Below are 68,187 nucleotides of genomic sequence, written 5' to 3'. Positions count from 1 at the left end.
GAAATGGCTCTCAGAAAGAGAGGCCGACGGGTTCTGAGCGGGGAGGACCGGGAGGCCCATCCATCACCCTCTTGCTCCCCTAGAGGCCGTGCAGCGTTTTGCTGAACTGGCTGAACAGAGCCAAATCCGTTAGTCCCTGCGGAAACCATCAGGGAGCCAAACGCGGCCTCAAATGGGAGGCAGTGCAGAGGGGACGAAGGTGGAGACTGGCCCAGGACGCGTGGGGCGCGTACCGGCTCCTCCAGGGGCGGAGCGCCCGCCGTGGAAAGGAGGCTCAGACGAGGCCTCCTCCCGTGGGGGCGGTGCCCCTAGGCGCCGGCCCGCGTGTGAGTTTCATGGTCTCGTTCACCCAACGGCATGGGCCCCATTTGCTAGATGAGGAGACTGAGGCTCAGGGAGGTGGAGTGACCCACCCCAGTCCCACCTCCACCGCAGGCCGCCGAGGAAAGCAGCGGGGACTGATAACTCCACCTCCCCAAGGAGCTGGCACCCAGATCCCCGTCTGGGTCTCTGCCGACTCATCTCTCAGTGCTGGTGAGACTCGTTAGCATTTCCCTTTAGGTGGGCGAAAATATCTGTTTACCCTGGGAGAGAGCAGTCTCCCCAGGCAAATCTCTAACTAGCTAAGTGGCTGTCCTGCCTCCGTGGCAGGGAAGACGCCCACTGTGACAAAGGAGCCACTCTGCAGGGAAACGTTTAAGTAGCACGTGTACCCAGAGCGCACCAACACAGATCGCCATCCACGGGGGCTGGGGACGCAGGGGTCATGTCAGGGGGTCCGCCCCACAGCCAGGACCAGCCGCTCTCAGCGACGTAGGCGGGGCTTTGGGGGCACTGGACTCTAGGCCACCGAGGGGGGTGTGGAGAAGGCCTTGGTCGCCCCCAGTCCCAGGTGGGTCAACAGGGGACTCTCACGGGACCCTCTCCGCATGCAGGGGATCCTTGAGGGGCAAACGCTAGAATGGACCATGGTATTAGGCAGGGGGGGGGGGGGGGAGGGGGGCGCCGGCCCTGCCCATTCATCCTGGGCACACGGGGGTCTTCACAGAGTGGGGGTGCACAGAGCTGGTGTGATCCCACAGCCGTAGCATGGAGTGGGGAGTGAGAGATAGTCCCCCACTCAACCTTTGCCCCCACCGATGTTGACCACAGTGTGGCTGGAGGGGCTCTGATCCTGGCTGGCTGGGCAGTGAGAGGTGGGCTCTTCTAGCTTGGAGATGATCTCAGGCAGAGGCTGCCGATTCCATTCGCCCTGCAAGGAAAGGACCAGGAGGTAAACTGAGGCTGGAGGGGTGAGATGGGGCACCGCCTTCCCAGCCACTCTTCCCCGTGACCTCTTGGGCTCTTGCCCTCAAATTCACCTTATCCCAACCCAACTCACCTTCCTTCCCTCCGGTTGGAGTCACCCCCATCCCCACCCCCGCCCCGACCGCCTGTCCCTCGCTTCCACTGTCACCCGGATGAAGCAAAATCAGAGGCCCTGGGTGTAGGCTGAGTTTTTAGCCCCTCCTCTCCAACAAGGCTGCACCAGATGCCACGTTTTCAACCACATGAGATGTCCACGCCGCGTCTCTCTCCCGAGCCAGCATCAACCCCGCCCTCGGTGCCGGGAATGTTTGATTCGGCAGTTAATCTGGCTCCGAAGGGCAGGAGATCTGCCTCCCAGACTTGCAGGCTCGCAGACCTTTCCACACCCCACCCTGCACCGGCCCGGCCTCCACCAGCTCGCTCTCTGCTCTCGGGAATAAGTGAGATGCCCTTGGACCCCAGCGGGCCCCACACAAGGAGGCCCCACCAGCTTCAGACTGTTTGGCTTCTCGCCTGCCCCTCCCCTCTGCCCCTTATTTCTGGGCTCTGGGGGCGTTGCTGGTGCCCCACTCACACCACCAAGACAAGCCCCGGGGTGTGATGTCGCCTGGGAGAGGGCCATCAGGCCGATCAGCCTCCCCGCGGCAGGCCGTCTGTCTGTCTGGGCCCGTCTGCACCACCGGGTTTCTCCAGCTGTTCGGAGGGAGCGCTTTTTGCCAGCTCCTTGGGGCGCAGCCCATCGCTCCCTCCCGGGGTCCTCGGCGGGGCCTGGGGCGCACAGGGGCAGTACCGGGGGACCTGCCGCCGGGCGGGGGTCGGAAGGTGTGAGGGTGTCGCCTCGGGCGGGTGGCCTGCTCCCTGCGGCTCCCCCGCCCCCCACGCACGCACCTGGAAGCGGACGGCCGAGGACTTGTTGCAGTGCATGGAGATGGGGGCGAAGCCGTACAGGGCCCTGAGCACGTCTCGATTGAAGGAGTTCCAGGGAACCGCGGCAAACTGCTCAGGGACAGAGGCCTGGGGGCAGGTGCACACTTCCTCACCGTTGAACCTGGTGGGGGGAGGGGGGAGAAGTGCGGTGGGGCCGATGGGGTGGCGGAGGGTGACTCCCCCCCGCCCCCGACAGGTGGACTCAGGCCGCCTCCTCCCCGACCCTGCCGCCTCCACGCCCAGCGGGGGCCGGGAACGGCCGCTCCAGGGTTGGGCCCAGAGGGTTCCTCGGGCCAATTCCAGGCTCAGCAGGACAAGAGGACGGGGATCGATCAGTGATGCCTGCCACGGGCACCTCACAGGGCAGCACGTGCTCCCAGAACTCGGCCTGGATTGCTCACCCTTCCCCAGCTGCCTGACGGCGGGGGGGGGGGGGGGGGGGGGGGGAGGGTCCTCTGCCACGCCCGGGGACGGAGACCCCAGGCAGGCACACTCCCGTGGAACTGTCACCTGTTCACCAGGTGGAAATACCCCCGCAGGGAACCCGGGTCCACGGTGCTTTTGCAGAGCTCCAGCTCCGTCTGGGGGTAGTAGTGGACGTAGTTGACGCACATCTCCTCCAGGATACCAAAGCCCCCCTGCGACATGGGGAGGACGCCCGTCAGGACCGGTGCCTCGGGGGGCGTCACCACCGCCGGCTTCCGGGCCCGTTCACCGCCTTCACTCGCTGGGGCACAGCACGGGTGGTGTTCCGAGTGAGCCAAGTCCCTGCCTTCTGGGGATTCCCTGTCTCCCTTGACGGGACAGACAGACAAGCAAGCCCGCCGGTGGCCACGAGTGTCAGGAAGAAAAAGACCACGGGGTGAGGACACAGGGTGTCAGCGCGCCCATTTTATGGATATGGAAACTGAGTCCCGGGGAAGGTAAAGGGCAAGGCCTGAGTGGACACGACCTCCCAACCTCGGCTGAGGAGGGATCCCCTTGCCAGCGGGAGCCTGGGGACAGAGGACAGCGGGGAAGAACTCCCCTCGCACCGTGGAACCCGCACCGTCCACCGGCCGTTTCCAGAACTCGGCTCTGAGGCGGGGGATGGCGGCCTCCCAGGGCCACCCTGCGGCTTTGTCGTGTGGGAGGGGGCAGAGTGGGTTCTTCCGGCCGCCTCGGGCTTCAGGCCCCTGGCCCGGTCCCTGTTCTTGCAGCCCAGACCCCGGAGGAGCAGGAAGCAGGCGGCCGCGGGGAGCGGGACTGGACGAGAGGGGCTCCGTGTGGCGGCGGTTCCACAAGAGAACGGCCAGCCCAGACCCCGGCGGGCCGCCCTGGCCACCTGTGCCGTGTCCTGGGCTCCCGGCCCCTTGTGCATGTTGATGCGGGCCTGGTGGGGGGTGCGGCGTGTGGCGGGCGGGGCGTTTGGGGAAAGAGGGGCACTGCTCCTTGGCAGTAGAAACGAAGTCTGCACAGAGCCCAGCCGAAGGCCCGTCTCAGCCCCGTCCCGGTGTGGACGCCGCTCTCGAGGAGGTCAGCGCGTTCACACAGGAAATTTCCTGTGAGCTGATCTGCCTGGCTCCCGGGCGGCCCCCACCGGACGGTGTTACCTGTGTTGTTCTCTGGTTCCCCAGGGCCCCGGGGGCCCTGAGTTTATCGCCTGGCCTGGCCGCAGACGGGGAGGGTCACCTCTCTCGTCCGGTTCCGGAGCCCCCTCGCACGCCGCGCCCCGGGACGTCCAAAGAGAGTCCTGACCCCTGAAGGCTCTGCTCATGCGAGCCCTCCCTTCACCTTCGCCTCGGGATGGAAATCACATCCCAAAGCCCCTGTCTCTCCGGTGCGGGCCAGACTGTGAGTGCCTGCTGGGAGCCGTCAGCTGCCCTGCTCCTCGGTCCCTCTGGGGTGATGACAGTGACAGTTGAGAGGAAGGAGTGGGGCAGCTGGGGCCTCGGCTCGAAGAACTTGGCGTCTGAGACATCAGGGGTGGCCTGGCCTGAACATCCTGGGACCAGACACCAGTTGACCTCGAGGAGGCGGGTGGGGCAGTGACCATGGCCCTCGCAGAAGTAACACTGGGTGGGGGTGGGGCTGGGGGGGTCCCCTTCACTGGCCCGCCCTGGCCCGCGGCCCCCGGCAGGCCCACCTGCGGAATGGGGAGATACTGCGGTCCTGCCAGGGGCCTGGCTCATCGTACAAGAGCTCAGAGCTCCGTAGGGAGAGGCGGCCCCTGTGAGCTCAGCGGCCAGACCAGCCCTGCTGCCTGTGGGGCCGAGGGCCCTTGGCTGCTCCCCCAGCACTGTCTTCCCTTGGAACCTCCTCACAGGGTCCTGGGGAGGCTTAGAGGGTCCCTAAGCTCGGACAGGGTGAGCCGTGGGACCAGCCTGCCATGTGGAGAAAGCAGTCCCTGTTAGCAACTGTTTCTCTACGTACTGAGCCCCTCCTCGAGACAGAAGCAGCGGCTGTGGGGTTCAGGCCAGGGCTGTGTGCCTGCCAAGGTCTCCTACTCCCCGAGTTTATGACCATGGACCCGGAGAAGCTGTCGCCCCAAATCCAGAGGGAGGGAGGGAGGAATCGTGCCTCAAGCGCATTGCTGGCACACGGCCGGTTATCAGCTGTGTGACCTCCGGCAAGCGTCTTCCCTCTCTGAGCCCCAGCTCTCACCTGTGAGAACACAGAGCCCCCTCCCTTGACGACCGGTGGGAAAAGCAGTGACGTGCTACCCCTGGGTACATCTCGGAAGAACCCTGAGGACGTGACGCTGGGGACAAGACGCCCGTCAGGAAAGAGTGCGGATGACATGACTGCGTTTACCTGAAGGCCCCGGGGTGGGCAAACCCACAGAGGCGGAAGGCAGGACGGCGGCCGCCCGGGGCTGGCGGCTAAGGGGGCAGGGTTCTTTTTGCAAAGAGGACACGTTCTGACCTCGACGGTGTGGATGGTTGCACGCAGCTGTGCCGAGCCCAAAAAGTCACAGGACGGCACGCTTTAAATGGGCAAATCGTCTGGCATGTGAAATACGTCTCGATAAAGCCGAGAGTGGGGTGCCCTGGGGGGGGCTGTAGCCCCAGGTCTGTTCCTCCGGGAGCCTCGAGGTTCTCGGGATGCTAACGGGGGGGGGGGGGGGGGGGGGAGGGACCACGGTGACCAAGAAGACAATTAGCAAAGCCGTGTTGGCCGGCGGTCAGTTTGCCAGGACAGCCCTGGTCGATGCCTGCCGAGCACGCGTGACTATTAACAGCACTGGCTTCCGAACTCTATAGAGTACGCCGGCCGGGTGACGGTGTCCGGGACCTGCGTATGGCCACCCACCACACAGCCAGCCCTGAAGACGGTGTCTCCTCCCGGGCCACCCACAGTGCAGCCCAAATGCATCCATCCACACCCTTGCCCGGCAGAGCCAACCCCACACCTGCACGGACTTGTCTTTGCCAAAAAGCCCCAATGGGAATGGCGTGAAAATTAGTGTTTCTGCGGCCCGTTTATTTTTGCCCTCAACAGTCTGCAGGCTCGTCACCTAAGGTCCGGGGGTGTTCTCAGTCCTCGGGGGCCTTCCCCAGCCTCCCTCTGCCCAGGCACTCGGTCACCGTCCCCCGCCCCCACCTCCCCCCCTTCCCTACTCGACGGGGCCCCCCTGGCCCCGGCCCCTGGGCCCTCCCTGTTCTGGGTTTTAGTGTTTATTCCAACTCTGCCTGTCTCCCTGGGTGATGGAGCTCCGCACAGACAGGGATCAGCCGCACGCCCGTCTCCCCGGCGTCTGCACACAGGTGCTGATGTGTCTCCTGCAGAGGCTCTCAAACTCAGGCAGGCGTCAGAGTAACTTGGGGGTGCTTCTTAAACCGGAGATGGCCACATGTCACCACCCAAATTCCGACTCAAGGTCTGGAGTGGAGCCTGTGAGTTTTTGCTTCTACCAAGTTCCCAGGGGGGCCTGGCCGAGGGACCCCTATCCCGAGAACCGCCAGTTTACCGAATGAATGAGGGGCGGCACCCCCTGCCCTCCGGCAACCTACGCTCTAGATAATGAGTTCAGACTTGTCCTCCCGAAAGGGTAGAAAGCCCCGAAAGGGACCGCCCCCCCCCCACCCGCCCCGCCCCGGCCTCACACGTCCCGTGAGCAGGCAGCAGGGAAAAGTCAGCGTGACTTACCACGGTGGCCAGCTCCCTGTCTTCTGTGTTGTACGTACAGGAAGTGACGAGCACGTCCCCCTGGGGAGCCGAGCCAAGAGACGCTCATCAGCACCTGTGCGCTTGGGGGTAACAGATGCACTGGGCTGCTCCCACGTTTGACCAAGCCACTGCACATGCCATGGTCCGCAGTCATCCATCAATTACTGAGGAACCTCAGGGTGGCCTCTGAGCCCCCCGCACGTGAGGGTCAAAAGCTGGGTGTTCCCAGGGACTGACTGCCCATTGGCATTGGCTTCTGCACCCCTCAGTACCCAGGTCACAGGCAGGCAAGACTGTTGTGCGGACCGGTTGCTCACATCACGGCCCAGGGGTGAACTGGGGCGAGCCCCGGCCTGAGCCCCGGCTCCCCTTCTGCACGATCAGGGGCCCCACCAGCGACCCCCATGCCTTTGTCTTTCCCCTAAAGCTCAGGGCTTGTTTCTGGCCGATCGGGCATGTTGCCTGTGCACCAGGCCCCCCCGGGGCTGCCTGCGCCGGACCCTCTGCGGCCTCGGTCACGTCCCGGTGGATCTCACCGTGGGATGGCCCCAGCCCCCGCCTCGCGTGGATGTGCTTCTAGAAGTCCTCACACGGCCCGTGCCATCCTTCGTGCCTTTCTCTCCTCCTGTGGGGGGCACCCCCAGCCCTCCCCGCCTCCCCGTTCCTGACTGGGCACTCACCGGGCGCACAGACACCATCTTCTTCAACATGCGGATCTCCTGGGTGGGCAGAGGGGAGAGTTCAGAGGGCTGCAGACCAGCTCCCAGCCACCTCTCCTCTGCAGCCCTCTGGGGCCGTGCTCCCAGCCCCTCGGGGGGGGGGGGGGGGAAGCCAGGACCGGTCAAGTGTGGCCTCCAGCCAGGAAGGGTTTAGCCCCAGAAGGTGGTACTCCGGGATGGACTTTACCATCGTAAAGCCACATGCCAGAATCTGCCACCAGAGTCCCTCCCTTGGATTGAACCCCCAAAGGGGAGGGGCTGGCCGCCGTGAGCTCTCAGGCGTCTGGCCTGGCCCAGGATGAGGAACCCGGCATGGGCATGCTCCGGTGGCCGTGGGAGACAGAAGGGGAAACAGGCCCCCAGCCCGGGCACCGAACGGGCCCCGCGGGGCGGGCGGCCCCTACCTGGAAATGAGGGCTGTAGTGGTCGTCCCTGTTCACAATCTCCCTCTCTCGGCCGTCCCGGACCAGCACAGTGACCACCTTCCTCCCCGTCAGGTGTGTGTGGAGCTGGGAGGCGAAGATGTGGATCCCTGAGGGAGGCAGGGCCTGCAGGGCGGGGCGGGGTGGGGCGGGGAGGGCAGGGTCAGAGCTCGGCACGCAGGGGCCCCTGCCGCCTGCCCTCGGATCGCGGGCGGCGGGACAGCGACACCACCGAGCCCGCGTCCCCAGAACATCTGCCCTGCCCAGCCTCGTCTTTCTCCCTGGACGGTTGAGTCCCCATCAGGAAACTCCGTAGGGAGGGAGCTGCCCGCAGAGCGGTGTCACGGTCACGGCCCTGGTCTTCCAAAGCAGCTGCCTGCGGGAGCCTGCAGAGGCTCGTCAGGGGGTGCAGCCGGCTTCCTTCTTCGAGCCCCTGAAGGCCGCTGCGTCCACTTTTCATGCACTCAACAGACTTTAAGGGGAGCGCCCGGCGGGCAGGGGGCCACCCGGGTGAGCACAGTGGGACCCCCCCCCCCCCCCCGGCTCGGCGGGCTCGGGTCCGGTGCTAGGCGGTCCCGTCCAGCGTCCGCCGGGCACCAGCATCAGCAGCTGCCCTGTGGCACGACCCACGGGAGACCTTCCCCTGCTTCACGGTCACGCTGTCTTCCGGCCGTGGCACTGACCGCCGTGGCACTGAGCAGGGAAGCCGTCGGCTGGCACTGAGAAGGGGCCTCCAGCCCTCACATCGAGACGCCTGTCCTCCCCGTTGAGGCGTGAGGGGACTTCCCAGAGGAAGGACGCTCTCCCTGACGTCACGTGGACTTGGCTTCGACAGAACGTTTCCTCAAACGGTTACACGTGTGAAGCGTTTTCCCCACCCGCCGTCTCCCCGAAGGCACCCCACCGTGCTCCGCTCTGCTCCGTCCACACTGTTGGCGGCTCGGGGGGCTCCTGCGGCCGGGCTCTGTCGCCGAGCGACCCCAGGCTCCGGAGATTCCTGCCCGTCAGCTGATTGCACCTTGTGCTTTCCCTCTTGCCCTCCACCTGCTGCTGTCCTGCCCTTGGCATCTTGGAAACTTCCGGCCCCCGCTCAATGACTTGAGGCTGGGAAGGCTTACGGCCACGCCGGTGACAACTGGGAGCCTCCGCTTGCTTGCGGGACCCTGGGTTTCTCTCCCCGCGGCCCCAGAGGCTGGTCGCTCGCCCGGGGGCCTATGGTCTCGCACGCCATACTTTTTCTTGCCTTGTCCATCTGGACGAGGATATGTCGACCACACCGGCCCTTCAGCTGCCGAATTTATGCCCCTCGGTGATATGCTAAAGGAGAGACAGGACCAGACGCTCTCCCTAACGTCACGCAGACTTGGTTCCGACAGAACATTTCCCGAAACGCGGGCTAGAGGCGTTCTCCAGAGGTCAGAGTGCCACGGGGCCACTTGCCCTGGTGCGTCCTCAGTGGGTCACGCCCCAGGCCCACGCCTGGGGCCACAGAGCCTCTCCGGCGGCAGGAGGAATCACCGACGGGAGCTCCGGGGGTGCGGGCAAGAGCGCCAGATGCTGGTCTCAGAAAAGAGGGAACCGATCGAGGCTGATGGCTCGATCTCTCTTCGGCTCGGGGAGCCCACGCGGAGCACAAGTCCACGTGGAGAGCCAGCTCGCTGGGGAGACACGCGCCCCCGATGCCACGTCGCAAAGCAGCCCGCTGCGGTGGCCACGGCTCTGCAGGTCAGAGCCACGCGCGCCTCCGCGCCACGCACCTGCTGGGACTGTGGCCCCCGGCTCCTCGGCTGCAGGGCGTGGCGGTCAGCGCTTACCCAGCGGGGCGCTGTGGGAAGCCAACGGCGTGGCGGCATTCGCCACAGACGGAAAACAAAGAGAACCCCCGGCAACAAATCTAAGACGAGCCAGCACCCCGCTAGGAAAACAAAGTTGTGAGCAGATGTTCACAGGAAAGAACACGGCAGATGAGACGAATGAAAAGACCCTCACCGTCAAGCTCTGCAAAGAGTCGGGGAAATTCACGCTCAACAGTGAAGCGTTCTTCCAAGTGACTGGGGAGATGTTGAAAATATTGATAACGGGGCGGGGGTGGGGGGAACAGATACGCTTTCCGGAGGGCACTTTGTGAGATTGATTCAAATTCAAGCTCACGGCCTCTGTGCGCAGCATCTTCTGGACTCTGCCTGAGAAAACGTCTTCCTGGTGTGCAAGGACGTCCCAGTAGCCTTCTTCTCGTCGCCGGTGAGAAGTCGGCAGGGGTCTGCACACGGGCGGCTAGGGGGCAGGTGGACACAGGCGGGGCCGGACCAGGCAGGGGAGCGCCGAGGGCCCGGAGCCTGGGAAGGCGCCGCCGCTCCTTTGGAAGCGAGGTCCCCGCCGCCTGCTCCGGCTCTCCGTGCCGACCTGCGCCCCACCCGCCCTCGCACGGCCCCGAGATCGGTGCCCCCTGGCCGCGGCCGTCTGGCCCTGGTGAGGTCCACAGTGGAACCATGCTGGGCGAGGGCATGTGGCCGCCAAAAGGCAAGTGAGTGGCAGGACACACGTCTCCTATCCGGTCTGTTTGCTTTTAGACAGCACATATAAGGGCACGTCGCAATTTATAGTCTGGAAGGACGCAAAGGAGCCGAAAACGGGGAGTCTGGGGGAGGGGAGGGGGGCTTTATCTGCAGCTGTGGTGCCCGTGGTTTAGCGGTGAACGCACGACTCTCTTACTCTCGGAATGAAAGCCTCGTTTTCAGTGCGGCACGCGCTGTAGACCGGGTGGGAACCGCCCGTGGGACCCCAGCCAGGGGAACCAGGGCGAGGGAGGGTGAGGTGCCCGGCCCAGCCCCGCTTACCAGCTGGGTGCACTTGTCCGTGCAGTAGCCGGTGAGGACGAAGGCCGTCTCCCGCGGGGGGATGGCCATCACGGGCGAGTACACAAGCCCCAGCTCCATGATGCCCGCGTCGAAGCGACGTAGCGTGGCCGTGTAGTGCAGGCGGATGCCCGAGGAGTCGCGACGGCCTGGCAGAAAGAGGGGCGCAGGGGAGCGGAAGGGCTCGCGGCCGCCCCTGCCGGTCGGCCCCGTGCTCTGGCTCCGGCGGCCGCGCCCTGAACCTGCTCCCACACCTGTTTATGCCAGGCGTTGACGCGCTCTGTGCGACACCCACGCGGAGAGAAAGCCGTTGTTTCTATGAAAAGTAAGTTGACGCTTTGGGAAGACTTGATAAAGGCGGGTAACGAAAACCGAGCGAGCGATGCGTCAGTGGGGGGTGAGGCGCCCGCGAGATATCTAGAAAGCTCGCAACGCCTCAGGCGGCTTTGCAAATGCTCTGATGCTCTCCGCCCCCCCCCCCCCCCCATTCAGAGGCGTCTGCCCTGGAATCTGTGCAAATAGGAGGGTGGGGAACGGCGTCCGCCCCAGCCCGCCCCCCCCCCCCCCCACCCAGGAGCCTCCAGCCCCTGACAAACGTGGGCGGGTGAGGGCGTCCGCGTGTTCTAGTCGACAAGAAGCAGCCTCCCACTTTACTCCTTTGGTTACCGCCCTGCAAGGTCAAGGCAGACCCAGGGCGTGCGCTCAGGGCATCACAAAACAACGAGAGCGAGAGGGTGGGGCCCTGGAGCAGGGCGGGCGTTGGGCTCACGCACGATCCCGGACTCCCCTTGGTCGACAGGGTGCTGTTGTCTCAGACAAGTCGCCGTCCTTCTCTGGGCCTCTCTGGGCTCAAATTCAAGAGCCTCCTCCAAAGGAGAACTCAGGGCTTCTGCCCATCACTGTCCAGCCACACCGGCCCGTTCTTCTTGCGGTTTGCTAATTGCACCATCCGTGCGGCTCCCCGGGCAGGCCTCCCAGCGGTCACATGAAACTGATGGTCAGAGGTCAGGGATGCTGGCAGCCACAGGCACAGCCACACAACCACGTGGCCTCCAGGAGCCCCGGCTCTACCCCTGCCCGGAATCGGTCAGCCGAGGCCCCACGTATGTCAGGGCAGAGCCCTGGGCCAGTCCCACGGTGGGGGGGGGGGGGGGGGGGGGGGGGGAATAAGGGGGCGGACGTGGCTCCACCCCTCAGAACGTACTGCAGAGCTGGGACATGGGCAGAGGAGCCCATGTCACTGAAGAATCATCCACCCCGATTTATAGATGAGGAACCTGAGGCTCGCAGCCTGAGCTGGAGACCCTGCCCAAGATCGCAGGCCGGGAGAGTGTCGGAGCGGGATCTGAGCCCGGAGCATTGCCAGGGGCCGCGGACTCACTGCTCATTCACCCCGAGGCGGGGCCAAGATCGCCCCCTCTTGCCTCCGCCTCCCCCTGCCCTACTCCCGGCCCCCCCCCCCCCCCCCACCCCATGCAATGTCCAAACTCAGCCTCTGTATCTCTGGGCTGGTTACATCAGAGGATAATAATAACAAGGGAGATGCCATTGGTTAAAATTCAGATGGGGATTAAATAATGAAATAATTGTGGCATTTTGATATTTATAGAAAAGCGGCCCATCTCCAGATTTGTGAAGTGACTGAGCGTCCTTATATTTGGCAAAGGATCCATAAATATAACCAGATAATCAGGAAGAGACAGACCTCCCTGACGCTTAAGGAGTTTTCAAAAATCCATTTGCTTTCAGGTTTTAAATGAGCAATAAATCCCATATCATGCTAAAGCCCGAGCTGACTTATGCCCTGCTCTGTGCAACTATAGATAATTCCGGGGGTGGCAGAAAGTGTTAGTTATGCCGCCAGGACGACGATCACTGGCAGCCGCTGGTGGAGCACACCCCGCTGCCCACGTCCAGCGGGGGCCGCAGGCCAGAGCTCTGCCTGCCTCAGGACAGCTGCATGATGGGGGGAGGGGTCCCCGCCAGGGTCACGCAGCTAGAGAGGCACGGGCTGGGGCCCAGCCTGACGCTCCTGCTCTCATCTCTCAGACTATTCTGTTCCTCGTGCACACAAATGAAAACAAGCATCCCTTAAAACAAAACCAAAAAAAAAAAGACAGAGAGCTAGAAGAACAGGGCTATGTGGCCGTATGGGGCAGAAGGTGCCGGGGCAGCAGAGAGATGGAAATATTTCTATTTCTGATGAGGCGGCAACTGGCATCGCCATCCTAAACATCCACCCTGGTCGTCCGCCTGCAGGCACGGGGTGATCCAGCAGCCAGCGCTGCCCAGGGCAGACATCACTGAAAAGCGACAGCACTGCCCTGCTGCGGCCCCGGCCAGCCTCGGGTGCCCTTCCAACAGGAGCCCCGTGCCTCTGCTGAGGGTCAGTTAGAGGAGCCCCCGTCACAGAACCATGTGGATGGAAAGTCCCACAGGCGGGCTCGGGCGGCTGCTGTGTTGGGCTTCAAGGAGCAGGGGGGAAGCTCACAGCCAGAAATGCCGCCCCCTCCCCCAAGCCAGGCACTCTTCCCTTGACCTGAAGATAGTCCTGGGGGCAGCGCCTTCAGTGGGGCGGCCGTCACAGGGTGGGTGCTGGGCAGGGGCCACGCTGGCCCCGGAGTGGCCTGCCGTCCTGCCAGGTGGCCCTGTTCCGGCCCAGCCAGTTGTGGGGAGGGCAGAGGCATCGGGCCTGGATGCTGGAGGCCACCCGTTGTGGGGGGGGGGGGGACAGTTGGGGACAAGAGGCAGCTACTGGTCTGACAGCCTCAGAGAAGTGGGACTTCCAGGGAAACCGGGGACAGTGCTCTGGCCCGGGACCTCTCCTCACTGAGCTTGAACCTATCAGCCCCACTACAGAGCGAGGACGGGGTGTGGGGAGGAGGGCAGGCCGCTGGTCCGAACCAGTACCTAAGTGATTCCTTACAGCTCTGGAGTCTGCCCCACCTTGGCGGTTCAGGTGTGGGTCCAGCCACTGGAGGACACGTGGCTGAGGCTGCCCACGGTCCAGACCCAGACCTCCTGGCCCCTCCTGCCCACTTCGCGGCCCTGGTGGGGGTCCCTTCACCCTTCACCCTTCACCTCTGGGCCTTAATTTCCTCATCCGCAAATGGGCAAGAAACCTCCGCCTGCCTTTCCCAGAGGGTAGTTCTGGCAGTGGGTGCGTTCGAGAAAGATGGGGGTGCCGAGCCCCCACTGCGTGGGGTGCAGCGATGAGCCAGCCAGCCGGGGCCCCGTCCCGGGGAGCGCTCTGCCGTCACGGGAGAGGAGCAGAGGGAAAGGCCTGAGAGGCTGCCATGCCTCAATGGGGCATCCGAGGAGGCTGGACCTCGGAGAGTGGGGTCACCCCAAGCCCCTCCCAGACTGCAGCTGGCTGAGTCCCGGCACAGGGACTCCCCGAGTCCAGGGAGCACAGGGGTAGGAATGCACGCTCAGAGATCCGTACCTTGGATCTTCAGCGGGTTGTGGTAGTGAACTTCCAGACGGAGAAATCTGGAGGACCCGGCGCCCCCAAAGGCAAGGCCTGCTTCCTCCGGATAGTAAAAGGCCTGCAGGGTGAGGGAAGGAGGTGTGCCAGGCGGTTTGGGCGCCTCAGCCCAGACAGGCAGACCGGCGTCTCACGAGGGGCTCCCAGACGCGGGTCGGGGCCAACCCACCCACCCGTTGGGGCCTGAGCTGCGGCGTGGGGTGTCGGTGAGGCAGCAGGATCAGAACGAGGCTCTCCCGCTGACGGGCAGCTCATTACCAGCCCGCCCGGATGTCCCTATTCAACTCGGGGTCAGGAGTAGAGGGAGCCGGCGCCCCACGGCGAGCCTACCCCCACCCCCGGGCCCTGCGCTCGGCCCTGCCACGCCCCCTGCCTCGGCGGCGGGAGCAGCTGGCGGAAGCCCCTCGATGCAGCCCGTGGAGGCCGCCAGCCAGGACCGCCCTGTGCGCAACCCCACATCCAGCGGGGAAATGAGATCGATACCCACAAAGCGCCCACGCTCACGTTGTGCACTTTCGTAGAAGAGCCTTCCGGGCCCGAGAGCAGTGGGGGCACCGCCGGGCCTGGGGCTGACTTGGGCCAGGGGCCTCTCTGGTGGCCTCGCCGGCACCCTCTGGAGCCTCTCAGACAGAGAGGCCGGGGGACACAGGCGCGGAAGGGGCGGGGCCCCAAGGAGCGCAGAGGAGGCCGGGAGAGGGGGGCGGGGGCACGCACCTTGGCACCCAGGGCCCAGGCGGCCAGCACGTGGCGGCAGTAATCGAGGCGTCCGGGCTTCATCTTGGAATCGCAGGGCCCGCTGAACTGGGGGAAGGTCTCAAACTGGGCGGCACACTGGAACACCTCCATGTGATGCACCAGGGCCTCGTTGCCCTTGGTGACGATGGGCTCGTACTGGGGCGGGGGGCGGGGGGAGGACACTGAGCCCGGGCGGCGGCGGATGCCTGCCTGCTCACCCCCTGGTGGGGGCTCGGCTCCCCCCATGGCCCCTGCTTGCCCATCTGTAAAATGGGAGGGCTAAGGGAGGAGCTTCTGGGGCCCAGGGTTTTGAAGGTGGAGCCACCGACCTGAAGCCAGTCAGAATCTTCCAGAAGCCCACAAAGACCTCCAGAGTGAAGGCAGTAAGGACCCTGGCCAACCATTTCCTGATAAGGTGGGGACAGGAAGGCAGCTGTCCTGGGCAAGGACACAGAGACTGCCCTGAGGGCTAAGCCTGAGCCCAGGCGGACCCGGCCGGCCACCCCTGTGGGTCTTTGCGCACTCCCACAACCTCTCTGGGCTGTGCCTTCTCTGCTGGAAACAGTGGTGACAAAATACTACTGGGGAGAAGAGCGAGGCCCCCCCCTCCCCTCCCGCAGGGCCAGGAAAACAGGTGACAATCAGCCACTAACAGCCGCTATCCTCGCGGTATATCTCTGGGTGGGTGTTTAGAGCAACTGAGGTCTGAATTGAGCTGCTTTTTTGTGAGGGGGATGTGACCTGATAGACAGACAGACAGAATCAGTGTCCTTTGGTCCCGCCTAGGAAGTCGGGCCACAGGGGCCCGGGGAGGGTGGGCTGTGAGCCAGGTGACAGGATGACAGGGTGACGGGGGTCAGAGCACGCTCGCGGCCGCAGGAAGTTCAGACCGTGCCCCAGGTTCAGGCGGGAAGAGGACATCGGGTTCAAGCTGAGCCGCGGACGGCTTTCCAGCACAGGGACATCTCTGCACGCCCCTCCGAGGCCCCAGGTGGAAAGCAGAGCTGGGACGAGGCCCTGGGGCCCGGGCCGCCCGCCATGTGCCCCCCGCCCCCCACCCCCGCCCCCAGGTACCATGACGATGTGGTGCCGGGCGAAGCCGTCTGGAAGCTCAGTGATGTGGCACCAGTATGTGGTCAGCTGGTCGGGGATCAGGATGTCCGGGATGCGGACCTCCATGGTTTGCGTGTCCACGGGCAAGGCCGGGATGGGGATACTGGGCTTTAACAGCTGTACCCTCTGCAGCCCCGTCTGCAGCCCCGAGGTGTTGATGGCCTCCAGCGTCCGGAACGGCTCCTCCAGGACCCCGTATACCAGGTGGACGGTGCCATCCTGCAGCCAAGACACCCAGACGCCCCAGAGCTGGGCTCCTTGGCACCCGGGGCCGGCCTGGCCCCTGCCCGCCTCACCTGGCGGGTGACACGCCCGGTTTGTGTCTCTGTGAGGCAGGGGTGTCTCTGAGGCTCCCCAAGGACCCGGCCGAGCCAGGCTAATCACCCCACAGCCCACGGCTTGCACCAGGCGTCACGCTCCTCCTTTCCAAATACGTTCTGGCCTCGTCCTCTAGGCGTTGGTTCAGCTAGCCACTGCTGGGCCGGCCCAGCCGGCCCACCTCAGACATCTGTCCCCTCCACCGCCCCCAGGGTCACCGGGGACAAGCTGTGGGTCATCACCCCCGGTCCCGTGAACAGCTCAGCGTGAGGAGTCAGCACCCCCACGAAGAGAAACAGACCAACTCGAGGCTTTGCCACAGAAACATTGGACTTGGAGAGCCGTGCCGTCCCGCTGGTCCTGGACAGTGCAGACGCGGGAAGCTCCAGGCAGCACCGTGCCAGAGGTCACAGACAGACCCCAGGAGGCAGGGGTCTGGGCTTGACCTCCTCCCACCAGCTGCCACGAACGCAAGCCTGTCGCCACACGTGGCCTTCCGTGGTCTTCTGGACGCCGGTGGGTGTTTTTGTGGTTTGTATTCCTGACGGGGGGCCCGTTTGCTCTCTGAGTTTACGGCCACCGAAACCTGGGGCCCCTGTGAGCTGCTCTCGCCAAAGAGCGTATCAGAGCTCCGGGCGGGAGGCCCCCCAACACCCAGCCCCGAAGCTCTGAGCTGAGTGCACGCGCACATCAGATGACACCCCGCAAAGTGCTTGGACAGGGCCCGCCTGTCCTTGCGTCGTCCGTGGGGAAGGCGGGTCAGGAGCGTGAGGACCCCGTGGCCTGCTGGAAGGACACGGAAGGCCCAGCTCTGTCCCACCATGCCGTGGGGCCCTGGGCAACTCCTTCCCCTGCCTGGCCTCAGTTTCCTTGTCTGGCACACAGACAGCAGGTCACTGCCATACCGTAAAGTTTACACAAGGTGACCGAGGTCAAAGGGCGCTGGGGAAAATTCAAAGAATTTTGTCTTCAAGGCCAAGCGGGGTTGCTTTTCTGCAGTGGGTGTGTTGGAGCCGCATGAGAAGACTATGGTGTTTCTGGATCCACCGTGGCTCTGAGCTCCTGGGCAGAGCTGGTGGGGTCTTAGAGGCCAGCCTGCTCTCTCCCCTCCCCCACACTTCACACACAGGTAAACCGAGGACGTCTGGGGGAGGGAGGGACCGGCCCCAAGCCTCACAGCCCATTGGCAACAGGGCAGGTTGGGAAACCAGGTCTCCTGGGCTCTTTCCAGAATTCCACCTGAAGGTGATGGGCCAGGAGGGGAGAAAGACAGGAGCAAGATTGTTCTGGTCCCACTTTGAGAGGCTTGGGGGCAGGACCCGCATCTACAACCCTGTTGGCTGTGTGTCAGCCAGGAATACTTCCTGAAGGGGTCAGAGGCTGATAACAGAGCTGGTCTCTTGTCCCCTCCCAGCCGCCTCGGAGATCCTTCCCTGGCTTTCTCTCTGCACGCTGCCCCAGGATGCGGGAATGCTCCACGATCTCCTGAGCACGTGGGGCCACCACCTACCTCAATGAGGTAATCCTTGGGGTCACAGGTGTCAAAGGGCCTCTTGAAGATCAGGCTCAGGCCTTCCGGGGTTCTCCACGCCCTCAGCAGCTGGTAATCCTGCTGGGAATCCAGGTAGATCTGTCCCCTCTGGTCACTCCAGGCGTCCTGCAGAGACAAGGACCGACCCTGAACACAAGGGGCTGAGCGGGAGGGCTAGAGCTCAAGGTTGGTTGCCCACACAGGGGTCCTCCTGGGTCTGGCGGGGGGGTGACTCCCACTTTGTGCGTCGGCCTAGAGATAGCAAAGTCATACTCCAATCCCACTCACTTCCTCTGCGCCTTGAAGCAGGGCTCTCAAATCCAGCCGGGACTCGGGGCGGCTGGTTAGGGACAGGGAGGTCCCCCCGCGGACCTCTGAGACCCCAGGGGACGGGGAGAGGGGGGATGAAGACTCGGGCCTCGGACACCCCAGTGCAACGTGATGGTGTGCCCCCAGAAGCCATCCCAAGCCAGAGTCTCAAACCTCTGGGGACACCCAGGAATCTATTGCTAAGAAGGCACCATGATTGGTGATGGGTGTCTGGGACACATACCGCTCCCCCCTACCCGTCTGCAGAGGGAGGGGCACGACAGCACGTGGAGACTGGGTCAGATGGGGGAGGCGAGGTGGCTCTCTCCTCCCGTGCCCTCCCTGACCTCACGCACCCCTGAGAGCGAGCACCCCTTCACTCACTGTGCCCCAGCCTTCTCACTCCCCTCGCCCAGCCCTGACCTTGCCTGGAGAGAGTAAACTGAGGCCCAGGGAGGAAATAGGCCTGCGGCATTTTGCCCGGGCATTAGTGGGTGGCTGATCGGACCGAGCCCTGCCCTCCCCTCCCCGCACCTGCTTCCTGTGCACCTGACTCTCAGGCCTAGTCCTGCGGGCCAGTGCCGGGAAAGCAGTCACCTACAGAGGATGCTTGGAGGGAGGGAAGAGCCCGCCCCACTGGCCAAAGGCCTCTGTTCCCATTCGGGAACACCACGAGCCCTTGGCCTTGGGATTTTGTTTTTAACCAACCGTGTCCCCCAACATGTTTGCTCCATTTCCTTGAGAAGAAAGAGAAACTTGCAGAGAATTTTGCAACCCTTCCCCTAGAGAAAAGCCCCACAGCGAAGTTCCTGCTAAGAGACACTACTAATTTGCAGGCCTAATTTAAAAAGCAGAGGCAGAAAGTTAGTGTATGAGAGTTCAGCTGGAAATCTAGAATGTAGTTGTTGAACATACGGCTAACGGAGGAAAAACAAGTCTGGCATTTGTTTGCACAGGAGTTTGTTGTGCAAATTAATCTTGCAGTGGGGGGGGGGGGGCACCCAGGCTCTCTTGGCAGCTGGCATCGCTGCCCCTCAAGGAGCTCTCGCACTCCTGATCCGGGGGCCCGGCTACTCCCGTTCAGAGCTGGGGTGCCCCAGGTCTTTCTTGGCCGTGACCCCTCCCCGGGGCCACCAAGCATCCTTACGGCGAGCAGACAGTGCAGCCCAGCAAACCAGGCAACTGCACCCCCTTCTGCTTGGGGGGGCCCCTGCAGGTTCCCCCACTTAAACGGATTAAGAAAAACCCTCTGCTCACAGATAAAGACCTTAAAAAAAAAAGTGGCGGGGGACACCTGGGTGGCTCAGTCGCTTGAGCGTCTGACTTCGGCTCCGGTCACGATCTCACGGTCCGTGGGTTCGAGCCCCGCGTCGGGCTCTGGGAGGACGGCTCGGAGCCTGGAGCCTGCTTCCGATTCTGTGTCTCCCTCTCTCTCTCTGACTGCACCCTGCTCACGCTCTGTCTCTATCTCTGCTCCTCCCCTATTCGTGCTCTGTCTCTGTCTGTCTGTCTCTCTCTCTCAAAAACAAATAAGCATTAAAAAAAAAATTAAAACAAAGAAGTTAGACCCTCCTGTGTCTTTTTTTGTGGAGAGAGGTGGGTTTCATCCCCAGAGAGGCCCATCTGGGGCCGAGGGTGGGAGCGGTGGCTCAGGCCAGGGGCTGCCTCCGTGCACCTTCACCTCCCTGGAGCTTGTTGAGGGCCCCACAGCCCCTCCATCTCTGGTCTGAAGGGAAACTTCCTCCTTCCTCTACAGTTTACGGTAAAAAATACGGGAAATTTCGGAGGCGCGGAGCCAAGAGCACCTCCTATTTTGGGTCAGCTCGGTGGGTTTGTACCACACCTGGGCGGGGGGGGGGGCGGGGGTCCACACCTGCTCACTGCGCCCTCATGTGCAAGCTAGGTCTGTGGGTGCTTGCCGGTGTGCTTGGCCACGTGCAGCCACCAGGCCCACAGGGTGTGCTGGGGGGGGGGGGCGGTTGGTGCCGGTGGGGGACGCAGGCTCCGCCCTCATCGGTGGGGGGCAGCGGAGGCCTTCATCTGCTTGGCACGCGAGTGGCCGGTGCACAGGCATGCTGGCGCACCGCGTCCCGTTTGGGGATGTGTGGTCAGAGACCGCAAGGGCATCCCGTTTTGTCCTCGGATCGGAATCCCCGAGATGCCCGAGCTTGGGGCGTGGACTTGGCTAAGGTCAGAGTAAACAGGAAGGCAGAGGAGGGAGAGCTTCCTTTGCTGGGTTAAGAGAGGGGGTGAGTGCAGGGTGAAGGCCGGGCGGGGGCTGGGTGAGGACAAGGTCAGGCGCGCTGGGGTGCGGCACGACTTACCCCAAAGTAGGTGCCGTCTCCGTCGGTCCAGAGCACCACCAGGTCAGCATTTTCCAACTCGCCGCGGTCCGACATCCCAAACAGGACACCGGCCTTGAGCTCCTGTACCAGGAGTTGGAAGTGGACCGTCTTCTGGGCGTAGCTAACATTCCAGGAAAGCTCCAGGGACCCCTCGGGATCCAAGGGTACTCGGTAGGGGAAGGGATTCTCAGGGGGGGCCGAGCTCTGCAGTGTGGCCACCAAGATGACCAGGAAGACGGCCACCACGGTGCCATACATGGACGCTCCCTCTCTCGTGCTGGGGCTGGGGACCTGCATGGCCGGGGCGAGCTCGGCCGCCCCACTGGGACTTTTATGTCCCGGCCCTCCAGGGGGTGGGCCCAAGCTGCCCCGGTAATCGCATTTGTCTGGTGGGGAATTCAATTGTCCCGGTGACCCTCCCACCAGCCTGTGCCCCGGGGCACACCCTTGCGTCCCTGTCCCTCGCTCTCCTAATCGGCCCTAATGACACATGAACATCATCAGCGGGAATTGAAGCCGACTGGCTGATTTCGCTCTGTCTGTATCGTCTCTGCAGAGCTGTCTGGAGGGCGGCCCCTCCCTGCAGCCAGAAGGCCTTCCAGACGCCGCCGTCAGCCCGGCACCGGGCCGGCCACCGGGCGGGCTGTCTGGTCCTGTCCCCGAGCCACATGCAGGATGGGCCCCAGGCCGCCCCATCCATGGATGGGCAGACTGAGGCCCCAAGGGCTGATTTCCAGGGTGACCAGTGAGTAGGTAAGACTGCCGCTGGGGCCCCGGCCCGGTGAGCCATTTCCACGATGCTGGAGGGTGGACCAGCTTCAAACTAAAAATAAAAGACGGTCCCCACATAGTCCCTGTGTTTAGACACTCTCTCCATGGCCTGCTGTTCCCACTTTTGTCTCCTGTCTATTTCCTCACAGGCTCCAGCTGGTGCCACGGCTGCTCCAGCAGGAGTGGGTGTACTGCTGGGGGGGTGGGGCCAGATGGCACGGGGTGCATCGCTGGGGGACAGACTTTGCAGAAAAAGGTGCACATGACGGGCCTGCCTCCCTGCCACCAAAGTTCCCAGAGCTATGACGTCCCTTAGCTTTGAGTGGACCCTGCCTGAACTTGAACCCTCCCACACCTGCTGGCCTATAGCACTGTTTCTCCCACACCTACCACAGGGCCTTTGCACAGATCCATTGGGGCTCACAGCCCTGGTGCTGCCCCCCAAGTCACCCCCATCCTTCTCTGTGCAGACTGCGTTGATTCTAGTCAGGCTGCCACCTCCAGAAAGTTCTCCCTGACTGCCCTGAATTCGGTCCCTCTCCCCCCCAGGCACATGACTCACTCTCACTCTCCCTCCCTCCATTCCTTCGTCCCCCTCCTCCTCTTCCTCCCCTTTCCAGAGACACCGAGAGCCCAACCGCAGGAACACCGGGACGTCACCAGCTGGCACCCAGCTTTTAGTCCTCAGGTGTCTGCAGAGGCTGGCCTTGCACAGGTGGTGCCCGGCTGGGTCTCGTGAACGCTGCTCCTTCGGAAGGAATGACCGTGTCTGCCTGAAGATGAAACTGAGGGAACATTCCAGCCCTCACGGGACCCTGGCGGTGGTGCTTTCTGCCCCGGCCAGCCAAACCAGACAGGGGAAAGACTGCCGGAAGCCAAGCTGTCCGTCCAGCCTGATGGCAGGGCCCGGGCGGTGGACGGATGGGGACTGCATGGCAGCTCACTGAAAGCGAAGCTTCTCGCATTCCCGCTTTTATGTAATTTGGCCTTAGCGTTGGTCGGGGCAGCCCCCCCCCCCCACCAATGAAAGTACCTGGGGACTTGTCGGTGGGGGAATTGCCCACGACGGGCCCCCCCGGGGAAAGAACCATTGGGGAAAGAAAGAAGAGTCCGCAGGGAAATTATGCAGCCCTACACCCAGCCCTCGCCACCCCCTATAAAGACTCCTCTGCCTAAAGGAAGGGCAGCCCCATATATTTCCCAGCCAGGGAGGGGGACAAATGGGTTCGAAATCCCCGCTCTGGCAACAAAGGAATGTCTCTATGGATACAAGTGACTCCGACCCCTAGGCCCACTTGGCCCCCAGGAGGCATTCCAGATGATGATTGGACCTGGCGGGTTAAGGTACAGAATGGTTCATCAGTTCCTAGGTATACAGTGTCCCTCTGGGAGCGCATAAGGCGTGGGTTCCCAGGGCCCTCTGGGCTCCCTCCCGGCACCCCAGACCAAAGCAAATACTTTTGTTCCTTATACAGTAAATGGTTCAAAGGAACAATTAAGAAGTCATGTCCCTGTAAATGTTCCACTTGAGGTGTTGAGAGCTAGACGACCTTTCATGAAAATAGCGAAGCAAATGCTTTATAGACAAACGTAGACACATAACGAAAGCAGTATGAAGAAATTAATCAAGAAGCAAAAAGGCAGGAGGGAGCGTTACAAAGAAATAACCATGAGGTGCCTGAATGGGCATTTCGCAAAGGAACGTTTTTAGAATCAGGTGACGCCGAGAAACATAGATGAGGCACGCTACAAGGAAATTGCTAGCAAACATAATGCCACGTTTGCCACAATAGAGCGGCCGGTCTGACACGCTGCCACGGGGCCCAGGCGCAGGAGGCAGAGTGAAAGATAAAGGGTTGCTGAGCGAATGAGACACGAGTGGGGGTGATGGCACAGGCCCTCCCTCCAGGGCTTGGGGAAAGCCCAGAGAGGTCACAGACACGGAGCACGAGGGAGAAGTTGGAGTCCGGGGAGGCCTCTCGGCCTGGGGCGGCTGGGAAGCTTCCTGGAGGCTGGGGAGGGTCTCCAGCAGGACCCGGAAGGACCGTGTTCCGGGGGGTCGGGGGCACCAGGGGGGTGTGTGGCTAGCTACGGGACTAGTCCCAGAGGCTCTGGGCAAAGCAGCCTGGCACAGAAGACAGGCGGGCCCAGGCCGGGGTCAGGGGGCTGGGGGTGGAGACCGGGCTCCGGAGGCCTCACCTGAGAGGGAACGGCCCTCATTCTCCAAATTGCTGTGGAAGCAGGTGCTGGCGCTTGAGATCAGGACACACCCTGGACAAACCCCTCCGGGATCAGGGAGTGCCCGGCTCTGGGCCAGCCTCCTGGTGGCCTTGGTGCCAACCATCCAGGTGGCTCCGGTCGGAAGACTCCGGGGCAGCGAAACCCCGGGGCCCTCACGCCGCATCTCCCGGGAGCTCAGAGCCCTGGGTTCGAATGCGGCCGGCTCCCGGCTGGGCCTCCCTGGGGAAGCCCTTCCCCACCCAGATCGCCAGAGGGGTCGGACACGACAGTAATGTATCCTCTGGCTGCCTTCAACCCAGCGGTCCGGGCAGGGAGAGGCAGAGAGGCCCGGGGCCAGGAGCCCAGGGACACAGTGCCAGCCCCGGGCAGGCCCTCGGGCAGCTGAGCACACCCCCATTCCTCCCTGGATACGGGGAGATCAACAGTTGCTCAGAGCCGCTCCAAAGGAGGGGAGGCCTGTGTGCCTCTTAGTAAACAGCAGAGTGCTACAGACACACGTTTATTTTTAACAGGATTTAAACGGCGCTCTCTTCCTCCAGCTTGGAACCGGGAGGCAGCGCCCGCGGTCCCCTTGCATCCGGCACAGCCGATGCAGCCGATCTCAGAAAAGATAATTACCAAGTACCAGGAATCAACAGGAGCTGGAAAGCGGGTCCTCGCCCAGCCGGCCACCAGCTTCGTTCCCTGTCACCCTTGCCAGCCTCGGGGCCAGGGCTGCGACTGTCCTCGGATGCCAGGAGCTGGGAGACGAGGCTGCAGAGAGGTTGAGCAACCCGCCCTTGGGGCCAGGCCAGGCCAGGCCAGACGCTAGGTCAAGGACCCCGAAGTGTGCTTCTAGCAAGCACTGCACCGGGGAGGCCGCCAAGGTCAGGGCCATTCCACTGGCGTCAGGAGGAAGGGACACACAGAGGAGAAATGCATCCAGGGAGGAAAGCGCTGGGCCCCGCAGGGGGGGCGGGAGGGACCCGGCCAATCACACGGCCCCTGCCGCGATGTGCGTCCCTTGCATTAATGGATTGTTACAAACGTGCAATTCGACCCGGCATGAGGAAGCGACACTCAGCGGTCCTCCTGCCCCGGCCCGCACCGGGTGCCCTCAAGTGCTGAGCCGGGCAGCCCCCGCCTGCGTGCCCTCTGACCCCTGCTCCCAGCCCCGCCTGGCTGTGCTCTGGTGTTGAGGTGCGGTCTGCCCTCCGAAGGCAGGGTGGGTTGGGGGTGTCGCCCGGAGCGTCACCGCCACCCTGTCAGGAAATAAACACCGCTCGCTGCTCAGCGCCTGGCTCTCCTCCAAGGCGCTCCGACGGCTGACCTCATTTGGAACCAATTTCGGCGTCTTAATAAGCCCTTTGGCTTTCCGCATCCGTCTGAACTGTCATCTTCGCGTGTAATCCCCCATTGCCTGTGCCGCGTGAGGCCGGCTCCGGCTGGCTCCCCAGTGCCCAGATCGTAGCAGGTGGGGGGCACCCGAGCCCGGTGGGTGGCCTTAAGACACATAGGCCCGACCGGGCCGCTCCCCAGCGGCTGCAGGCTCTGCCCCTTGCGTGGGAGCTCTTGGCGCCAGGAAAATCCAGCAATCTAGCTGAGGGAAGCAGGACACAGGGCTGTGAAGGGCAGCCGGGGGCTGCACACAGACCAGGCCCACGTCCAGGGGGCCACCACACCCCTCCCTGGTCCTAAGCAGCTTGGGGCCGCCACACCCTGTGTCAGCCATCACCAGCCACTGCAGAAATCCGGGGGATTTGCCCCCTCTGACTTGCCCCAGCTCCTTAAACCACAGCCAAGAAAACACGACTCGGGCCCCAGGGTCAGAGGGGCCCCGCCCCGCAGCCCCCTGCCCCCCGCGCCTGCTTGGGGGGCAGGTGAATTTGGAAATCAGACCAGAGATGCAGCACCTCGCAGGTGCAGTGCAAAGCACATCTGAGGTCCTGCCCAGAGCCAAGGTGACCGACAGCAGCTGTGTCTGCATCCGAGGCATTAGGGGCACGGCCAGGCGAGTGCTGTCCCTTGACATTTAGATCAGTGTCACTGGCAGGAAGGGGCTCTTGCCCCTGTGAGGGTGATAGAGGTGGAGAGCGACAGAAGTGTTCGCTCATCTCACGGGGGTGGGGGGGTGGGGGGGGTGAGCCACCCTCACAGGAGGGGCGTGGCTGCTGGGACGGCCCCCCGACCCTGGCTCTGGGCTCTGGGCTCCGGGCTCCTCAGCTGCGGACTGTCGTTCAAGCACGAATGTGCCCGCAATCCGCGACAGGGCAAGTCAAAGCCCCCAGAATCCCACCCCCAAAAATTAACCACTGTTAATAGCTCAGTGCGTCGTATTTCAGAATTCCTTTCACTATTTAAATGTATTTTTAACTTTCGTTCATTATTTATTATTTACGTGTTGGTTACGTTCATCACATCGCAAAATTTACAGCCTTAACCATTTTTAAGGTCACAGTTCAGGGGCATTAAACATACCACACTGTTGTGCAGCCGTCTCCGGAACTTTCCACCCTCCCAAACTGGAACTCTGCCCACCCCCCCCCCCACCCCCCCCCCCCAGTAAACACTGACTCCTCTCCCTTCCCCCGGCCCCCGGCACCCACTGTCTACTTTCTGTCTCCGTCTCAGTGGATTTGGCCCCTCTAGGGCCCCCAGGTCAGTGGAGTCATATGGTGTTTGCTCTTTCGTGGCCCGTTCGTGCCCATCCCCCTCAACGTCATGTCCTCGAGAAGGTTCATCCACGTTGCAGCACGTATCAGGATTGTCTGAATGACATTCCGTGGCGTGGACGGACCCTGTTTTGTTTGCCCATCGTCTGCTGGTGGACACTTGGCTGTGGTGAACACCTGCTCAAGTCCCCGCTTTCCGTTCTTTGCGGCTCACGCCAGACGTGGAATTGCTCGATCACACGGTAATCCTGTGTCCGCGAGGAAGCGCTGGTTTTCACGCGGGTTCCCACGCCCTCGCCCCGGGCCCCCCCATTTCCGTGTTGGACACACACCCACCATCAGCACACCTGGCCCACCTCAAGCCTCTGACTAGCTCTCGAGTTTTCCATTGTATCTGTGCTCCGATCCATGTGACGGGCTCCCTGTTGGTAAGGATTGGGGTTGTTGGCTTTTTCATTAAACAGGTAGAGGCAGCTCGTGCACGCCTGTCCTTTGTACTTGGGCCTGAGATTTTTCAGTATAGATCCCTGCAGGTGGGAGCCTGGGAGGCCGAAGGCAGCTGGGCTCCCTAACTGAAGTCATTCCCAAGGCTCAAAAGGTCTTGATCAAGGAAGTCGTCCAGCCACCGGCCGCTCTGCCAGGCACCGAAGACAAAACCGCCTCCCCGAGAACAAATGGTTTCTTACAGGTAAGTAGGTTTCAACCTGGCTGATGGGCCAAATTTGCGCTGGGACTAGGCAGCCGCCCGCAGGCTACAATCAAATGCATCACATACATAAACACAAATTCAATAAAGCCCAAGGCTCGCCATCTGCTTTTCAAAGAGGAAGCTACCGAAAGGAGCAGGTCTCCATGCCTGGGGGCGTCTGACATTCACGTGGCCAGAAGGGGACAGCGACCTGCCCACCCTGATCCAATTTTCCCGCAGCTGATCGAGTTAGGGAGAGACTCACCCAGTAACGCACTGGGCGGGGGAAGGCGAATTAAAGCCACCAGGACATAGATCTGACGTGAGTGGGAGGCAAGGGGGCCGTGTGAGCTGGAGGGCGCGGGGGGGGGGGGGGGGGACATCTTTCGGTGGCGCTTGGTCAGTATCTGGAGCGGAAGGGCTGGCTTTGTGCAGGGTGTCACTACCAAAGGCCTGCATCGTTCCTGGACAACAGGTCTGCGTCCGAAGTCCCACGGCACTGGGACGGCTGATGTCACGGTATGGTCACCGCGCAGGGCGCTAGGTCCGTTCCAGGGGCCTGCGGCGTCCCCGGTGTCAGTCACCCCCGGGGGCTGATGTGGTCGCCCCCTTGGCTGGCACTGACCACAGCTCTGCATGGAGGCCAGTCTTTGGGAACCAAGACCAACTGACCTTAAGGGGCAAAGGAGGTCCAGGGGGGCCAGAGCCTCCGTCAGTCAGGAGATCCGCATCCTTTGCTCAGAGGAAGGCCCTGCAGCTTGAGCGTTTTGGTTATTTTCTGTTGTGCAACCTCAGAATGCCGTGCGGACGCAAATTTTAGTCTCGGTCTGAAAGGCTCATCCACAGAAAAGAGACGCTGCGTGTGTAGGTTAGCTGGTGCTTGTGCCGGACTGTCCCGGGGGGGCCTCCACTGCCCTGGAGAGGGGTCTGCTGGGCATCCGGGGCGGACACGTGCTTCAGGGGTGTTTTATAACATACCGGGGCCCTCAGCCAAATGGGTAACTAAATATGCCATCCCCCAAATCCTACCAGGTGTCAGAAGAATGTTTTTAAAAGAAAAAAAAAAAAAAACATAATAAAATTGGCTGTAAATAAGGAGTCTTTTCAGAGCATCAGAATTCTGTAGGAATCACAGAAAAAGACTCAAGGAAACCAAATCGGGGGGAACCACGTCCCCCAAGATGCCCAGCGTGGGTGGCTGCAGACGTGGCTGGAGGCCACCCCCCTCCATCCCGAGCCAGGGAGGTAAGGCACAGTGGTGGGGCAGGGCAGTGGTCAGGGTACTCGTCTCCTGCCGCCGTGCACGGCTGAGAGTCCCTGAGTCCCCAGGTCCAAGCGAAGGGTGGTCACCACAGCAGGACGGAGACCAGGATACCACCGAGCTCAGTGAAGCTAGAGGCCCCCAGCCCACGGGAGCACTTCTCCGCCCACCGCGCCTGGGTGCGCGGACCTCCCCATCTCCGTCAGAGCCTCAGAAACAGACACAGCCGCGGCGGACAGACAAACGGGGACTTTAGTGCAGAAATAGGCACACTGCCCACATGACCAGGCATGTGAGACAAAGCAACCCCAGAAAAGAGAGCCGTCATCTCAGAAACAGGAGCCCTGACACCGGGGAGCGCCGCGATCGAGTCAACAGAGGAGCCTTTAAAAGACGTATAATTACTACCTTTAGAGAGATAAGAGGGGTTATCGGATCCGTGAAGCAAGAATGGGCTTTTATATAAAAGAACTAATTAGAGATCTCGGAAATTTAAAATAGATGGGCTGGAAGCGGAGAGGAGACATCTGAAGAGCAAATCAGCACCCTGGAAGATGGGGCCAGGGGCCGTGCAAGGGATTCGTCCTAAAGGGCAAAGTCGTGGAAAACACGAGGCAGAAGTTGGGGACCTGGGGACAGCTCCAGACGCCCCTCGGCCATCTGATGGATGTTCCCTCAAGTGGCACAGTGGGGATGGAGGGAAGAGAGTGGCCAGAGAAAGACCCAGGGCCACAGAAGGACACCCGTCGTTGGCTCCAAGAACTCTCCAGGTGCCAAGCAGAGCAAATGAACCCAGGCCTGTTCCAGTCGCGCGATGGCCCATTTCCAGGTCAGCAGAAGCAGAGCGAAGGTTCCGATGCTCCTGGAGAGAACAGAGCGCAGGCGCCAGGAGCAACGGTGAGAATGGGAAGGACACCCCCACCCGATGTGGACGGGCGTGAGCCAGGTCCCCGCGCCTTCTCCTAATAGCGGCGCGAGCGGGCACGAGACGCGGGACTCTCCTTCCAAGTTCAGAGAGAAGGCGTTATTCAGTCCACCATCCAGAACCGGGCATCCTGGTTTGAGAGCAAAGAAAGCCCTTCAGATGTTCAAGGACTCGGGGATTTCACCAGCACTCCCCTTTCTGAGAGCCTTAACTCAAGTGACTCAACCAGAGCAAACAAAAATCTTAACCCGAGGAAGAGAAAGACGGGCCGGCAGAAAAGATGGGGACATAAAATCCGATAGGACACGGAATGAAGCCTGGGCGGTTTCGTTGTCACGAGGAATGGGATCGATTATCATCTTTGCGTTGGGACAGGTTCAAACACGAGAAAGGCACAGAGAATGACGTTATAAATGCCCATGTGCTCACCGCTCAGATCTGTGTCTGTTCTGCCGTATTTGCTGTGCTTTTGCAAAATAAAGAAATATCACAGGTTCGGGGAAGCCCCCCGGCCTCTCCTCCAGTGAGTTTCTCATCACACGTATAATTGGGTTATGGTAACGGGTACAAAAACATTGATTTTTTTCCCTCCCACAATGTTTATTTTGTCACTGGCCACCTTGTCAAACGCCTAATTGTCTTAATAAATCTTCCCCGGGTTCACTTGGATTTACCAAGTGGAATTTTCCAAGTGTCAGGGAGCAGTCACCCGCTCAGCCTCTTCTGGTTCGATATCTGCGTCTTTTATTTCCGTTTCTGTCCAGCGGACTCGCCAGGCCAGCTGGCCACGGGGGATGCAGTCACACAGGGACGCTCAGCTTGTCCCCGGGAGAGCTTCTTGTGCTTCCCAATGAGCAGGGCGCCGGCCGAAGACGGGTGTTAAATGCCCTCCGATGGGTTAGCAAGATTCTCCCCCATTTCTTTTCAATCAGCAAGAGCCGCTGACTCCAATCAGCCGCTTTTCCAGCATCCGTTCTGACTATCCCAAGCTTTCCCTGCCTCTCTGAGAATGCAAAGCTCTGGTTCTCAAACTTTGTGGCCTCAGGATCCCTTTACCCCCCCCCCCTAAAATGTACTGAGGGCCCTGAAGAGCCTATATGAAGAATATTATAAAGTTTTACCGCAAGAGAAAAAAAAGGAAAATCTAAATCAATGAAGATAAAAACCAGCCCCCTTGCTGGGAGACGTTAGAATGTTGTAAAGACAGCAGTCTACCATATTGATTCTAATAAACACGTCTCCCATCTTCAAACGTCCCTGAAACAAACATACACTTTACAATCAAGGGCGTATCAGAGCTTCAATGGCAGCATCCCTCCACCCCCTCCTGGTAGTCAACACAATAAGGATTTACCTGAAAAAAGATGATGTCTGATTTCATGTATGCTTTTTTCATGATCTTAGCTCATTTATTTTTTTGGACCAACCCTTGGAGCGGTATTGGTGTTCCTGTTACCTCGTTTTCTAGGTGAAGAAGCTGAAGCACAGAGAAGTCCAGCAACTTGTCCAAGGGCACACAGCCCGGGAGTGGCAGAGCTAGGATTTGAACCCCGGCTGTTTGGTCCTAGCGTCTCTGCTGCTCTGGTCTACTGGTCCAGGGGTTGGGTTTCTTCCAGTCCATCTACAATTCAACCCAGCCTTCGTTAGGGCCCCCAAACGATTCCCGATCTCACAGGTCGATAATACAGATCATTCAGAAGAGGAGAACACTCAAGGAAATGTTGGCAGCCTGGCGAAAGGACATGGAGAGGTAGCATGGTTCCCCTGAGCTGTCCAAGTCGCCTCTGTCACACGTTGGTGACCTGATGGGCATGTGTATCATAGCGCAGCAGGAGCTCCGGGAACAGCCCCCTGCATATCTGGAACAATGCAATTTTCACTTGGATAGGGAGCCAGTGACCACTGGTTATTCGAGTGTCAAAACAAAACAAAAACACAAACAGGTAAACCTGTGGCTCATAGCCACAAAAATCCTAGATGGGTTAAAAATTAAACACAAAATCAAAAGGGCACAAATGGTATGGAAAATCTCGTCTGCTTTTTTCTTTTGATTTTGTAATGTTTATTTTTGAGAGCGACAGAGTGAGAGACAACAGGGGAGGGAGAGGGAGAGAGGGAGATGCAGAATCCGAAGCAGGCTCCAGGCTCCGAGCTGTCAGCGCAGAGCCCGAGGCAGGGCTCCAACCCATGAACTGTGAGATCACGATCTGAGCCAAAGTTGGACGCTCAACTGAATGAGCCACCCAGGCGCCCCTCGTCTACTTGTTTGAGCCTCTCAGGAGCCCTGCCATGAAAGCCTGGCAGGTCTGGCCCCTAAAAGCCAGCGGCCTCAGCTCGATGACGGACCCTACCTAAGCCAAGGTGAAGACACCCGCCTGGAAGAAAGTCTTTGCACCCCACGAAACAGATGAGCACATAAAGAGTGTCTACACATCAGCGTCAAGACACGAAGACTCGGAAATGGGGGAACAGGCAGGTGATGGGAGCGGGCGTATGAGGGGGCTCTCAACCTCCCCAGCAGCTGGGAAAACACAGTCACCCAATGAAATACAAGTAGGGGGAAATGGACCAGATGACGGACCCCCGTGCCGTGAGGCTGCAGGGAGACAGAACCTGTCCCCACGGCGGGGAGGAGGGCACATCAGGCAGGGTCACTCACCTGATGATGCTCAAGGAGGCTTTTAGTAAAGGGGCTTTGATGGAGAAGTGGGCAAGTGAGGAAAGGAAGCCACAAGGTGAGGTGCGGTGAGCAGGTGCCGTTCCCTCGCCCTGGCCTGAGGGGTGAGGCCCCAGGAGAAGGGGGTCAGAGGAGAGGGTACGTGGCACGGGGAGACCCAACCCTGCCTGACGTGGCCCTAAAGCGGGGGAGCCAAGGATATGGAGACCCCTGCCCCACTCCCCTTCCGGGCCACGCCTGTTGGGAAGCTGGAGGGCACAGAGGCCCGAGGCAGACGTCCACCCACGTCTTACACACGGCCTTGTCACCCCTCTCGAGAGCCACACGCTGCCACCTGTGTGGCGGGGTCCTCAGACCCGGGTTTCAGGGGAAGGAAACCACAGTCAGCCCCAGCAAGTCTGGACAAGGCTCTCAGTGGAGGGACGGCTCACAAACACGGGAGTCTCAAAAAGTCCCCTATGGGGAAGCAAGCCACTGTTCTGTTTGTCCCGCGGTGACGTGACTACCCCCAAGCTTCTCATCAAGACGAAACAGAGCAAAAGCAAAGGAAAATGGTGCAGTGGGAGAGGCCAGGCCAGCGCTGGGAAGGGCAAGACCCCTTGTGTGGGATTATGGGTTTACAGCAGGGACAGTGGCTCCTCATACAGGAGCCACCAAGCACCCTGGGCTGTGGGGAAGGGGGTACGGGTGGGTGGGGGTGTGGGGGACCACCAACACTGAGGTCAACATACCTCCAGACAAGGCTGACCCTGTTTCGGGGTGACGGGGGCCAACAACAGGACCGGGGGTGGGGGTGGGGGTCACGTGGAGGGCGGGTTAGTGGCTGGTCCTCCCCTCCCTGCCGCGTGTCCTACAGCAGAGGAGACGAGTGGCAGAGTGGCAGGCCTGGGCTGGGAGCACGCGTCCGTGGGCCCTGGTTTGGGGGCGCGTGCAAACACTCCCCCCGACGTGCTCCCCACAGCCTCGCGAGCCAGACTGCTGCCAAGGGAAAGGCAGAGAATGCAAAGTCCTCTCCAAAGCCCAGGGGAGGAGGGAAGGCCTCCAGGGCAGGGCTGTGGGGTCCACGGGGCGGTCAGTGGGCAGCTGCCACAGGCAGAGGCCGCTGGTAAATGCCGGCCCCGCTCCAGACTCCATCGGAAGTAGGGAGCCTGTCTCACCAAGGCCCCAGCCGCCCAGGATGGGGGGAAGCCAGTGGGACTGGGGCTCCCAAGGCCAGCACCCAGGCCCCAGGCCAGAAGGTTGGGCCCTTGCTGCCGGCCTCGCCCAGGCAAGCCGAGGGTCATCCCACCCTCGTCCTGGGGGATAAGCAGATCTGGGTGGCTCGGAACCACACGTGGGGAAACAGAGGCTCAGCCGTATTCGCCCACCCAGTGAGCAGGGCCAGGATCGAGCCCAGTTCTGCCCACCTCCAAGCCCTCATCTCTCCGCTGCTCTGCCCGCACCAGATCCACATCCCCAGGTCCAAACTCTGGACCAGCCCCAACTGCGGGCAGAACCCCGGGCACGTGGAGGAGACAACAGCAGACCCATTAGGACGTCGGTCCTGAGAGAGAAAGGCTGGGCCTGTCCTACGCACCCCTGCGTCCCAGCACCCATCGCTACTGCATACAGTAGGCGCTCAATAAATGAGGCCAACTCACTCGGCCTCCAGGCATGAGGTGCTCATGCTCACATGGAGTTAAGCAATTACAGAGAAGGCGAGGTTAGACTTTTGACCGAAGAGTCGTGTGAGCACAGAAGACATGAGGGCTCTGACCCCCCTGGGGTCCTGGAGGCTGCCCCACTTCAGCCCGGGCCTTGTGGGGTGCATAGGAGTTCACCAGATGGTGACGGGCAGAAGGGGCGTCTCGGGCAGAGACCAGCGTGTGCAAAGGCCAGGAGGATGAGAGCTTGGGCGCAGACAGTGCCAGAGCTGGCTAGGCTGACAGCCTGCGTGCGGAGGGAGGGCGGGCCGGGCTGGCTCTGGTGGCCAAGCTTGCACCCCATCCAGGGGACAGTCTGGCCGCTCCTGCAGCAGAGGGGCTCCGGGCGAGTGTGGGGTGGGCTCAGGGGTCTTGTGGTGGTCCACGCGTCCCCAGGGCTGACGGGCTCAGACAGGCTCTGCCCTTTCTTCCCAGCAGGCCCTGTGGGGACCGGCTCTGGGCACGAGTCACCCCCGAGTCACTCATTAACTCTGCAGCCAGGCCGGTCACTTGCATTTCATTGCCTCAGTTTCCTTGTCGGTCCCACAGGAGAAATCGCGTGGCCAGTGGTCTCCAGTGGGACACGAGGAGCGGAGGGAGGCCGGGCCTCTGGCCGCCCCTCGTCCGGGGGAGAGGGGGCGAGAAATCCAGGACCAGCACAGAGCGTCGGGCTAATGCCTTCCCACTGAGGCTGGTGCCGGGGGACAGTGGAGAGCGGAAGGGACAAATGTCTGCCCGCATGGCTCTTCTATCCCAGAGCAGAGACGCAGAGGATGTGGGAGCCAACAGGGGAGACGGTGCCCGAGACTCAGGACCATGGAGACCCTGCACAGGTGCTAGGAAGAGAGGGACAGCGCGGGGGAGCCCGAGGCTGAAGGTCGTCCTCCGTGCTTCTCCGGGGGGCTACGAAAGTACCATGTCGTCTCCGGGTCGTGTTACCGCAGGGGCAGCAGCGGTCATCTGCTGGAGCACAGACCCCAGCCGAGGCTCTTGAGCCACCTCAGGCCGCCAGACGTGTGCGTGTGGAGGGGTGCAGCAGCAAGGCCTCGGCATCCCACACCTCACCCCTGCGCCCTTCGACCTTGGGGCACTGTTCCCGTCCTTGGTCTGCCCCGCTCATCCTGCCTCCCCACACTTGACCCTACTGTTCCCTTCCTTCCCCTCCTCCCACACCCTCCCTCCTCCTGGCCCCCAATCCAAACCTGCCACCGTCAGCCAGGGCGTCAGGGGCTGGTGGCAGGGATGCATCTGATAGGATGGCAATGGCCAAAGTGCTCCGCTCCTTCTCGGGCCACACGGGTAAAATGAGAGAATGGTCCTCGTCTCCCAGGGCTGTCAGGAGAGCCACGTGACAATCAGCACGCCACAGATGTCGGCCACGGGGAGTGCAGTCCTGGATCCAGCCCCACCCGGCCCAGGGAGCCCTGTCTCATCCGGCTTTGAACCCTCACCCAGTCCGAGCTCCCTGACAGCGGGCCTTTCTGCACCCACAGTGTGCGGCACGTGAGTGAATGAATGAGTGCAGGCACGTGCAGCCCAAGCTGGCCGGGAAAGAGGAGGTGAGGTCATGAGAGCTCGTCGGGATGAACTGTGATTCACCGGAGGAGCCCCAAGGGACCCTTGACTTCTCCCCAGCACCTCGCTCGGCATCACCTCGCTCCCACCCATCATCCTCGAAGATTGCTGAAGAATGAGCACATCAAGCTTGCTGTCACAACGTTGTAGAATGTCGCGGTAACTGAAAACCACTGGTAATTTCTGTTCAAACAGACAAGGCTGTCTTTTCAAACCAGGGCAATGGAAACACCGCCGTGTGTGCCCAAGCACCCCCCGGCACCCCCACCCCGCCCGCGCCCGGCCCTCTGCTCATTGGTTGTCTCATCCTCTTACTCCTGCTCTCCCCTGCACGCTCTGATGCCTTGTTCTGCTCCTGGTCACGTCCCAAAGACACCCAACACAAAGCCCTTGATCTAGAACGCGAGTGTATTCTGCCCAGCCAACATCACAAAATAATCGCAATGTCATGGCCTGGATCATCTCTCAAAAAAAAAAACAACAACAACAACAACAAAAAAACCTATTCTCTAAATGGGCTTGACCTGGATGGATATTTTGGAATTGGGTAGACACAGGTTCAGTGACGTAAGTGGACCCGCCACAGAGCCCATTCAGTCAGTGGAAGAACCCCTCAGGAGCGCAGGCCGGGAAAAGAAAACGCTCCAAAGACCAAACTAAGGTTAATTTAGTAATTGCCCGAAGCCCCCGGCAATTTCCATAAGTACCCGCTGGAGGAAACAGCGGCCCCTTTCGGTCATTTGCCCCAGTGCCCATTTGGGGAAAGAACTTGGAAGGCTCAACATGGGGCCCCCTTTGGTGGCCCGAGATACACTGGGCAGCTGAAACGGGGGCCGGGCAGTGGGGTGCCCACCCCAAGCTGCCATCGGCCCCCCCTTCTAAGACTCCAGAGACTTCCGAGGCTGGAGGGCTCCCCCCCGCCGGGGGCCAGCTCGGCCAGCTCGACTCCGCAGTTAGTGAACGGCCAGCTGCTGCTTGGACACGTCTGGAGACGGGGAGCTCACTCCCTCTTGAGGGTTCCCAGAAAGGGAATTGGCCGAATCCTCACTCCTGGAGCGCTTGGCTCCCCTCCCTCTCAGCTGGATGAGACTCAGTTGAGAAGCCGTGGCTGGGCGCATATCCTCTGCCTCCCAGGACGTAATTCGCTCCATCTGGATGGTTATGTGACCGTCTTGGGTGCGGGGCCGTGGTCGGAGGGTCGAGGCCCCTGCAGTCGCCTGCGTAATTAGTTCCTATACGTCAAGTCAGTGACTGCGTAGAGAGAAACGGGCAGTGGTCATCACGGCCCCTCCCCTGCAAGCTATCCGCCCTGCCCCCCGAGAAACAAATGGGTAGGAAGGTCATGTCTTGACAGCATGGGGCTGATCTGACAAAAGCTCCATTTGCCCTCAGTGGGAAATGAACCCTCATAAACTGCCACCTATGTTCCAATGTGTTGGGGCTTTTGCAACCAACTCGGCCATCTGTTGGATCTGAGTTAGAGCCACGAAGCTCTGTGCCGGGAGAGAGATGCTAGTGATGGGGACATAGTAGCCGCCATAAACTGAAGTTGCCGTGCAACCGAAAGCATATGGAAGAGGAAGGAGCGACAGCGAGGTGGCACTGAGCCGTGCCTCCCGCCCCCAGGACCATTTCTGGCCAACCTGACAGAACCATGTGTAGCTCAAATGGGTTTTGTTTTTTTTGTTGTTTTGTTTTTTTTTTTTTTTGTTTTTTGCCTGCATGCACGCGTCAGGAGAATTTGCCATTTAAGCGAACCTGATGGTGGGTTGTTTCTATAAAGTCAGACCAGTGGCTCCTCACTCCCCCCCTCCACTTTTATTTTTGGAAGAAGGGTTGTTGCTTAAAACCAGGTCACGGTTTTAAGAGCGAGTTTGGTGGGGACCATCGAGCATCAACATCCAAGTGAAAGCCGCTCACTGCAGCCACCTTCTCGCGGCCCGTGCGACCGTCGGTAAGTCGCTTCACGCCTCTCCCACCCCCGACAACGCGTAAGAAGCGTGTCTACTTTATACGTTGTGGGGAGCGTTCAGTCGTGGATGAAGCAAAACGGGCTCGGAGCCCATCATCACAGGCCCCGGGAGCCCACCTCTGCAGAGCTTGGGAAGGAAACCCCTGCTTCACTAGGTCAGCAGCTCCGGACCCACAGCTGGGAAATTCTGCCGAGTGTGAATGAAGAGAAGGCGGGGGCAGGAGTGGCAGGGCATTGGAGCCGGCTGGTGAAGAGAGTTTGGCAGTGATGCTCCTTTTAAAATCCTTGGCACATGTTTGCCGAGATCTAAGCAATCCTGAAATTAAAAAAAAAAAAGAAAAAGAAAAAAAAAAGGTGGCTCAGTTGTCTAATGGGGATTTTGATGGAAAATGTCGATTTAAAGGATTCCTAGGCTGACTCCTCAGGCACTGATTGGCTGGCCGGTATACATCTCTCTCTGTCTCTCTCCCCGCCCCCCCCCTCCTCATATGGAATTTCTATTAATGTTTCCATATTTTTTCCTAGGTTGGGAGCACATCGAAAATCTGGGAGGAGGGTATGAGGAGCATGTGTTCGAGATTCAGTCTAAGCCAGCTCCGGTCTGCTGCTGTTAAGTCTCCAGTCTTCACCTGCAAAGTCATCTCACTGGATTGTTGAGACGATTTCAATGAGACAATGCAGGCAACGTGTGTAGCCTTGTGTCGGGGACGTACTGAGCACATAATGAGTGATGTTTATTATGAAGTCAGCGCCTGGTGGAAGCAGGTACTGTGCACAGTTAATGAATCAAGCACTGCCCCTGATCCCTTAGGAAGCGAGGCGGGTGATGTTCAATTATCCTGCTCGGAAGGGACAGAGATATTCAACATTCACGGGGCAGGCACCAGCTCTTTCCATTAGTTAAGAGGAATGAGGTAAGGAAACTCTCCAGGGTCAAAGTGGCTTGAACAGTTTGGGGAAATTGGGCAGTGACCCTACCTAGGGAACCTGACAGGGCGAGGCAGGAGGCTGGACATCTGGAGCCTGTCTATCTGGCTTGTAAACACTCACCCTCTCGGTCCTGTGGGGTGGCTCTGAGCCCGGTGCTTATCTCTCTCTCCTCAGCCCATCTGTAAGGTGGGAGTGGACTCCAAGCAGGTCCCTTCACTCCCTCTATGTGTCCCCAGTATTCCCGTCTCTAGAACAGGAGTGAAGTAACAGCTTTTTCCTACCAAGATATAGAGTCTTTTAAAGAACTTAAGAGTTGGAAAAGCAAACGGTCGTATTACGTTTTCAATGAGCCAGGCACAGTTCTTAGTGCCTTACATATTCTTTAGTGATATTTAGTTTCAGACCTCTCTCTCGGCTCGGGGTCCCCGTGGCTTCAGCCTCCTCTTGAGTGTCTATCTGCAGGGACAGAGGTCACTCGCTGCCTCTTGGAGCACTCCCTTCAGGTGGAGGGACCTCATGCCAGGAAGGAAGCAGCCCAGTCTGTCCTGCTTCAGCGTGCAGCCATTGGTCCCAAATCTGTGCTTTGTGGTCCCAAAGCAGGAGTCTGCTCCCTTCCTCTGTGGATGCCCTGAGAGATCCAAGGGCAGCCACCAGGTCCCAGAGCAGGACAGGCACCGCCCTTTCTCCCTAGCTTGGCGGTTGCCCACCATGAGAATGGAAACAAACCATGAAAAAGGCCAGAGTTTCCTGAGCCCCCACTGTGTGCCAGGCCCCTGGACCTGGTTGAACTGCATTCTCAGACCAACCTTGCAGGCACCGCTATGGCGCCTTTCACAGGTGAGAGCCAGAGAGACTCCCCGAGTCAGGAACTTGCCCCAAGGTCGCACTGTTGACAAGCAGCAGCAGCTTCAGCCCGACTCCCAATCCCAGAAAGCAGGCGCAGAGCCACGGGAGCCCCGCGGGGCGCCGGGCGGGGGCGGGAGGTCCCGCGGCCTGGGCCCCGTAGCGGACGAGCGGTCAGCACCAGGGACAGCTCCCGAACGGCTCCCCGCAGCCCCCGACGGCGGCGCGCGCGGGGCCGGCGGCGCGCTCCCCGCCGGCTCGTGCGCGCGCCCTCCCGCCAGCGCGCGCCCCGCGCCCGGGACTGGGCTGGAACCGCGCGTGCCGCTCGCTGGGAGCCAGCCTGCGCGTCCGGAGCCGTGGCCGCAGCCGGAGCTGGCAGGGGGCTCCCGCCCGGGCACGCAGTCGCCTCCCGCGGGCCTCCGGGCCTCCCCAGCGCCCGCCTCGCCCGCCCGGCCCCAGCAGGCGCCGCAGCCGTGGCCTGGGCAGGAGCGGCCGCCGCTAGCTGCGCCCTGCCCGGGACGGACGCCGGACCGCCCCGTCACGTGCGCCCAAGTCCTCGGCCGGCCGGGGGCAGCGCCGTTCCCATGGTTCAAGGTAAGGGCCGAGCGGGCCGAGCGGTCGCGGGGCGAGGGGGCCTTGGCCGCCGGGGACGCAGGCAGGGAAGCCCCGGCTCAGTGCCCACGAAGGCTGGGGCGCCCGCTGCAGCCTGCCGGGCAGTATGGAGCCAGGTCCCTGCCCCACGCAGCTGCCGGGCCACACCACCCGTCCCATCTCCATCTGCCCTGGACGTGCGCCCCTGGGGAGGAGGCTGTGGACTGTGAATGGAGACCCAGGTGGGCAGCGAGGCAGGGAGGGAGGTGGGGACCGACGGTGCCAAGGGACGCCTGGTCTCTCTCTTGGCCTGGGCATGAAGGAAATCGGGGAGAGAAAGTTTCCGAGAGGAGCCTGGCCTCTGTTCTCTGTGGCGCCAGGAGCTGAGACCTTTCAGTGAGACTTGCCTTGGCCCAGACACCGTGCTCGGCACCTGACCTGTGTAATCATTCATCCAATTCACCCAACACCCGTCAGAGAGGGGCACTGGCTCTATTTGACAGAGGAGGAAACTGAGGCTCAGGGAAGTTTGGTCGCTTGTCCAAGGTCACACAGCCAGTAAGTGGTGGTGCTGACCTCGGTCACGGCCACCGGCCGCACGCCCACCCACCTTTGTCTGTTTGAAATCTCAGCTTAAACGGGGGAGAGGAGCACTGGGCTGGCCTTTGGGTTTTCCCAGCCAGGAATAAAAAGACTCCAAACACCAAAACTCCAGGAGAGACTGCCTGCCCACCCTCCCAGCTCTGCCACGTCATCCCACCCAGTGTCCTGTGCTCCCAAGGCCGAGGGCCAGGTGGGCACTAAGAGCCCTGCCAGTGTGCATCTCAGCCCCAACACTCTGTGACGACAGTCTCAAGGGTCAAGTTCATTGACCCTTCTTGAAGATAAGAGGGTGTCCCAGGGGCCTTAGCCCCAGCCTGCCCTCCTTTCACGTTCCTCGGGAAGCTGGAGCTCAGGAGAGCCAGAGGGGATGACCTGCCAGCCTTTCCCTGGCCCTCCCCTCTGCTCAGGCCAGGCCCGGCTCCTGGGGCGGGAAGGGGCGGGGGGGGGGGGGCTTCCAGGTGCGGTGAGGACGTCCAACCCCCGAAGGTTTGCGCTCCCTAGGACAGCCTCCAGCCGCCTCTGCCAGTGGCACTGACAATGGAACCGAAACGACCAGAGACCTCTTCTTACCCAAGCAGGTGGCACCGACGCTTCCTGGGCCGAGGGGAGGGACTGACTTTAATTCTTTGTGCACTGACCGTAAGCTTTCGGAAGAGCTGGGGTGCTGGGAACTCGGGACAAGTCCATCTCGCTCCTGAGGCTGGGGCTCAGGCAAGCTGGGGTTTTGTTCCTGTTTTCATCTGGCGCGGCTGTTGGGCACCTGCGTGACGGGGTGAAAAAAACCCGGGGTGAGCCTTGTGCCCTGGATCCTCCTGACTTCTGGTCTCCCTGCCACCTGAACTTCCAGAGGGGCTGACTGGCCCGATTCCCTTGGAAAGCTTGGAACTGGTCTCCCGAAGTGTTTGGGGGTGTCTGGGAAGGACCCACAGGCTCTCCCGGCCTCAGTGCCTTCGGGGTGCATGGGGACGGACGTGGGGAGCTCTGGGGACCATCGGCTGGTCTTTCTGGAGCTCTCTGGCACTCTCTGCTGAGAGCGCTGGCTATGGAAATGTTCCAGCTTTTCCACCCTAGCCTCTCCAGGGGAAGAGGGGAGGGCGTCCACCACAGAGCCCTTCCCAGCCTCCGAGGCCTCGAGCTCCCAGACGCGCATTGCGCATTGCTTGCACCAGCACAATCGTCAAACAGGAGTAAGGGTGCTCGGGGAGAGGTGGGCACAGCTTGTGGAGCCGAGACTCATCTGCCCAGTTGTGTCCACCTTTCGGGGTGACCTTGGGCAAGTCATCTTGCCTCTCCAGACCTCAGTCTCTCATCTGTGAGATGATGGGGTAGCTCATGCCGTGCCCCTGATGGGCCATGACCACTCTGCTCATCGAGGCCCCGAAGTGAGCGTGTGAGGCTGGGAGGAGCTGCAGTATTGAGGGAGCACAGAGGAATTTTGAAATCTCAGGGCAAATCTGAACCCGAGCCCCCCACTCAAGTGATCGTCCCAGCCTTGCATGTTTGGGGGCCGGCTCTAAATCGCTGACTCCTGGTGCTGGTTCTGGGTGAGCCATATGGCCCGGCTGGCCCGGAGGCTACACGGCAGGGACCCAGTCCCGCAGAGAGGCCCCTGGGCTCCACGGATCCGCTCCGCAGAGCGATGGCCTCGACATCCAGCGAGGAATAATTGCAGCACTCAGAAGGGGTGAGGGAGCAGGCAGGGCTGCGGGGGGAGAGTCATTACATCTCTGTAAATTGCATCTGAGTTCGGGCAGGAGGCAAGTCACGGTGGCAAAAGAGCCCCGCTCCCGTCCTCCCGGCAGCTCCTGGCCCCGCCACTCTCTGCAAAGTAGCAAGTCTGCGTCTCTACATCAGTAAGAGGCAGTTTGTGTGGCAGAGAGCGCGGATCCTGGACGACCGTGGGCAAATTGGTCAGCCTCCTCGTGTGCAAAACTGAGGGCGCTCCTGCCTTCCCCGCCAGCACAGGGCGGCAGCTGTGAATCTGGGCTCCCCGCCCCCCCCCCCCGAGGCAGGGGACGCCCCCAGGCTCAGCCCGGGGTCTGCTCCACGGAGACCAGCGCAACCGGGGGCTTCTCAGCCTGCCTTTGCTCTCCCCCTGGTACTGGTTTTCCTTGCGGTGTCTCGGTCCCTTCGGATTTGCCTCAAAGGGGGTTTGACAAGCCCGGCATCTTCAGCGTCTGCCAGCTCCTGTCCTTCCATTGCCGCGCGGAGAGGCTCCTGGTGTGGGCACTCTTGTCTCTCTTTGCAAAGCTCTTTGTTCCCTTTGGAATCAGGTCCCCTCCCTAAGCAGGCTCGAGCTGGCGAGCCCTCCCCCAGGCTTGGCCCAGCCTCCCCCCCCCCCCCCGGCTGGGGTCCCTCTGAGGGTGGAAAACGCTGCAGAAAGAATTCTAGGGGGACTGACCACCTTGACCCGGGTCTGAGTCAAGCCTGCTGCTTCCTGGCTGTGGGATCTTCTGGGCTGTGGCCCATCAGGCGAGGCTTGTAAGCCCTGCTTCCGGGGGTGGGTTTCTTCAGAGATCCCCAGAAACCACAGACGTCGGGAGCCTGGGCAGGACATGGCCAGATGTAGCCTTCAGGGAATGTTCTCGGGCTGCGGCTCGAGGGGCTACGTGGAGAGGGTGAGGCTGGAGGCAGGAAGGCTCTGGAGGAGGCCACTGCGTCCAGCCAGGAGGGAAACGATGGAGGCCTGGACCAGGGGAGTGAGAAGTGGGCGGAAACGACCATCTCTCTGAGGGAGGGGCGAGGAGACAGTGTGCTGGGTGGTGGGAGAGGCCCGGGACTGAACACCTACCTGTCACAGGGCTCTGCTCTACGCGGGACTGGCCGGAGACCCGGGTGTGGCCAGACAGGCAGGATGGGCCGCGCCTAAGTGGTGAGGAGGCAGCCCCGGGGGCCTCGAGGAAGACTTTTCTGTTCCAGCAGCAGCATGGCGTCACAGCCTGGCTTCATGTTACCGCCTGTCCCCTGCACACGGTCCCCGCCCACCTCGAGGGGTTCCCACGGGACTGGGCCCCGCCCTGGTCTAGCCAGCCACCTGTACCCCCGTGCTCGGCTTCCCCAGGTGGCAGAGGCGGGAGAAGCCTGGGCCAGCCGAGAGGCCCACGTGGAGGCTGGCCAGGGGCCTGGGTGGTGGTGTCCCTACAGCAAGCCAGGCTGCGGGGGCTGCCGCCTCGTTCGCCCCATTCCCTGGTGGTGTGGTCGAGTGGAGGAGAGTGTGGCCGTCGGGGCTGACCAGAGCCGTGTTTCTGTCCATGCTGAGTGTCCCTAGTGAGGTGACTTGGCCTCTCTGGGCCTTGGGTTGCCCGGTGACAATGTTAACATCCACCTCGAAGGATGTGCTAGGTTGCGTCTCAGCTGGCTGACCGGGGAGGGGGTTGCGGGCACTGTTCAGCGCTAACAGAAACCTCTCTCCCAGGCCAGGTCCACCCCCCGGGGCAGCCCCCGTGGGTGCTCGTTTCCTGGCTCAGCCACAGAGTGGGCTCCGGGCAGACTGGCCTTGGGGCCACCCTGGCTCCCTGACCGTCACCTGCATCTGGGTTCTTCCCGACCTGGTCCACAGTTTCCACATGCCATAGCAGTGGCAGAGGTGACCCTTGGGGCACTCCCGGGCTGGCCCTGGCCAGTGGGGCCCTCTGGCGGCCAGGTTCCCTGGGGAACAACAGTCCTCCCTCCTTTATTATTATTATTATTTCTTATTACTTATCGTCATCTGCTGTAGTTGGTCGTGCACCCCGTCCAAACTTGCACTTGGAACTGTACTCCCCGGGGTGGGTGCCAGCAGCCTCACGTCCCTGGGGACTTGCTGGGAGCACAGATCCTCAGACCCCCTCCAGACCTCCTGGTTTAACAGGCTCCCCGGGCCATCCCTGTGCTCAGTGAAGTTGGAGACACGCTGTTCTAGAAAACATTCTGTGCACAAAAACAGCGACGGAAAGCCATCGCAGGTGACCGTCTCCCGCAGGCTTACGTATTTAGCTAAGATATGTTCAATTTTAATACGTTAAAGGGATTTTGAAATGAAATAAATTGGTGCCGGCTGTAAAAGACAAGTCAGGCCATCCCTTTGTTTGTTTGTTTGTTTTTCACAAAATATAAGCCCGGGGCTTCCCCGCTGCGACCCACCCCCAGGCCGGGCCCCCGGGGATCCATCACCAGGGGCTCCTTGGCCTGTGTTCTTCCCTGTTCTTTTGTCGGCAGATCTGGACCCTCTCCTTGCATCAGCACCCGTTTTCTCGTGTTTACCTGGCCCCGTGTTAGTGAGCAGGCGTGTGGGTCATCCTGGGTTTTGGGTTGTGCCGCGTAGTTTTATTGATTCATTCACTGGTGTGATCCCAGCAGGGAAGGATCTCGGTGGGGGGGGGGGGGGGACTTCAGCGGGGGAGTGCACACTTGTGACTAGAATGAGAGAGCTGGGCAAAGCACCTCCCGATGGATTGTGACACGGATGTGAGGCAGCAGGCATCCCAGATTCAGAGGAAGATACCCCATGGGTCAGAGCAGTCTGGGAGGGCTTCCTGGAGGTGGAACTTGAGCTAAGCCCGGAAGGAGTATGGAGTGGGGAGGAGCAAGCCTGCGGGGGGAGACGGGGCATTTCTACCATCCCTGGGGCGCAAGACGCCTCTCTGTTGACTTTGGTAATCAGTGACTCACAGAAGATACCCCGACCGTGTCCAGTAGTCCGTGCCCTATAAGGGTGGGGGGAACCACTTTCTGGTGGTCCCATTGGCTCGGAGCCTCAAATCTGTTGTGACTGAGGTCGGCATTCATGCTCTGGTCTCTCCGCCAGGCTCAAAAAGGCTCCCCGCCGCCCCGGTAAGACACGCGAGGGACCCGCGGCCGAGCCCCCGCCACGGCCCCACGGCCCTGCCACAACTCCAGGGCGCCAGCCGGCTCTGGCTTTGTGCTTCCTGCCAGCACATCCCCCTAGCGCTGGCTCAGGTTATTTTGGCCAGGCTGCTCGGAGCACAGGAGCGTGTGTCCCAGGGCGTAGGAGGAGGCTGGGACGCATCATTAATGTGTCCCTGACACTTGTCAGAGGCCTTGCCTCGCTGTGTCGGAATGTCACATTTACTCCCTGTTTTCCCAGTTCTTCCACTTGCTGTTGGCAAATGCACCGACTCGATACCTTCGGGAACCTTCCTACGGCAGAGATGCTCATTTTTCAGATTCCAAGGCAAGCGCCTAGTCCAGAAGCCCTTTCTCTCTGCAGGGCGTCTGCCCCCCGCTGCTCCCAGAAGCCGGCAGACCCAGCTGGCTTAGGGAAGGACCCACATGTTTTTTGCTGGCAGGGTCTCCCCTCGAAACATTGCGAAACCAGCAATGGCTTTTGAAAGGGCTGATTCCAGGATATGATGATCCAATTTTGGTTCAAAGGAGGACGGGGCAGGGGGAAAAAAAGTCGAATGTTTCGCAGAAAAAAACAGCAACTTCTTTGTAACATCGTCAAATTGCGAACTTCTGGTATTTACCTGTGCTTAGAGTTTTTATTTGGTTAAAACACTCATTATACAGAAAGCTCCCGGCTCAGTGCGAACCCATTTACAAAATTAAAAATATAGGCAACTTTAATTTTACCTTCATGGAACTTCCCACACGAGAGTTCCCTCTCATTACTAAACAGATTTCTGCTTCAAAAGGACAATTTTTGTTTTGCGATGCAGCGTCCTGAATAATCACTTTTGTGGTAGGTTCTATTGCCGCTGGGCTGTCTTGCTTTTCCGCGTCCACCCTTTTCTCTCTGGGATCATCCCCACTGTTGAACGTGAGACCCGAGGGCAAGAGGGAGGCGTGGGAGCGAACGGGTATCTGTGGGATGCTCTGAACAGGCACAAGGGTTAGGACCCCGCGACTCTGCCCAGCCACCAGCGCAGGCTCCTCCGGGCTGGTGAGCCCTCTCTGTGCCCTACGTTCCTGGTCCACAGAAATCGGATAGCTGTGCCCCTCTCGCAGGGTGGTGGTGAGGGTTCTTCACCCCCATGTAAGACCCCGGATGCCCGGTAGGAGACGACAGAGGGGGCCTGGTGCTAGATTCTGGGGTCTCCGAGGGCCTGTTGAGTAGCACCTGTGATGGAACTTGTGTTCCCGGTCGTCTGTGCAGCTGGGGGTCGGAACCCTGCTTCGATCCCGTCCCCGCTGAAGACAGAGCGCGGACCCCAGCTGCAGCCTAGAAGGCCCTGCCTGCCACAGACCCTGCGAAGCCCCCGACCTCCTCACTGGCCTGTCCGCCCCCACTGGGCTCCCGCATGGTAGCTTACTTCCCGTTCTGGAACATGCCCAGAACCTTCCTTCTGGGGGGGGGGGGGGGGCAGTCCCGCCTACTCCCCTCTCTGCCTGAAGAGCAGATCTCATTGGCCACGGTGTGCTTCAGGAACGTGTCCCTGACCCCACGTCACCTCCCGGGAGGTTCAGCCCCATGACATGCCCTTGGGCCCACTGTGACATTGGCCCTTTGGGTCTTCCTGACTGGTCTCCGTCAGCACACAGGCTGGGGGCCCCCTTGAGTAGCGCACCTGTGGATGCTGTCCACCAGTGTGCCCAGAGCCAGGCACAGTGCCGGGCACGTGGATGGGAGCACTCGGCATTTACCGGACGGCTGGAAGCTTTTGTGCCATTCTGACGCCCCCACCTTGTCTGCCAGGGGCCGCCGTGGCTTCTCCCTGACCTCTCCCCGGACTGAGACACCCCATGTTTAGAGCCACAAATGACATCTATTTCCCCATCAGGGTCTCCCCTCCAAACACTCAGAACCTCCTCCGGGAGGAAGACTCAGAACGTTCCAGAAACGGGAAGTAAGCCAGCGTGGCCGGAGTGCAGCCAGTTGCGAAGCAGTTTGGGAGGTGAACGGGGTCTGCTCCGTGCGGCACCTGCCGTTTTCCAGCTGCAGGAATTTTCAGCGTCGGGCGAGGTCGTTCCAGGGCTGGTGGGTCACCCAGGCCAGGCCTCAGCTCCCGGCCAGGCCTCTGGGCTTTTAAAAATCATTCAATCTGCAAGACGGGCCCTTTCAACAACACGCCTACACTCACTTAAAAATGGCTGAGCCCAATTTTCCTAAAAAGGAAAGTTGATGTGAAACAAAACGCTTCGGGCAGGGTCTTTGCTGAAGCCTGGGCCACCAAGGACTGCTCAGGGCGGCAGAGTTGCCCCCAGAAGTTGACAACGGAGTCACGGCGGCCGCCGAGCTGGCAGAGCCTTGCGGAGAGCAGAGGTGCCAGACGGGACCAGGGCGAGCTTGTGCCCGTGCCCCGGGGCACTTGAGCCCGTGACACTATGTCAGAGGAACCAAGAAATGGGTGGGGGTGGGGGTGGGGCCGGCCAGGTTGACAGCCGCCGTCTGTTGAGGCCTCTGCCCCCAGGATCCGTCCGTGCGCCCAGGCAGGTGGGGCCGCCTCGGGCTCCCCGAGACTTGTACTTGGAGAGAACCTGGGGTGACCCCTGGGGAGAAGCGAACCCTGGAATGTGGCCCGGAGCCGAGGGGGTCCCACCCTCCTCCATCCCCTAAGGGTGTGTATCCCGCCGCTCAGGCTGTCTTGGATGAACTGTGATTTCAAGGGGGAAAGTCCCTTTGTTCCTTGAGCCGGTGATTAGACGGGGTCACGTCCAAAGTCCCTTCCCGGTGTGCGGGGAGAAGCGGGGGACTCTTGTTCCGATATTCTGATTCTCTGAGACTCTGAGCCGCGTGGCTCTAAGTCCCTGGGAGTCCACCATTCTACCACCTTGTCTGGACCCTCCTCCCAGGCTCCAGGAGTGCCCTGGCCGTCCGCCCCGTCGTCCTGCCCTCTGGTTCCCCACCCAGCTCCAGACCCCGCCTGGAGCCCCAGCGCAGAAGGTGGGCCTGTCTCAAATGAGCTGCACTGACCTTAGACCAAGGCAGGGATCCAGGGGGGCTCCCTGGTAGGTGCCAAGTCCCCTGGGGGCATCTGAACTCCAAGGGGAGTGCCCAGACGGATGGTGGCAGCTCACAGCCCAACCTCCCCCCCGCAGCTGCCGGACCGTGCAGCCAGTCCCTCTGGAACCTCCAGGTTGCTCAACTCACCTTTGCCTGGACTCACCTGCTGTTCCTTCACCATCAGCACCACATACACAGGCACACAGGCGGATATAAATGCACATGCCACATACATGTATGCACACGCACACAGGCACACATGTGGATGTAAATACGCACGCTGCATACGCTTATACGTATATGGGTACATATACACGCATATACACGCACGTGGCGTGTACACACACATATACATACATGTAGATGCACGCACACAAGGTTATTAAGAAATAGCAGAGGGGTGCCTGGGTGGCTCAGTCGGTTGGGGTCCGACTTCAGCCGGGTCACGATCTCGCGGTCCGTGAGTTCGAGCCCCGCGTCGGGCTCTGGGCTGACGGCTCAGAGCCTGGAGCCTGTTTCAGATTCTGTATCTCCCTCTCTCTCTGCCCCTCACCCGTTCATGCCCTGTCTCTCTCTGTCTCAAAAATAAATAAACGTTAAAAAAAATTTTTTTTTTTAAAAGAAATAGAGAACTGCAGTTTAGGACAGGCGAGCTCCGGAAAAACCCTAAGTTTCCCTCATTCGATTCTTTGCTATTCCCAAATAAACCCACTTTGCTGGTGAAATAACTGGATATTTTATTTTTAAGGTTAACAACACACGCACACACACACGTACAACACACACACATATACACACAGACATGCACACCTATGCATAGACACACGCATGCCTACACAAACACATGCACATGCATACACACAAACACATGGGTGAGCACATGCACGCGTGGACGCGCACACACATGGGCGTGCACATGTGCGCGCGCACACACCTGGACACGCACAGGCACGCACGTGCGCACAAACATGGGCGCGTGCACATGCACGCGTGTACGCACAAACACATGGGCGCGCACACATGCACGCACATATGCACACGTGGGCACACACATGCACGCGTGTACGCACAAACATATGGGCACGCACATGCACGCGCGTATGCACACACATAGACACACATGCACACGTGTACGCACAAACACATGGGCGCGCACATATGCACGCGTATACGCACACATGGGCACGCACATGCGTGCGCGTGCACAAACACATGGGCACGCGCACATGCACGCACGTACGCACAAATGCACGCGCATACACATAAACATGTCGTGCACGCACATGCACACACACAGCTCTGGGGTGAGGAGGTACTGCCTGGATTCGTTAGGGCACGGCTGGCACCAGCCCCACCGGCTGCTCTGGGCCATCCTGGCCAGGGCGGGAATTGCAGGCCGCCGGTGCGTGCAGGTAGCCTGAGGCCGTGACCCGGGAAGGAGTCCTGGGTTGGACAGGTCAGGCAGCAGCCCAGTGGGTCACTTCTCCGACCTGCTTTCCTGGGTGACCTCGGTGCCCACCTGTGAATGAGCGTGAGGACTCTTGTCTTCCTCACTCCCGGGGCCGCTCTCTAGGGAGACGCCGTCTGTACCTGAAAACTCAGACTGCAGGGAGCCGTCAGGACACAAGTGGTCTATTCTGAGTCGCCACTGAAACGGGTCCCCGGGGGCGCAGGGAGACAGCTGACATTTCTTGCGCACTTCCTCCCTCCCTCCGTCCCTCCCTCCAGTCCGGCGGCCAGGCGCCGGGGCCCCGGGCAGAAACCGTGCAAGTGCCCCAATCTGTTGGGTGAAGGAGAGCCCACCTCCTTACCTCCCCGCACGCAGCGTACAGCTGTAGCCATGGAAACTGCTGTAACCTTGTGAACAGCTAAAACATATGTATATATTTGGTTTGTTGTTTTTTTAAAACATCAAGCAGATTTCTTTTTTGCGTTTTACACTCCTGTGGGGATGGGCGAGGTCAATACAAGGCGCAAGGCGGTCATAACAGAAGGCGCCCCGCACCTCCCACCCCCTGAGCTCACTCTGCAGGGCTCGGGTCCAGGAAGTTGGGGTCCCCCGTGGGGAGAGCCCCCGAAGGGCCGCTGCTCCCTCCACCTGGGCCTCCCCCAAAACGAGCCAGATTCCACCCAACTCCCATAGAACAGAGTCCTTCCCACACGATTCCCCAACCCATGCACCGATGGGGCCGCTGGAGACCCAAACCCGATGAGAAGAATCTTCCAGCAATAGAGCCAAGCAGCGTGCCCTGGCGAGGAGCCAAGCTGTGATCTTGCCCTCCAGGACTCTGTCGTCGAGAAGAGGAGACGATACTAATGCCACTCTCGTGTTAATTTCGGAAAGAGTTTTGCTGGATAGAAAATTCTAGGTTGGTGTTCCCCCTACTGTAAACCTGCCGCCAGCTGTCTCCTGGCATTCACCGTTTCCACAGCAGTCTGTGCGTGCCTACGTTGTTCCTCACGTGCCTTTTCCTCTGTCTTCGATGTTCACCGTATCACTGGTTTTGGACTATTTTATTAGAATGTTCCTCGGCGTGGCTTCCCTCATGTTTCTTGGGCTTCCGGTTTGTGGAGGGTCTGGGATCCACGATTCCACCAACATTTCTTCTCATGAGTCACCTCTCTGCGCCCGCTTTCCTTCGGGGGCTCCGATCCTCCCCCCGGAGCCCCGCTTCCTCCGTCGGGGGTTTGTCTCTTTGCTGTTACATTGGCTGTTTCTACCTGGGCCCCCAAACCCCCTTCTCCCGCAGCATCGACTCTGATGTTACTCCCACGTGGTGTATTTCTTACCTGAGAAATCTCTAATCTCTAGAAATTCGGTTCGGTTCTCTCTAACGTCGTCTGTGTTTCTGCTTCACGTGCCCAGTTTCTCCTCCCGCGTTCTGACCACGGGGGCGACAGCTGTCGTAACGCTTTCGATGTCCTCGCCTCCTAATTCTGTCATCTGTGCCATTTCTGGGTTAGTTTCGACGGCCTGACTTCTCTCCCCGTTATGGATCGTATCGTTGGCTTCTTGGCAGGCCAGGTAACTTCCCAGCTGGTTGGGAGCCACACCCCTGTGCGGACTTGTGAGCTTTGTTCCGGGCTGTGGCCGTTACTTGGAAACGCTTCGATTCATTCAGCTCCAGCTTTTGGGCTTGTCGGGCAGGACCGGAGCAGCACCCAGTCCCAGCCCTTCTGAGCTCTGTGGCCCGTGCTCCGGGAGGTACGACAGGTGGGAGCAGGACCTCCCCCTGGACCCGCGGGAGCGCCGAGCAGCGTTCTCTAGAATCCTTTCCGATGGTTCTCTCTCAACCTCAGGTAGACTTGACGCACATCCAAAGGTGAGGGATGACGAATCTAGAAGGCATTTCAGGAGGGAGGAGGCATGAAATTGAAGCTGTGAGAAGACAAGCAGGAATGCTCCGTGAAGGCTGTTCAGATGCAGACGGACCCTGCTGTGCAGCCTGGTCTCTGCCGACCCTGTGCCACTTCCTCCTGCCGCTCCTGTGCTCCAGCTCCTGGAGCCCACCTTGCTCTGCCTGCCCCTGGGCCTTTGCACTTGCTGTTTCAAAGGCGGAGACCCAGAGCAGAAACCAGGATGCAGTAGGAGCTTACTAAATATTTGCAGCTGAATTGTTGATAAATGATCGACGCCAAGCACAGAGTAGGGACAGGGAGGGCCACTAGATCCCAGAAGGGGGAGCTGTGTCCATGGCAGGAAGGGCTTACTCAAGGAGCCTACTGACCAACAGCCAGGGGTTTCAATAAGCAGAACTGGAACAGAGTTCAAGGTGCATGGAATGGCATCAGCAAAGGCTCAGAGGCAAGACCGTGCATTTTGTGGTCGGGAGGCCCAGGGAACAAACCTCTCAGGCAGACTGGCTTAAGAAGCATGGCGGCAATAGAAAATGCAGAGCTGAGGAAGAAAATCAGAGACCAGCTCGGAGGGCCAGGGACACGCAGATGTTTGGGGCCTAGACCAGGAGAGTCACGCTCAAGCCTGAGTTCCAGGGGGATTCTTGGCTGTAGTGGGGGGGGGGGGGGGGAGGGAGGGGGCGTCTGCAAAGGCGAACCATGGCTCCGAACGTGCAGACATGAGACACGGGTAGGAAAGCGAACATGGGGCAGTCTCCGTGCAGGGGCTCGCGTAGTTAAAAAATAATCAAAACGACACCTGTTGGCATATTCTTAGAAATGCCCCCCGGCCCCCCGGCCCCCACCTCGCCCCCGAGGTCCCCACTTATCTCTTTGGAAGCTCTCACTGAGCACCCTGGGCTGGGAACTGAGATGGGCCAGGTCCCAGAGCCCACAGCCCAAGAGGAGAGAAGTCACGGGCTTCTGGACAGAAATACAAAGGAGAGGAGGTCAATGAGGGCTCCGTGGAGGCCACCAGCAACTCCAGACCACGGGCAGCATTTAAGGCTCTGGGTCAAGGGTGCACGTCTGGCCTGCCCAACAGTCCAGCTTCCTGAGGGCCAGGAGGAGGCAGGGATGGCGACCCCCACTCACTTCTGTGTCCTCTGTACAGCACAGTGTTTGGCATGCTGCCCGCGCTCATGGTGCTTATGGCAAGGAGGAGAGAGGGAGGGAAGGAAGGAGGGAGGGGGAGAGGATGGAGGAGGGAGGGGAGCTGGAGACAGGCGTTAACATCCTGTTTTAAAGGTGAGGGGACCAGGGCCCGTGGCCACCCTGACCGTAGGGAGGAGAGTTTGAATTCACACCCAAGTCTTCCTGACTCCTAGGCTGAGCAGGGCTGGGAGGGAAAGACCAGCGCCGACCGGCATGAGCCCAGGCTTCCTGGAGGAGGAGGCATCAGAGCTGGGCACGGGCGGTGGGAATCTGTCAGGGGCTGCGGTGAGGGTTCCGTGGGAGAACAGATGTCATCAGCCATGGTGGCTCCAATGACGTGACGGAGGCGGCCGATTCGAGGCCACTGAGCTCCTCAGGAGCTAACGGGCAGGACTGGAGGGACATCGGCTGCAAGGAGGGAAACAGCTGACGTGGGCGCCTCGTCTGGACGGCGGAGCGGGGCCTCGCCGCCGTCGGGTATCTGCCCCTGCTCTCTGCACTTGGGCAAGTTGCATCCCTGCCAAGTGGAGACACCCACCTGGGGGTCCTGGAGCAGTGGGGGCATCCGAGCATGGCGCGGATGGCTGAGTACCGCCCCCCAACCCCTCCCCAGGCCCTGGGGGCGGGATCTAGCACACAACGGGCTGTCGGTGATGGGCTGGGTGCTTGTCCCATCCTGTGAGATGCCAGAGGCAGCCAGCATTTCTGTAAAAGCCCCCCGGCCCCTCATCGGGCCCCCCGTTCTGCCCCTCACTGGCCGTGTGCCCTTGGGCAGGTCACATCACCTCCGCCAGCCCCGGTTTTCTCATCTGTGACACGGGTTAATAATTCCAACCCCAAGGATGATGATCAGGCTTAAACGGGGTGATGCGTGCATTCTCCCCAAGCACCACGAATGCGGGCGTCACCACTGCCCCGCTTTCACGGGTGCGTAAACCGAGGCTCTCCAGGAGCAGTGGGCTTTCCCCGTGGCACACCACCGGAGCAAGAAGGAGCAGAAGCAAACGTGGTCCGGGTCTCCTCAGTCTCCCTCCTTCCCTTGCCCTTTCCAATGAGCCCCTCGACAGCTGGCTTGGTCTTCTTCCCCCAAACTCATCTACGGCTCCAAAGTCTCCCCTCTCCCTTCCCTCCCCACGTGTTCAGCTCCCAAGGGCTCTGCCTTGGCAGGTGATTTAACCCACAGGCACATATAGAGCTCTTGCTGCTTTCCAGGGCCCGTGCATCAAGGTGAGGCTATGCTGTAGCCCTCGTGGGGCTCGCAGTCGACTGGGAAGGCCGGCGAGAAGGCAGCACGCAGTGACGCTGCAGGGTATGGAGGACACGGGCCAGGCCCACGGAAGAAAGAGCAAAGGCTCCCTGCAGGGGGCAGGACCTGAGACCCGTCCCAAAGGACCAGAAGGACTTAGCCACCTGAGAGGCAGCAGGCAGTGGTCCCAGGGGCATCCTGAGTCTAGGGACCGCGGGACAAGGACAGACCTGAGACCGGCATCCGCATCACGGCTCAGTACCCATCCTGCAGCAGACGTGGGTGGTCGGTGCTGGTCCGGTGGAGTGTGGACTCTATTCAGAGGACCTGGGAGGCGTGTGGTCCAGACTTGCCCTGGAGGCGGGGGGCGGGGGGGGGCAGGGGGGCATCATTCAGGACAGTCGTTCCCCAGAGGTGGCCCCTGTCCCAGGAGCATCAGTGTACCCCAGAAACTCCCGGGGGGGGGGAGCCCAGTGGTCCAGAGCCCCCCGGGAACGCTGACGCAGCCCAGGTGAGGACTGGCACTTGGTGGGGAGCCGGCCTGGCCCAGGCCAAGGTGTGGGGCGCACAAGCACGGGGTCGCTGTCCCTGCACACACAGGCGGACAGTGCCAGGGTGGAGTGGTGCACACTGGGAACCCCGTGCTAATCGGATGCAAAGCTTTGTGGAGCGATGGGGGGGGGGGGGGGGGGGGGCGGCGGAGGGGTCGGGGAGAAGCAGAGCAGGGAGACCCCCCCCCGGGGAACCCTGAATCCCCTGGGACGGGGGATCCCTGCTGAGCATCCCTGAGCCCTGTTTGCTCCGTTCTGCCGGGCTGAGACCACGAGGGGTCTACTGAATGTCTTTAGGGCTTCATCAAGCTCGAGGTGCTGAGCCAGGGCGACGGGCAGAGGCCTGGCGTCAGATCTTGACTGTGTTTCCTCCTCGCGTCCAGACCTGGACGCACCACCTTCTCCGGGCCTCAGTTCCCCTGTCTCTGCATGAAGACACTCACGGGGCCTGGGCTGAGTGTACCCATGAGGTTAAGTGACATGTCAAGGGCACAGCCATCGGCTCAGCGCGGGGACACAGTCAGTGTTTAATAAACGGAAACTCCCGTGGTGCCAGCTGCACTCAGTTCTTGGAAGAGGAAGCTGAAAATAAAAATAAAAAATTTAAGTCAAGCAACAGAAAGGGTTTTGCAGACCCAGCGTCTACACATTGTTACTTTTAAGGGAGAGAAGAGGCCAGCGCGGACCAAGGTTGAGCTGCGCCCCCCCATTTCCTGACACGGATTGGGACACCCCAGCCTCACAGAGCTCTTGAAGGCGCACCTCGCCTGCCTTTCTCCCGACGGGGACCCCGCACGGGCCTGGCCCGCGACTCGGTGCCTGCCGCGCCCTCCCCCGCTTGCCCAGGACACCCTGCGGGGGGGGGGGGGGCAGGCAGGCGCGGGAGGTGAGAGCCACAGTGGCAAAGCCCCGTCCCTTCCCTTCCCAAGCTCTGGGCCTGTTCAGCGGGGGCTCACCAATTAGACCCCAGTTCGTTTCGGATCCCCCCCCCCCCCCCCGTTTGAGAGCTCCTTCTGTGTCCTTGCACTATGCTGACCCCTAGCGACAGGAGGGCCACAAAACGTGGTGAACCAGGTTCCTGCCTTCATGGGGCTTATCGTCCGTCTGTCCAGTGGGCAAGGAGGAGAGAGCGCCCCTGTCCCCGCCCCCCTTCTTTAGGCAAGCCGTGTAGGGGGGAGCCAGGAGAAGGGGGAAAAGACAAGACACCAGCTTTGGGGTGGCACACCCAAGTTCACCCCCAGCTCCCTCACCCCGGACCATGTGACCTCCATGCAGCTCTCTGGCTCCATTTCCTTGTCTGTAAAATGGGGTGATGATACCTGCTCAGACTCTCCTAGGGATTAGAGATGTTGGTGGAGACTGTCACTCCCTGCTGGGCACAGGGGGTGCTCAGGACAGGACAGTGTGCTTATTACTAATGTGAGGTACCGGGGAGCCACCCAGGGTGTTTGAGGGAGGCAGTGACCCGTCCAGACTTAGGTTCAGGAGCCCCAGTGGGGCGGCATGGGCGGGAGGGCAGGGTAAGAACCTCTGGGCGGCCTCTTTGCTAAAGGGTGGATTTCTCTGTCGCGTTGGAGTCGCACGGGTGTGAACTGTCCTCACAGACACATGTACATCTTTCAGACAGATCACAGGACGTCAGACAGGAGAGGTCTGGGGGCTGCTGGGGCCCCAGGGCCAGACACTGCTGAGCTCAACAACATCAGACACGGGGTGCCTCGCCTCCTCCCCTCCCCCACCGCCCCCACCACCTTGGGGCCGGAGGGGGCAGGTCAGGGTCGCTGGCCTGTGCTCAGCCCTCATTCTGTGGCAGGCATCCAGGGTCACCCTGGGTAGGTCTCCTTGTCTGGAGGGCACAGCCACCCATCTGCACAGACAGGGCACGGCCACACGCTCCCAGCCCTCCATACCACCAAGCCTGGTCCCCATGGAGCCGGGGGATCCGGCCTCATTTGACCGCATGCCTCAGCGCACCCCGACTGGCCACTCCTCTGGAAGCAGGACGGTGTGCTGAGGCGGGGCCTCCAGGACCAACCGCAAGAATGACAGTGTGGTAGCCTGCCTTGTAGGTGCCCCCTGGCCTGGCCCGATGTGCTGCCCACTGGCCCGATGTGCTGCCCACTGCCCCCGAAGGGCCGGGGGGACCCCAGGTGACCCTGGCATGGCTCTGTGGCAGAGGGAAGGAAGGGCTACCTCCCGTGGCTCTCTGCCTTCCCAGAGGTGCCTGAGGCAGGGGACAGCAAGTGCCTGGGGACCGTGCCCGAGGGGGCAGGAAGGCCACCCAGCTGGGGGTGCCCTCTTTCCCCAGGCAGTGGGGATGCCGAGCCCCCTGGCCAGTCCAGGTCGGGCGAGGCAGCTCCCTCCAGTTTCCTGGCCGTGGCCCAGGCCCCCCAGCCCCCCAGGGCCCAGGGTCTGCCCTGAATCCTCTCCCTGTAGTCCACGGCCTCGGCTCTGCAGCCGTGAGGGGGCACAAAGACAAGGTGTCCGTCTGATGGACTTTTCTGCTGGCTCGGTGCGTTGTTTTTCTCTTCCGGCCTCGGTTTACCCCTAGGCTGTGTGGGTGGGGGGATTTTGCAAAGAAATGCATCTGCTCCCTGCATCCCCCACGGCCTGGGGAGTGCGGGTGGGGCAGCCACCCCGGGGGGGGGGGGGAGCCGTGGGGCGAAATGAGAGGGACACACCACCCCCCTTCTCACGGGCGCTCCCGGCTCTGCTGGGTCCGTCCTGGAAATTTCGATTCATTCTTCAAGAGCTCACCGTCCCTGTGAGCATCGAGTGTCTGTTGTGAGCATCGGGCTGGGCTGGGCTGGGCGGTGGGAACGGAGCGGGGAACCACCTGCTCTCACAGCGCTGGCCCCAGGCGGGGGGACGGGGTGGGGGTCTTCGGCGGGGGTCTGGGGAGAACTGCTACAAGTCTATGAGCCCCCAAGAAAGCCAGCAAGATAGCGCGGGCCTTGTGCTCGTCCCGCGGTCCCTCACGGAGCCCAGGCCGCGAAGCAGGCCAGCCCAGGGCATCCCCGGCTTCCTGAACACCAGGCCCCCCTGCCACGGGCGCGCTCCGGCCCCGGCCTGCCCTGCCGGTGGGCGCGGGTCTGGCTCGCGGGGGCCCCGCACCAGGTGGGCCTGCATTTCTGAGGAGCTTGGAGAGGAGATCTCCAGGCGCCGCTGGGAACTGCCCGTCCAGGCCGCCAGCCCAGCCCAGCCAGCCGGGCTCTGGAGAATATCTCTGAGACCAGCCACAGTGCTGCCGAGCACTTCCCCGTCTATTTATTACCAAACACAGGAATCTGGGAGCCCGCGGAGCGTGAAATTAGGAACAAATGTGGAGGAGGTCTAGACAGGAACTGCGCGGACGCGCTCGCTCGCGGACCACGGGGCCCTCCGGCTTCTAGGTAGCAGGAGCGCTTTTGTAACCAGACAGATGTGTTTGTGGAGGAAAAGGCGTGCCGGCTCTCCGTAAGCCCTTGCCGAGACGGCGGGATGGGGAAAGGCCTGCGGGGCGGCAGGAGCCTAAGCCCGGCTCCCCCAGCCTCAGTCTCCCCATCTGGAAGTGAGCGGCACCATCAACGCTCGGTCGCGAGGGCTGCTTACTAAACGAGCGGATTCCAGGGCCCCCGTGCCGATCCGCCGAGGCCGTGCTTGCCAGGCGCCCCTGCATCCTGGTGCCTGGCGGGCTTGGAAGTCACTGGTCGAGACGAGCCAGAGGCCCGGCCGGCGTGCAAGGACGCAGGGCTTGGCCTCTCCTTGGCGCCCCCAGGAGCACCGGGCACCTCAGGTGAACGCGGCGGACAGAGGCCTTCCTTTGGCACAGCCCGGTGCCCTGTGCCGCGCGGGGCTCGAGGGGAGCAGGGAAATGGAAGCGTCTGAAGCCAAGCGCAGGACGTGCCGTCCAGATGGCAGGCACGCGGGGTCTTGTGCCGGGGGAGGGGGCTCCGTGGGGGGGAGGCAGGTGGAGGGCTGGCGTCTGGCTCTGAGGCCAGGTGTTTCCTGCGCCCCGCCCCCGCCACCACCCCTGGCAGGAGACGCCCGGGGCTCGTAAAGCAGCCGGCTCCCCACACCCGCCTGCTGTGCCCGCCGGAGGGGGGTGGCGCTCTCCACAGACTGGGAGTGGAGGTGGGGGTGCACAGACGGGCCGTCCCTCCGCCTGTCCCTGGAAAACTCCAGGGTGGGGACAGGGAAGTAAAGCCGTTTATAAAGCTTTAAAACCGTTTATGGTCCCAGGGGGCAGATTAACAATTCAGCGCGATCCTGGCCAAACCGTCTTGGCTGGCAGGGGCGGCGAAGACTTCAGGGAGAGCCGAGGAGGGACCGCGTGTCAGAGGCCTCCTCCAGCCTGTCACTGGGCCTGCCAGCACCTCTCTGCCTCCAGCCTTTGCTTTGCTGTCCCTCCTCCCACAGCCGCCCCCTCCTCTGCCAGCCCAGCCAGTCCATCCTCCCAGGAAGCCCCCGGTGGGCATCTCGGTGTGGTGCCACCTGTGTGGAGCCCTGCCCCCCACTGGAATCCCCCGTTGGCCTCTTGGGCACTCAGCATGGCCCTGCTCAGGACGCAAGTGTCCAGGGAGCGGCCACTGGGCCGGCCCGGCGTCCTCCGGGCCCCCAGAAAAGCACGCGTCCACGTGTCTGCGGCTCTCACCTCTCCCACCCTGGGCAGTGACGTCATGCCCATAATACAATGACAAGGAAACTGAGGCCCGAGAGAGGCCTCTGACCCAGGGTGGCCAGCAAGTGTATGGCAGGACTTTCCTCGCTTGCCCCCCCCACCCCCAATCTTGGGCAGGACGAGGGCCCCTCAGGCTCATCACCATGGTGTCCGGTGGGACAGAGTCCCCAGGCACAGGAAGGAGGTCTGAAAGGGGACAGTCCGGCTAGGACAGCAGGTATGAGAATCGGAGAAACAGGCCTCTGGCTGCCGTTCTGCTGACTCACTGTGTGAGGTCATGGTTGGGTCCCGCCTGGCCCCACACTGTCCTCGGCCTCTCCGTTCCCACCCAACTGTACTAAATGGAGGAGTGGGACATCCCAGCACTGGCATTTCGAGGTTAGAGAAGTTCAGGAAGGCTTCCTGGAGGAGGAGGAGAAGGAGGAGGAGGAGAAGACACGCTCTGGGCCCGGCTGGCAGGGTAGGCTCTGCAGAGGCAGAGGGAAGGGCATCCTGGGGGTGAGCACAGCCACGGCAGAGCGGTGGCAGGAGGGTGGGGCCGAAGGAGGCCGTGTCGCTCTTAGGGGCTGTTCGGAGTTAACTATGGACTGATGTCAGGCCGGGGCCCCAGAAGAGCCGCCAGCCGCGTGCGCGTCTGCTGGCCGGGCCTGGCCCCGGGTCTGGCGCCCCGTCGCGGGTGTCGCTGCCCCTCGGCAGGCGCGTATCTGCAGAGCGAGGCTGAGACACTCCAGCTGGACGTGGCCCGGGTGTCGGAGCTGGGGCTGCTGACAGCCCCGGGCGCCTGGCCTGCACCGGCACCCGTCCCACCACACCACCAGGCTGACTGCCGCCGGAGGGGCCCCGACAGCCGGGCCGAGCAAGGGGCCTTCCGTATCTCAGACCTGGGAGAGAGGCCCCACGGCCACCACGGCCACTCCCCAGCACCCTCTGGGACCTGCCAGGGGAGCCCGAGCCAGACACGGACCCAAATACTGACAGTAACAGCCGGAGCACGGCACCCCGGCCGGCCGGGGGGGACACTTGGTGCTCTCTTGGCCGTGCAGAGGGGAAGACTGAGGCACGGACACATGGAGGCGTTTGAAGCCCCGTGTTGAGGGCAGCGCCAGGCTGGCTCCAGGGGGTCTGCTGGGTGCTGGGGTGTTGGGGCCGCCGAACTGCCCAGCAGAGTCTAATCCCTGCACGCTCTCTCTCGAGCTGAGTAAGTTCTCCCACTGATGAAGTAGGAACACAATTACCGTCTGGGGTACAAAGAGCCGAAACCCCAGCAAAGGTGACATAGTCACAGAATGAGTCGCTCTGCAGATGCGGGGGGCGGTGGAGGGGGGGGGGGAGATGTAATCCCGCCAGTCAGGGTCTCAGGAGGGGTCCTGCCTGACAAGCACCAGCAGGACAGTGGCGATGCTGGTACCCCCTGGGCCTGGGAGGCCCCGGATCCCAGGTGGCCGGCAGTGGGGCAGGTATGGCTTCCGGCTGCAGGGGGACCCGTCTGCCGGAAGGGTGTGCATTGACCAGCCCGCCCCAACCCGCCTCCTCATCCGCAGAGTCCCAGTGCCCGCTCTGCCCTCCCGCGGCACCACACACGTTAGGGGTCCATCCCGCTGCCTGGGGTCCATCCCTCTGCCTGGCGTCCATCCGGCTGCCTGAGGTCCATCCCGCTGCCTGGGGTCCATCCGGCTGCCTGAGGTCCATTCCCGCCGCCTGGGGTCCATCCCGCCGCCTGGGGTCCATCCGGCCGCCTGGGGTCCATCCCGCCGCCTGGGGTCCATCCGGCCGCCTGGGGTCCATCCCGCCGCCTGGGGTCCATCCCGCCGCCTGGGGTCCATCCCGCCGCCTGGGGTCCATCCAGTTGCCTGGGGTCCATCCCTCTGCCTGGAGTCCATCCGGCCACCTGGGGTCCATCCGGCCGCCTGGGGTCCATCCCGCCGCCTGGGGTCCATCCCGCCGCCTGGGGTCCATCCGGCCGCCTGGGGTCCATCCCGCCGCCTGGGGTCCATCCGGCCGCCTGGGGTCCATCCCGCCGCCTGGGGTCCATCCCGCCGCCTGGGGTCCATCCGGCCGCCTGGGGTCCATCCCGCCGCCTGGGGTCCATCCGGCCGCCTGGGGTCCATCCCGCCGCCTGGGGTCCATCCGGCCGCCTGGGGTCCATCCCGCCGCCTGGGGTCCATCCGGCCGCCTGGGGTCCATCCCGCCGCCTGGGGTCCATCCAGTTGCCTGAGGTCCATCCCTCTGCCTGGGGTCCATCCGGCCACCTGGGGTCCATCCGGCCGCCTGGGGTCCATCCCGCCGCCTGGGGTCCATCCCGCCGCCTGGGGTCCATCCGGCCACCTGGGGTCCATCCCGCCGCCTGGGGTCCATCCCGCTGCCGCCTTCTGGCCACGTCAGGTGAAGGCTGGGGTGAGCTGTGGTATCCCGTGAGCCCCACAGGAGGGAAGGGCGCGGGGGAGTGAGGCCAACATCTGCCTGCTTTGCTTTGCTTTGCTTTGCCTCACCTCAGCAAAAAGCGTGAAACGCATCTGGACGGCGGGCCTGGCCCCTGCCCAGCCCCATCCCCCACCGCCAGCACACCCTGCTCCCTGGATCCGGCCCCAGGTCGGCCTGCACCCTTGGTGGGGCCGGCAGGCCAGCTGGCCTCAGCCGCCCTGGGGGCCAAGGTGGGTGGGAGCCGCCTGGCAGGACGCCCAGGAATGTGGGGGTCCCTGGGGCTCCTGCTTTGTCTGTCTGTGTGGCCTGTGCTGTGTCTTCCTGACTCGGGCCCGCCTGCATCTGCCTGTCTGCACCTCTGTCTGAATTCGGAGCCGTCTGTGAGTCTGTGTCTCATCGGCTCATCACTTTGGGTCTGTACAGATCTGCCTTTCTGTCTGCCTATCCGTCCGGAGTCTGGGTTCCCATCCCAGCTGCTGCCTGGGGGTGAGCACAGCCAGGGCAGAGGGGTGGCGGGGCCGAAGGAGGTCACCCTTAGGGGCTCTTCGGAGTTAACTGTGGACTGATGTCTAGGCGCCACCAGCCGCGTGCACGTACAGGGGTGCAGCCCCTCGCTCCCCACGTACCAGCTGCTCAGATCTTGAGTCTGAAAATCCCGTGTCAATTCTCACACGTTCCTGGAAGGGGGAAAAAACGGGCCCAGATTCCAGCAAGTCTTTGGCAAGGGTTATCAAAAGCTTGAGAAACGTGCACACCGTAAAACCCTTCCTTGCACATTCCTGTCATCTCAAGGAGTAGGAAACAGTGCAAATGGCCACCCATAGAATGTGCTGTGCAGGCGGGGCTTCCCCCACACTGCGGAGTGCGGTGCGGCTACGAAAAGGAGCCAGGTTCTGGAGGGGTCCCTGGGGACGTTCGGAGTGACCGGGGAGCATATTGTACACGTAGTGACAGACCGCTCGGTGAAGCAGGGGAAGGTACAGGAAGTCTATACAGGATGCCATTTTAGCTTCAGAGAAGGGAGGAAGGGTCTATTTGCTTATATTTTTAGAAAGAGGCAGAGGGGAGCGCCTGGGTGGCTCCGTCGGTGGAGGTCCAACTGGCTCAGGTCATGATCTCATGGCTCATGCGTTCAAGCCCCGTGTCGGGCTCTGTGCTGACGGCTGGGGGCCTGGAGCCTGCTTCGGATTCTGTGTCTCCGTCTCTCTCTGCCCCTCCCCCGCTCACACACACTCTTTCTCTCTCAAAGATAAACATGGAAGGAAGGAAGGAAGGAAGGAAGGAAGGAAGGGAAAGAGGCAATGGGGAGATGAATCCAGAACCAAGTAAAATTGTTCCCTCTGGGGCAGAGCAGGGGAGTGACAGGAAGTGAGACCCCTGAATGTACCTGGTTTTATGCTTTTGACTTTGGAACCGAATGTTTTCTACAATTAAGATGCAAAATTAAACCAATTTTTTAAAAAGGGAAGAACTAACTGGAATGAATGAACCTGAGTATCGAGTGGATAGAAAAACCATACTAAGAATTATTTCAAGTGACTGAAATAGTCTTGTTACGGGGCGCCTGGGTGGCGCAGTCGGTTAAGCGTCCGACTTCAGCCAGGTCACGATCTCGCGGTCCGGGAGTTCGAGCCCCGCGTCGGGCTCTGGGCTGATGGCTCAGAGCCTGGAGCCTGTTTCCGATTCTGTGTCTCCCTCTCTCTCTGCCCCTCCCCCGTTCATGCTCTGTCTCTCTCTGTCCCAAAAATAAATAAACGTTGAAAAAAAAAAAAAAAAGAAATAGTCTTGTTACTATCCACTGCTGAGGGGGTGAGAACAAAAAGAGAACAAATAAATATGTTCTGTTCAGTGGACATGTTAGTAAAAATATGGGTACTGTTATTTTTAAGTTATTATATAGAATAGGGAAAAACTAATAAGGAATAAAGTGAATAGAAACTTATGCTTTATTTTTCTCTTCCTAAAAAAAAAAAAAAAAAGTATTCCTTGGTTGGGACACCTTGTACCTAAAAGCAAAATGTCGGGGCACCTGGGTGGCTCAGCCAGTTAAGCGACCGGCTTCGGTTCAGGTCATGATCTCACGGTTCGTGGGTTCGAGCCCCGCGTCGGGCCCCGTGCTGACAGCTCAGAGCCTGGAGCCTGCTTCCGATTCTGTGTCTCCCTCTCTCTCTGCCCCTCCCCAACTTGTGCTCTGTCTCTCTCTGGCTTTCAAACATAAAAAAACATTACAAAAAAATGTAAAGCAAAATGTCACCAAGGATTAGTGGGGGTCCCATCAAAGTAACACAGGGGCCATTGTGGAGGGACCTCCAACCCCAGAGTCCCAATGGGATCATTTGAACATTAAAAAGTAGATGCGGACTGAACGACATTAAACATATAAAAGTCCGTGAGATCACAGGGGTACTAGAAAACCACCACAAACCTCTTGGGGGTACCCCCCTCTTCTGAAAGTTGATACAGAGCTGAGCACCTGAGCCTTTCCTCTGCACGCTGTATTTTAGGATAACCACGTAGGTACTAGGGAAAGTTCTTCAGAGAAGGACCAGGGCTAGTCAATGCAGAAGAGACAGACTTCTTGCAAAGCCACTCTTTGCGGCCCCCTAATTGAATAATGGATCTAGGACACAATCCCCGAGGGCTGGTAAGTCGATCAGGTGGAGGGCCAGTGGGGGAACTGACAGCAGCTGGACCTGCCGGCCGTTGATCTCAACGTGGCGGCAGGCGGGACAGAGTCACAGCCCCCGACGGTGACGCGGTAGGAAGCCAGTTTAGAAGACAAAATAGCGCCAGAGTGTCCGAAGCCACTCGAGGAAACCCAGCCAGCTCTAGTACATGGAAAATTCTGTGAAGATAAACGACCCAGTTTCTTCTATAAACAACACCGGCGGGGTGCGTAGGGCGAGAGTGGAGGGAACAGAACTGTTCTAGAGTCAAAAGAGCCAAATGTAACTGGGTCCTGATTTGAGCAAAGCAACTGTAAAAAGACATTTTGGAGCTGAATGAAGGAAGCTGAACACAGACAGGGCGTTTATGGTTTTGTTTTGTTTTTTTTAAGTCTTCATCTGTCAGCTTTTGCACTGAAGGATTTATGAGTAAACTGACACGCTCCAGGATTTCCTTTAATGCGCTCAATCGCCCCCCCCCCCACACACACACACTGCCCCCCCTGCAAAAGAAAATGAGGGATGGCCAGTCGAGGCAGGGGTGCCCGAGCCAGCGACTACTGGCCTGTGGGAGATGACCGTCAGGCACGAGGGAACTTTGCAAGCCAGGTGTTAAACCCCTGAAACAGGCCGTCGCGAGGACGGACATCGCAAGAGCCTACGAGGTAGGATGCTTTTTTTCTAGAACCGGTTTCTCAGCGCCCGGACGGATGGAAAAACTAACACAAGTGCAGCTGGTGACACGTGCTCGTTCTCTCTGCCTTTGTGTGACATTTTCCACGATGAAGAGTTTACAAAGGGCCTGTCCCTTGGCCTAGAAATCCCCCTTCTAGGAACTTCTCCTGAACAGGTAATCGCAGCCGGCCGTGTAGCTCAAATGGCTCCCATCACTTAGCTGCAAAAACACTTACTAAAACAGCCACTTAAAGTATTGTTTTTTTAATGTAAACAACCTAAATATCAAAAAAAAAAAAAAAAAAAAAAAAAAGGATTGGTTTTCAGTCGTGAAAGACGACAAAAGTTCTGTTGAGTATTTACCACCACCGAACCCGCACACTTAAAAACGGGCGTGATGGTGAACTTCACGTTATGTGTGTTTCACCACCACTGGACGGGTTGCGTCAGACGACGGGACGTGGCTAGAAGCGATGTCGCGGAAGGAAATGCAATGATCTGGAAAAATAAGGACGATCTTGTTCGGTTACAAAACCATATGTTCAGCTTGACTGTGTTTGGGTGAATTTAGAAATGCGTGAGCTTGGGAGAGCCAGCCTGGAAGGGCGCCATTCCCTGAAAGCGTGCTACGCTCAGTGCCGAGATGCGTGCGCACGAAATCTTCACGGGAGCCCCGCGAGCCAGGCTGGGGCGTCCTGTTAGCATCGCCCTCTCCAGACGTGGAACGCAGGGCCCGGAGACGGAGGGGCAGGGCCGGCCTGCCCTGCACCGCGGCCCAGCCCCAGCCCCTGCCTCTTGCGCACATGCCCCGGGGGGGTTCTATTTGCCCCTCTGGGCTAGTCTCCTCGACTTTCTAAACCAGAAGGGGTGGCTCTTGCAAGGAGGAAGCACTGATGTGGGACACCTGGTGATGTGTGTTGCAGGCTGTTGATGGAGAAGGGGGCGGATGACAGCCGGGACCGTGGTCATCACTGGGGGCATCTTGGCGACTGTGATTCTGCTCTGTATCATCGCTGTTCTGTGCTACTGCCGGCTCCAGGTACCCCCGGGGGCGCTGAGGGAGGCTCGAGGAGGGCTGGGGCCCCGCAAGAGGGGAAGGGGCGCCCCGGCCTGGGTCCCACCTGCCAGGGTTCACCCCTCCCAGGGCTTCCCAACCCGCCCCCCCCGCAGGGTGAGGCCGCGGAGGCTCAGGGAGGGGAAGGGACTTGGCCGACGGCGCACGCAGCTGCCAAGCGGGAGAGCAGCAGGAGTGAGCGTCTGGGCCCCGCTTCTGGCCCCCTGGGCTCTCCCTTCCCTACCCACACCGGACGGCCCTCCGAGTGCCCCCCAACCCCGAGAGCAGGCCCAGGCAGCACAGCACAGAGCCCATCTTCAGGCTGCCTGGCCCTCCTGTGCCTCGGTTTCCCCGCCTGCACAGCTTGCCGTGGGGATCGGCCGGGCGTCTGGCCGCATGCGTGCGTGCGTGCGCGCGCACGCGAGGGCGGGCGGGCCGCGGGTCACCAGCCCTCTGCCCGCAGTACTACTGCTGCAAGGAAGAGTCGGAGGAGGACGAGGAGGAGCCTGACTTCGCCGTGCACGCGAACCCGCCTCCGCTGCCCTGCGGCCGCAGCCTGGTGCTCACCAACGGGCCGGCGCTCTACCCGGCCGCCTCCACCTCCTTCAGCCAGAAGAGCCCGCAGGCCCGCACCCTCTGCCGCAGCTGCTCCCACTACGAGCCGCCCGCCTTCTTCCTGCAGGAGCCCGAGGACGAGGACGTGCGCAACGGCGGCGAGCGCGTGGCCTACCAGAGCGTCAGCCAGGAGGACGCCGAGCCGCCGCCGGGGGCCTTCGGGGGCCTGCAGGCGCTCAACCCCAACCGCCTCTCGGCCATGCGGGAGGCCTTCTCCCGGAGCCGCAGCATCAGCACCGACGTCTGAGCAGCCCCGCCCGCCCGACGGGCCCCCAGACCATGGTGGGGTCCCCGGGGCGCGTCAGCCTGGCCCCGGGCCGGGACCGGGGCCCCGCCCAGCCCTCCGCGCCTCCCTGTCCCCACGGGGGCCGGTCGGGGAGCTCCGCGGCTCGCTGCAGGGATAGGGCCCAGTGAGCACAAGGTGGCCGCCGGGGGTAGGGGGTGCGGGGCCTGGGGCTCCCAGGCGGGCGGGCACAGGTGAGCTCCCAGGTGTCAGTCCGCAGGGCAAGGCAGGGCTCTGGGGCCTCGACGCCAGGCTCCTGACGCTGAAGCTGCCGTCCAGCAGAGCTGCAGGGGGAAAGTGGCTTCCACCTCAGCCCCAGCAACTTGGCCGTCGCTGGCTGTGAGGCCGGGCCTGACCTCACCCCCCAACACACACACACACACACACACACACACACACACACACACACACACACACCCAGCCCCGGCCGCCGCCCCCAAGCCTCAGCCGCGATGCCACTGGCCCGGTAGCACAAGCCCTCCCTGGCTATTGCAGACCAAGTATTAAGTCCCAGAACGGCGGGGGGTGGGGAGCACCCCCCCCTCCCCCCGCGCCCTCCCGCTCACACGCACATCCTTGGCTTCCGGTGCCAAGCTGCGGAGACGCTCTTTGGGCTGGCCTTCCTGCAGATGTCCCGGAAGTTTCAGGGGCAACCAGGCCCTCGGGATTCACAGCCCCAACTGGCTTTTTGGTGAAAGAGGGAGGCACAGAGGGTAGAGGCGGCCACGGGCCAACCACCTGCTGTGGGAGCACCCGCACTGAAACAGGCACCCCGTTCCAAAGTCCAGGTGTGGTGGGGGGCACAGGGCGGGGAGCAGGACCTAACAGACCCACTTTCTCCCCATGAGGCCTGCGACAGGCCCTCCCACCCGCTGGGCCTCAGCATCCAGAGCCCTTTGAGCTCTGGTCCCGGGGGAGACCGACCAGAACTCCCCCACCCCACCCCCCGTTTCTCAGGAGGATCTGGGAGCAGAGCCCCAGATCCTGCTCTCGCTCCACGTCCGACCTCAACTGAGCCCACTCTCCTCCAAGCTCCCAGCAGGGCTGAGGTCTCCCTGGGAGCCCCTCTCTAGCTCCCTCCCTCTGCTGGGGAAGTGATGCTCAGCGGTCACCCCAGGGAAGTGACCAGGGGCACGGGGAACGCAGCTCCCCCACCGGCCAGGGGCGAGATCTCCTCCTGCACAGCAGGGCCCCAGAGGCAGGGTAGCCGCTGTCTGCCAGGCTCCTCGGCGAAGCCACCTTCCTAAAAGACAAAGCAGCCTTTGAGGGCCCCTGAGCCGAGGACAGCCCAAGCACCTGCCTCTTGCTGAATGCCCCAGAGTCGTCCGGACGTGAGCAGAGTTAGGGAGGGCTTACTGTTTTCAGCTTTCTCTGTTAACTTTCTCCTTCCGTTCACCTCCAGCCTCAGTTGGGACACGCTAATGGAATCCACCCCCAGCTTCCCTGCAGCCCAAGCTCTCCTCCTTTGTGGAACCCCATGAGTTTGTTTTGCGCATTTGCTTGGGGGGTGGGCTGGGGTGGGGGGCGAGCACCAGGAGGCGGCACTTCCTGTGGCTGTTCTGTTCCGGTTTCCTGTTTCCTTCCCTGGTCTCTGTTCTCTGTATAGATGCATAGATCCACTTAAAATGAGGTGAACACTCATCCCTGCGAGTTCATGCAGCTGCACTGTGGGGACCCGCGGGGAGCTGCGTGCTCCCCGAGAAAAGAGAAAGCCAATAAAACTCATCTCCAGCACCACCAACGCCACTGCCTTCGGTCGGCCTCCAATTCCAAGCCAGCCCGAACCTCTGCCCGGGACTTTCCGGGAGGGGGCCCCGTCCTGCCCGGTGCCAGGCAGGGTCTGCCTTTCCTCTCCCATCTGGGGGCCTGGGTCTAGGCACGCCACGTCTAGGGTGGCCGTGTCTGTCTGCCAAGTCTGGGAGCCGCTGGCCTAAACTCTGAGCTCCTGGAGA

At 61.2% G+C, this 68,187-nt stretch overlaps 2 protein-coding genes and 1 long non-coding RNA gene across 4 annotated transcripts; 1 reads left to right on the top strand and 2 right to left on the bottom strand.

The window, feature by feature from the left end:
• Nucleotides 1-683: 683 nt before the first annotated feature.
• On the bottom strand, nucleotides 684-21,015 carry DBH (dopamine beta-hydroxylase). Its single transcript, XM_045470269.1, has 12 exons — nucleotides 20,198-21,015; nucleotides 17,544-17,690; nucleotides 15,677-15,934; nucleotides 14,582-14,758; nucleotides 13,826-13,928; nucleotides 10,363-10,529; nucleotides 7,508-7,651; nucleotides 7,065-7,103; nucleotides 6,364-6,423; nucleotides 2,746-2,873; nucleotides 2,197-2,356; nucleotides 684-1,252 (listed from the first exon to the last, which is right to left on the bottom strand). The coding sequence occupies exons 1-12, from the start codon at nucleotides 20,513-20,515 to the stop codon at nucleotides 1,121-1,123; spliced, it is 1,833 nt and encodes a 610-aa protein (XP_045326225.1). The 5' UTR covers nucleotides 20,516-21,015; the 3' UTR covers nucleotides 684-1,120.
• A 15,689-nt stretch (nucleotides 21,016-36,704) lies between these two features.
• FAM163B (family with sequence similarity 163 member B) lies at nucleotides 36,705-67,976 on the top strand. 2 transcript variants are annotated; one of them, XM_045467453.1, is made up of 4 exons: nucleotides 36,705-36,816; nucleotides 37,187-37,575; nucleotides 65,207-65,322; nucleotides 65,801-67,976. In XM_045467453.1, the coding sequence occupies exons 3-4, from the start codon at nucleotides 65,230-65,232 to the stop codon at nucleotides 66,197-66,199; spliced, it is 492 nt and encodes a 163-aa protein (XP_045323409.1). In that variant the 5' UTR covers nucleotides 36,705-36,816; nucleotides 37,187-37,575; nucleotides 65,207-65,229; the 3' UTR covers nucleotides 66,200-67,976. The 2 variants fall into 2 exon arrangements, with proteins under 2 accessions (XP_045323409.1, XP_045323408.1); XM_045467452.1 differs by lacking the exons at nucleotides 36,705-36,816; nucleotides 37,187-37,575 and adding an exon at nucleotides 38,751-39,028.
• On the bottom strand, nucleotides 49,367-60,117 carry LOC123592452. The gene is made up of 2 exons (XR_006709782.1): nucleotides 54,305-60,117; nucleotides 49,367-53,664 (listed from the first exon to the last, which is right to left on the bottom strand). It is a non-coding gene; the product is annotated as an uncharacterized LOC123592452 (long non-coding RNA).
• Nucleotides 67,977-68,187: the final 211 nt, after the last annotated feature.

Source organism: Leopardus geoffroyi, chromosome D4, assembly GCF_018350155.1.
Source record: "Leopardus geoffroyi isolate Oge1 chromosome D4, O.geoffroyi_Oge1_pat1.0, whole genome shotgun sequence".
In the NCBI taxonomy this organism is placed as follows: domain Eukaryota; kingdom Metazoa; phylum Chordata; class Mammalia; order Carnivora; family Felidae; genus Leopardus; species Leopardus geoffroyi.
This window is presented reverse-complemented; position numbering and strand designations above follow the sequence as displayed.

What these genes read in the sequence shown, in the direction of transcription:
- DBH (XM_045470269.1), bottom strand. Translation starts at nt 20,515, where the DNA reads ATGCAGGTCCCCAGCCCCAGCACGAGAGAGGGAGCGTCCATGTATGGC. An exon ending in GAGACGGCACCTACTTTGGG is followed by an intron (nt 17,691 to 20,197) that starts GTAAGTCGTGCC and finishes TTGTCTCTGCAG; the next exon opens with GACGCCTGGAGTGACCAGAG. An exon ending in CCAAGGATTACCTCATTGAG is followed by an intron (nt 15,935 to 17,543) that starts GTAGGTGGTGGC and finishes TCTTGGCTGCAG; the next exon opens with GATGGCACCGTCCACCTGGT.
- FAM163B (XM_045467453.1), top strand. Translation starts at nt 65,230, where the DNA reads ATGACAGCCGGGACCGTGGTCATCACTGGGGGCATCTTGGCGACTGTG. An exon ending in TGTGCTACTGCCGGCTCCAG is followed by an intron (nt 65,323 to 65,800) that starts GTACCCCCGGGG and finishes CTCTGCCCGCAG; the next exon opens with TACTACTGCTGCAAGGAAGA.